Source organism: Sabethes cyaneus, chromosome 1 (assembly GCF_943734655.1).
Source record: "Sabethes cyaneus chromosome 1, idSabCyanKW18_F2, whole genome shotgun sequence".
In the NCBI taxonomy this organism is placed as follows: Eukaryota; Metazoa; Arthropoda; class Insecta; order Diptera; family Culicidae; genus Sabethes; species Sabethes cyaneus.
The window spans coordinates 116,675,308-116,728,004 of NC_071353.1; the positions used below are offsets into that span (position 1 = coordinate 116,675,308).

At 42.0% G+C, this 52,697-nt stretch overlaps 3 protein-coding genes across 7 annotated transcripts; 2 read left to right on the forward strand and 1 right to left on the reverse strand.

The window, feature by feature from the left end:
- Positions 1-3,357: 3,357 nt before the first annotated feature.
- On the forward strand, positions 3,358-34,494 carry LOC128742682 (uncharacterized). 2 transcript variants are annotated; one of them, XM_053839156.1, is made up of 4 exons: positions 3,358-3,654; positions 17,253-17,560; positions 17,678-17,988; positions 32,328-34,494. In XM_053839156.1, exons 2-4 carry the CDS (start codon positions 17,490-17,492, stop codon positions 33,107-33,109), a joined length of 1,164 nt encoding a protein of 387 aa, XP_053695131.1. In that variant the 5' UTR covers positions 3,358-3,654; positions 17,253-17,489; the 3' UTR covers positions 33,110-34,494. The 2 variants fall into 2 exon arrangements, with proteins under 2 accessions (XP_053695131.1, XP_053695208.1); XM_053839233.1 differs by lacking the exon at positions 3,358-3,654 and adding an exon at positions 16,774-16,824.
- A 1,146-nt stretch (positions 34,495-35,640) lies between these two features.
- LOC128746147 (tRNA methyltransferase 10 homolog A) lies at positions 35,641-36,622 on the reverse strand. Its single transcript, XM_053843195.1, has 2 exons — positions 35,899-36,622; positions 35,641-35,825 (listed from the first exon to the last, which is right to left on the reverse strand). The coding sequence occupies exons 1-2, from the start codon at positions 36,620-36,622 to the stop codon at positions 35,641-35,643; spliced, it is 909 nt and encodes a 302-aa protein (XP_053699170.1).
- A 3,059-nt stretch (positions 36,623-39,681) lies between these two features.
- LOC128742279 (uncharacterized) lies at positions 39,682-42,741 on the forward strand. Of its 4 annotated transcripts, none has more exons than XM_053838604.1 (4): positions 39,682-39,695; positions 39,755-39,814; positions 40,036-41,485; positions 41,845-42,741. In XM_053838604.1, the coding sequence occupies exons 3-4, from the start codon at positions 40,057-40,059 to the stop codon at positions 41,964-41,966; spliced, it is 1,551 nt and encodes a 516-aa protein (XP_053694579.1). In that variant the 5' UTR covers positions 39,682-39,695; positions 39,755-39,814; positions 40,036-40,056; the 3' UTR covers positions 41,967-42,741. The 4 variants fall into 4 exon arrangements, with proteins under 4 accessions (XP_053694579.1, XP_053694587.1, XP_053694569.1 ...); XM_053838612.1 differs by having other exon boundaries at positions 39,684-39,695; positions 40,015-41,485; XM_053838594.1 differs by lacking the exon at positions 39,682-39,695 and having other exon boundaries at positions 39,711-39,814.
- Positions 42,742-52,697: the final 9,956 nt, after the last annotated feature.

Below are 52,697 nucleotides of genomic sequence, written 5' to 3' on the forward strand. Positions count from 1 at the left end.
TAGGAGAGATGAGCGAAAACGGCGAGCTGTTTACAGAATTCTGTGGTAATAATAACATGGCCACTGGTGGATCGCTCTTTCCACATAGAATAGTACATAAAGTAACGTGGGTTTTACGCGACGACCAGACAGAAAACAAAATCGACCACATCTGCATCAGTCGAAAATGCTGAAGGAGTCTTCTTAATTTACGCAACAAACGCAGCGCTGATATTGCATCCGGCCATCATCTTGTTATCGCTGAGATACGTTTGCGCGTCGTACGTGTCCAACGATGGGAGGAGAAAGTTGGGTGCCGTTACGACGCCCGCCGATTGGAGAATTCTGAAGTGAAAAGGGCCTATGTCGCACAACTTGAACCCCGAGCTTCGGAGTTGCAGCCTGATGAAACCGTCGAATAGCAATGGACCGGCATCAAGAATGCCTTCACCAGTGATGGAACCCTAGGCAAAGCGTGCAGCGAGCGGAGGGAGAGAGTCGAAAACCGACATTGAGCGAGCGCGAACTAGATTGGCTAAGACAGCTGCCCGTCAACGATACACCAAACTGGAGAGGGCTCTTAAACGAGCTTATGGGCGGGACAAGAGAGCCTGGACTAATTGCTTAGCTGGACAAGGGAAAACGGCCGCGGCCAATGGTGATACCCGTTTGTTGTACGATATTTCTCGCCGTCTTAGTGATGCCAGGATGAATACAAAGATGCTACTAAAGGACAGAGCTGGTCATTTACTGCCCAGATAACACAAAATCGTAATAGAAAGTTCACATTAAATCGTTTTCATGTCAATTTCACATTGGAATTGTATAATGATTAGAGTATGTCAAATCGAAGTGAACAATAAGTTGTTTTGCAGTCGTGCGTGTCTTCATATACAATTCATGACTATGAATTATAAAGCAGTATAGACAATTGCAATATTTGATTATATCTTAATCATATATTCAGGAGTATTTAATTGCGTGTTATAAAAACTACGCAAAATAGAATTACAAATAGTTGTCAAAATTTTCGCACGTATATCGCCTCCACTTTGGTACATATATGTTCTTATATGGCGTGAAATATAACTTTTTCGTTCAGATATAATTTCGTATACCTCAGTTGCAATCGAGATATACAAACCAAATGGTTTACTGGGTGACTGACCGTACAGAACAGCTTGGGCGATGGACTGAACATTTTGAACAATTCTTCCGAATTTCGAATGTCAGAGACCAACAAAACCAGCAATCAAATCGCGTTAATTCGGAGGCGCCATCACTGGATGAAATTGAAGCGTCCATCAAGAGTATATAAAATCCAATAGTGCGCCAGGGATAGACTGTATTTCAGCCGAGATGCCCAAAGCTGACCCATCTTTGTCAGCCCAGAGGTTGCATCAGCTTTTCATCAATTTTTGGAAACCGCAACCGAATAGATGTCGAGCATATTGGTCAAAGTCCCAAAAAGGAGATCTAACTGAATGCGGTAATTGGCGTGGCATCACGTTGCTCTGTGTTACTCTCAAAGTACTCTGTAAGGTAACCTTCAACCGGATCCAGGAGAAGATCGACGCTACTCTCCGGCGGCAACAAGGTGGATTCCGTGCTGGCCGAACAATTGTAGAACATCGTAATGCTCCGCATTATATCGGGACTGATCAACGAATTCCAGGACTCTCATCTGCTGGTGTTCTTTGACTTCGAAAAAGCGTTTGACCGACTCAACCACGAAACCATCTACGGCGCACTCAAGCGTAGAGGAGTTCAAGATATACTATTCCATCTCATCGAGGCTCAGTTGTACGAGGCGTTCTCGCGTCCGACCTTATAAGGGTTATTGCTAGCGTGGGATAGGGCTGCATTTTATCACTGCTGCTGTTTCTCATCGTTATGGATGAGATATTCGCCTCGATTCTGCATTCCGATCGGGCTCGTTCCGACCAGAAACGTCCCGATCGACGTGTGTTATAGCATACGATGTATTCCGATCGAAGCGCAATTTATGATCGGATCTGGCTCCGATCGGTATGTAGAATAGAGGCGATTACTTGGAGCAATTGACAGTAGCCCAAATCGAAAATTGCCTTTGAATTTTCTAACGATGGAGCAGCTAAATGACCTCAACCTAGCCGACGACAGTGTCTTGCTCGCACAACATCGAAACGATATATGCAGACAGTTAGATGAACTTTCCGGGAGCTCTCAGCCAGCAGGTCTCACATTCAATGCAGCAAAAACTAAGTCTATCACCTTTATTCTTGTTTACGGCCGTATCCTGCATTCGTACGAATAGTTTGTTTCGAACGAATTGGGAAGCACTATTCTCATATTGGAATGAACAAAAGGAAGGGACCATCGAACGTTCGAATTGATTCGAACGAAAACAAGAATACGAATCGGCTTAACTTTCAAACGAATATCATTCGAACGAAAACAAGAATAAGGGTGTATGACTATGGTAGTGAACACTGACAATCCCCCCAACTTCACAGTAGCGTGACAACAGGTTGAGCAGATGGACACCTTTCAATATCTTGATAGCCAGACAAACCCAAATGTTCAACTTAAACGCTAAATCCGTACTGTTGTATGCCTGCGAAACTTGGTGCGTGTCAGCGGAGAAAACGCAAAAACTGCAGGTATGTATTTATTAATCGGGGCCATCGACATATCATTCGAGCCTGGTGGCCTGACAACTGGATATCCAATAAAGGACTCCATCGTTGATATCATCAACGGCCGATAGCAACAGAAATTCGTGAACGTAGGCGAAAGTGGATCGGACACACCGCGAGGAAAGGAGCGAACGAGATCTGCAGAGAAGCACTCGCTTGGAATCCGCAAGGACAGTGTATAGAAGAGGCTAACCCAAAGACTCATGGGGACCCATCAGCTTAACCAACGACATCCGGGTTGTAGACGGGAACCTTTCCTGACACAAGTATGGCGGGAGTGGAGATCTCTGATTTCATCTCTTTATTCTGCATTTCTGCCGACATGAGGTGTAGTTGTCCGTAAAGCAAAAATCCTTTGCTCTTTCTTTTTCACACACAAAAATAAATTATCAACAACTCCATCAACGTAAATACATCATAGCAAATAATTTGAATTTTGTGTCACCATACTACCTGTTTTCAACTCATTGGACATGAATCGCCAGCGATGTTAGCTCTTTAGCGCTTTGCCAGACGCTTGTCAAAGCTGTCAAATTACAAAGCAAAAATACAAAAGACAGAGATACCAGATACGCTTAGAAAGAGGAAGGACAGAGCAAACTCGCGGTTTTTATCGTTTTTACACTGTCGTTCTCGCTCTTGCAGCTGCAGGCAAAGGCTCAAGGCAGTAGTTTATCGTCGACATTCATTGAACGAGTTTGCTTGGTTGCTTGATTGTTGTCGTTTAAGGAAATCAGAACTCAGAAGTTGGGCAGTAGTGGCAATTGCAGTGCTCGTAATTTATGCTACTATTGAAAAAAGTGTTTTTCGGTGTGCAATGTAGCATAGATCTGCGATAAACGTTCTTGTTAAAAAAAGGCCGTGAGTGTAACAAACAGGAGAAAATCTAACGATATATTGATTGCGGAAATTACGCTGTAGTTTGTATCGTCGAACCGACGAAAATCGTCTCATGACTGGCTAGCTGAGAAGGTGATAAAAAAACGCTGTTGAACTGGTATGTCTCATTTGGCCATGAAATTTCATTCAAATCAAAACACATGTCTTCGCTTTTGTTAAAGTTTACGGAAAAACTATCGTAATGGTTTTTTTTCGGAAAAGAATCTTTGCGAGGGTGTGCAAATCAATTATCAACTACTGTTTTACGGAAATGTTTTATAACGGATCATAAACCCCGGGGTGGTAGCAACTGGCTGGTAAATAATTTTTTATTCACTAATGTGCGCAAAACACTACTTCCGTATTGCAGACTGCAACACATTAAATTTATTGGTAGAGAATGGTATGAATAGTATGAATCTATGAAAGTTACGTATTAAACAATAAATCCAGTTAGAGCGAAAGTGAATAACTCAATAACTTTTTTAATGTGAAGACAAGGGAAGTTATGAGCATGTTTAATCTTTTTGTTTGGTTTGGAAGGCGATGGCTTTTCGAGATGTTTCTGGAGAAATACGTAATTGTTTAAAAACATGCCATATGACGCACCACTGTTGTAGTTTTTGTTTTGATATTTGTTTTCATTCACTTCCTCCCATGGTGGTATCAAAGCAAACTAGTAAGTTACTAGTACATAGTAACTCATCGATGGAGGAAGATCTTAGCAGTTTCTTTTATTGAGATCTTAACGTTTTAGAGATTCGTTATTTAGGTATGACGGTTAATTATTGAAAAGTTAAAAAAAAGTTTTGTTGCTTTTAAAATAGCAAACAAATGATAATTTTTTAAAAACTATTGGGAACCTTGATCGGTTTTTTTATATTGCACAATAAATAGGTGCATACCTATTTAAAATCGGACGACATAAGGTATTTTCGGTATTTTTTTACTTCATCAATTCGTTAACAAACAGTACCATTTTATCGGACTGTTTATTTTCCTACTTGAAATGGAGCGCACTGACGAGCAAAAATTATCATTGGTTTGTATTTTACTAGTATCGGGGCCGTTCGATGTCGACGACCTTCAGCATTAGTTACCTTTCATGGCCATGGTTATGCTTCGTGCAAGCTGAATTAATTTACCGAGTTCCTGGACTTCCGGGTTACACCTTGAGAAATTATTTTGTTTTATATTAGACGTGTTCATGTGTGCCAAGCCTGGGTACGTCAGCAGCTATATCATGTTTGCTCACAATCATCATACACACAGCGCCGTAGCGTGCCGTTGGCCAGACTGGCCCAGCCAGCGGCGCTAGTTCTTGGGGGCGGTAAAAAGGGCTTGTATTCAGTAAAGCATCAGTAATAACATATGACATTTAAAAACTGGACCGATTTTAGCAATTTTTCATGCCACGTTATCAGTTAATTTGCGTGTAACAGCCATGGCGAAAACAGTCAAACAACTGCGCTTGATGCTTTCTTCGTACTGCCAGCTCCACCCCGTAGCGAAGAAGTTGGACATGGTGAAGCATTTCGTATCCGCTGAATAGAGCCAATCAGAAGCGTTGAACGGAAGCGTGGTTCCGGACGCTGGACAGTTTCTGCACGACCGTAACGTGCAGCAGAAGCTGAAAATGAAGACTGACAACAAGGTGGTCTCATCGTGCCCACCTTGGGCCGGGAGGTTGGAGAAACCAGCTAAACGGTGAAGAAGTACTTGGCCAAAATTGACATTTTTATGCAGATGCCCCAGTCGAGGCTGACTGTGTCTGAGTAGCAGGCAATCGTCCAGAGAATGGCTAAAGGCGCTGGCGCAAAAAATCTTTTCGGCGAAGCACGATGTCGTAGTCATAACACAGAGTCATAATGGATCATAACGGGCGACGAAAACTACTTTACAATGAATGGCAATGACTGCCAGAGGACCAAATACTTTACATCCCTCTCCAAGAAGGCAAGTGATGACGTCAAGTACATCTTCCGCGCCAAGTTTCCGAAAGAGATCCTTCTGTGGCTGGCGATCACCGAGAAGAGTATGTTCAAGCCACTGTTCTTTCAATCGGAGTTTGCAGCAAACGAGAAGTAGTACGGAGTACCTACCGGAAGTTACCGTCGTCCATTATCCTAAGAGATTATTGGAGGAGATGTATCGACTAAAGATAAACATTGTACCGACGATCACCAAATCTCCCAATGCACTATGGGCAAAAACGTGTAAAAAAACGGACGCAATTAAGATACGGCCTGCAGGCTGATAAAATATAGGTGATCGTATGTAAAATTTTCCGGAGAATCGCGTGATGCCCACCCCTTTCCTGTGTGTCATCGGGAAGTGCCCCATTTTGCTCAATTTCCTTTATTTTTAGCTTTTTTACACTTATTGGACTATACCAAGCATGGCTTTGAGAAAACAAAGCTTAAAAATCCAATAAATTTGTGTAAAGAAAGAAGTACGTAGACCCGAATTGGGTTCATCCCATTTGGTTTAGAGCACATTAATTTTTTTGGTTGAGTTTCTGTTACCAAACCGACGATACCAAACATCAACATATAAAATTAATGTGCTCTAAACTAAATGGGATAAGCCCAATTCGATTTTGTGCACTTCTTAACACAAATTTATTAGGTTTTTAAGCTTTGTTTTCTCAAAGCCTTGCTTGGTATAGTCCAATAAGTGCAAAAAAAAAGTTGAAAATAGTGGAAATTGAGCCAAATGGGGCACTTTCCGATGACACTCAGGAAAGGGGTTGGCATCACGCGATTCTCCGGAAAATTTTACATAAGATCACCTATATTTTATCAGCCTTCAGGCCGTATCTTAATTGCGTCTGTTTTTTTTTGCTCGGTTTTGCCCATAGTGCAATGTCCCCCAACTGTAACCAATATGAAATTTCGAGGTGAAGCTTAAACGGAGCATTTACTTCAATAAATTAGTTTGATCGGCCGTAGCGAAGGTTCCCGTGAACCGTTGTAAAGCTATTTGGCAGGGCGTCGAAACATTGTTATAGAAGGCTTAATGAACATAAGATTCAAGGAAAATTTGTTTCATTGCATTATCTTTTGTATTTTTTTCATCGCCATCCGAAATTAGTCTATTTTTCCAATATATACGTTAACTGCAGCGAAGGATTAGATGATGGGCGAATACGAAAAAATGATAAACCTGGAGAGAATACTGATTTAGGCAACGAGGGGGCTCCAAATTGGGATTCCGCCAAGGGCGCCATAATGTCACGCTACGGCTCTGCATACACCCTCCCATCCCCAAGAAAAAAAAATTCAGCTCTTATTTCGCAGAAGAGCTTATTGCAATGGTAAAGAAACGAAATGTCAATGAGCCCGCAAAACCATTTCTCCCATTCAATAATTGGCACTCAAATGTTTATACACACTGCAATCCGTACTATAATTACCAACAGCGGAAGTTCAAATACAAAGCGAGTGATATAGAATGGCTGTCAGACAGTTTCGCCTCGCCTGACACGGGTTTGAACGAGTAAAAGTATTTTTATTGGTTAATGACGACACCCACATGTCCTTTGTTATTTTATCAATGAAAATAGCTCTATGTCCGAAAACGAGAATAGCTCAAGAAGTGCCACAGTTCTAGAGTTGATCTTATCTTCGACATCCGACCAACTGCTCAATGTTATTTGCGTTTTTGCCATCGTTATTTCAAAAAAGTAGTTTCTAGAATATCAATATGATCAGAAAAGCCATCTTTTACTGGTTCTGATGTTTTAATTCTAAACAAATTGTATGTCGCTAAGTCATCAATGAAGGAGTCATGAGTCAAGGGAAGGTTTCTTTAACTTTTTTGTTAACACTTGTCTCTTAGAAATGATTGCAGTCAGTGTCGAGCAATATGCATAATAAAGTAGAAAATAGGATACCAAACTGATTACTGTTTGGTTTAAGTTGCGCTATTTTACTGATAAACAACAAATGATTCTTTCCACTGTAAACAGCTTCTATCGTGCTATGTTTGTTCATTGATCACAAATTTATTGTAAGTATATGTGTCCCTTTGGGCAAGTGCCAACAACCGCAGATGAATGTAGTCACCCAATTTCGCCGCGTGAGCGTAAACGCCTCGAAGAGTAGCGGGTTTAATTTTAGACCGGCAAAACGCAAATCACTTCCTAGTCATCATCATACGAAGCAACACAGAATGTTTCTCTCGGAAAATTTGCGTTAGTGCGCAATTTTGTCTTTGGTCATGAAAAGCGCATATTTTGCATTACTGGTATTCTATATGTTAGCAATTCCCTCACAGCAAAAGCGCATTTTATCTACCGGTTTTGCGATCTACGCCTGAAAAGTCAGTTGTAATATACAGCAGATGCGGAACATAAACAAGTGCAGTCTCCGACCTCAAAGAAACACTCAAGGCACTAGTTTGAAAACTTCGTTTAGACAAAAAATGTAAGAGGAAAATTTCCTCCTTCCATAAGTTTTAACATTAGCAGTGGAAATCCCCCAGCCAACCTCCAAGATGGTCTCCATTGCCAGGCGTTGCATATTCGAATTTCAACCTAGAGAGCTTGTAAGAGTCAATAGAATCGTAGCACTAACCCTGCAATTGTCCTGTACTCTAACAGCTTACTGCGAAGTCTGCCGAATAAAAACAGAAGGTCAAATTTCTAAAACGGAAACGTCCAATGAAGTTGAATCTGTGTTTTTGAACCAATACCTGATGCCCTGTCGATAACATAAGAACGACAGGAAGCTTTCAAACGAATGCTTTGAGTAGCTTTGCTCACAAAAACGGACAAACAAACTAGGAAAGAAAACATGAAATGCACAAATTATGGAGTAAACCACAGGAAAAATTTCTGGCAATGCACCTCTTTGTTTTTACTTATGTGCAAGCTGTGATACAAAACTAGAAGCACACAGGGACTGTTTTTTTTTTCTACCTGCTCACGCATGGTTGCGTTAATCCGGAACATCATCTTATTGGCAAAAGTGTAGTCAGCAAATATTTTAAGGGACTACGGTTTTACAGTTTATTTAAGAAGCGAAGAATTACTTGTAGTTTTAATTTTTACAAATAAGACAGAGAATTACTTAGACAGATATTTGGAATTTTGATATCTACTAAAATGATAATTTTATGAAATGAAAAAAAAACCAATATTTTCTAAAACAAATTGATAATATCTGCCTAAAAACGTCAACAGTAAAAAGTGTAGAATAAAAACTGTCCTTAGCGAGAGTTTGCACCCCAAAGCACATCCCTTGCAACGCTTATCTTACAGGTCAGTCGAACATAAAATATTTGCTGCTCCAGACAGGTTGAACAAATCCTCTAATTCAGGTAGTTCTTGCTGTGATTTACGAAGGCAAATGAATGCTCAACTTAAGGGATGCTTAATCTCTTGCAGGTAAATTTTATGGTCGAAGGATTTCCAATATGCAAGAAGTAGGAATTGAATATAATGGAAAAAAACTGGAAGCTGTGAAGTTCGACATTTTTAACGTGCAATTCAATGTTACTTGAATAGAAACAACATTATCCTTGTCGCGTATCAGCTTTTGTTTTGTTGATTCAATTAAAGTAACTAGCAAATTTTTATGGTAAGCCTAAAATGTGTGCGATACCTTTGCCAGGTGGTAAACTGTTGCTAGTAACTAAAAATAATGGTTACTGTCCTGACATTTACTTAGTTGAGAACAGAATCAAACGTTGAAACAGCTCAAATCCTAGAATTGTCAGAGAAAAGGTCACTTTCGGATTTATAATGCAGATTAAAAATGATATACATATACCTTTATTATTATCGCGTTGCTTTTCACGTTATGAACTTGCATTTTTTCAAAGCCAAGGCCAACTGCACCTACAAGTGCACATATGGAAGCAAAAAATATTTGTTGAGTTATTTGACTTAGATGAACTGCGGGTGAAATGAACGCCCTTAGCAATTTCGTCGGTTATTCTTCCAGAAACCAATCGAATATTAAGTCATCATCGTCATCGTAAGCAGCATAGGCTCGTACTGTTTCCAGCAGTCGTCTACTTCAACTCGATCTTGGGCGCCGCTCGCCGCCAATTCCCCAATCGTCTCAGAAGTCACAAATCACTTTCGACTTGGTCGAGCCGTCTTGCACGTTGAGCCTCTCTGTTCATGATGCCGGTGGGGTCGTTGAAAAGAACTGATTTCGTCGCACTGTCATCCGGCCTCCTTACGACGTGTTCGGCCCACCATAGCCTACTGACTTTCGCCAGATGTACGACGGGAATCGCATTAAGTAGTGCCTGTAGCTCCTGATTCATACGTCTCTACCAGTCTCCGTTTTTAGTTTGTACTCCGCCAAATAGCGTTCGCAGCACTTTCCGCTCGAACATCGAAGGGCTTGTATGACCTCCGTGAGCACCGTTACAGCTTCAAATTCATAAGTGTTCTGTACATTGTCAGCCTCGTACGGCAGCGTATGCTTCTTGATCGTAGCATTTTACGAAGGGCAAAGTAGCCACTATTTCCCACTTGAATGCGCCGCTGGATTTCCTCACTATCCTTGTGGCGGTTACCAGTGATCCCAATTATCTTGAATTCATGTACCACTTCTAGTTCGTCACCGTCTATGGTTACCGTCCGTGCGGTGTGCAGGTGGAGGTGTGCGTTTGTTTCCTTTGAGCCTCTTCCTTTCAAGTATTTGGTTTTCGATGCATTTATTTTTAGCCCAATACTCCTAGACTCCGGTTTCAGTCTGGGGTAAATTACCTCCACCGTAACCAAATTTCTGGCTACAATATCACAGTAATCTGCAAAGCCTTGGAGTTGGCTACCCTTGGTAAAAATCGTGCCTCTCGTTTCGATGCCCTTTCGTCGGATCACCCGTTCAAGAGCAATGTCGAACAGCAGGATAAGCTGTCACCTTGTCTCAACCCTCGCCGCGTCTCAAACGAAATCGAGAGTGCCCCCGAGATACGCACGAAATACATCGCTCGACCCAATGTAGCGCTTATCAGTCGCGTCAGTTTATCCGGAAAACCGTGTTCGTGCATTATCTGCCATTGCTGGTCTCAATTGACTGTATCGTATGCTGCTTTGAAATTAATAAAGATGTGATGCGTGGGCGTGTTGTACTCCTGACATTTCTGCAAGATCTGTCGGATAGTAAAAATTTGGTCTGCAGCTGCGCATGAAGCCCGCCTAGTATTTCCCTGTGAAACCCTGTGCTATCGGTGACAGCTGGTGTAACAGGATCTTGGAAACAACCTTGTAGGCGGCGTTTACCAGCGTTATGCCGCGATAATTGCAGCAGTCGAGCCTAGCCTTTCGTGGATGGAACAAACCACTCCTTCCATCCGTTCCTCCGGTAGCTTCTACTCCTCCCAAATCTTAGACGTTCCTGTCCTTAGAGCGTTTCCTGTCCATGTTTATAAAGCACTGACGGTAGGCGGTTCTTACCAGCGTCTTTGTTTATCTTTAGCAACTCGATTTCTCGTTTGACTTCTTGGACATCACCCCATATTCCATGGGCACGGTGGTAACCAGACAAGACCCTATACGTCACGCACGATGTATCTCTCACGAGGTGTAGTATAGAACTGCTGATATCGAGTTGTGTGTCGGAGAGTATATCATTACAGTGATGTGTCATGCATGTCTTGTTATTAGTAGGGTATCACAGGCACCTTCTGCAACTTCGCCATTGAGGTGTTCATCGAAGAACTGCTTCCACCTGCCCACTTCGATTCCCTCCATCGTCCCTAATACCTGTCAGGTTTCGGTGCACCCCTTACAAGTTTAGTTCAACTTCTCGTAAAACTTGTGCGTGTCATTAGCTTGGAATAGTTGTTCTAATTCTTCACGATCTCTTTCCTCCTTTTGGCCCTTTTTACTCCTCTGGATCGTGAACAACCAGTTGCTTACGGGGTCAGTCCCGGCGTAGTGGTTAGCATTCACGCCTCTCACACCGAGGACCCGGGTTCAAATACCAACCCCGCAGAAGTCACGAATGACCCAAGCTGTTAAAGTGACTATAATCTAACAAAAATAACAGTTCCTTGCTCATCGGTATTTGGCCAAGTTTTCCAAGCATTTTTTTCTCAACCGTTGGTTGACATTCGCCAGCAAGCCAATCATTTTGTATATTCGGGGGTTAATCACCTAGTGCCGCGGTAATGTCCTCTTCGATGGCCAAATGTATTCTGCCCCAAACCGTCTTCGAGGTTGAAAGCACCTAATTCCTCGGTTAAAGGCAGTGCATTATCGAAATTTCGCGCGTAATTTTTGGCAGGTTATCTGGTTGCCTAATGGTCAGTCGAGGAGGACGGTTTTGGCGTGTCTGGTAATGGTTGACAATTTTGAGCGCAAATATACTGCTACTAATGAATGGTTAGAGGCAATATCCGCACCTCGTAAGGAACATATGTAAGGAACATATGTTCGTAATGTTAGAGATGAACCGACTATCAATGAGAACGTGGTCAATCTAGTTCATTGTACGGTGGTCAGCTGATCTCCAGGTGACTTTGTGGATATCTTTGCGTGGAAAAAGGTGCTGTGGATCACCAGGCTTTGGGAAGATGCAAAGTTTATACATCGTTGGCCTTTATCGTTCGTGTCGGTGTGCTGGGTATGGGGTTCTATCACCGTTCTGTACATTTCTTCGCTGCCGACCTGGGCGTTCATAACCCCGATGACGATCTTGACGTTCCGAGTCGAGCAACTGTTGTACATTGCCTCCAGCCTCGCGTAGAATGCTTCCTCCTCGATCTCGGATCTAACTTCGTGCGTGCAGTTCCCGTCATTTTTACTTACTTTTTAATGGCCGACAATCCATATTAGCGGATCCTAGCAGAATGTATTGGAATTTGGATTCTCGGTTTTGGGCTGCCAGTCTTCAGTCACCCTGCACTACTGCAGCGCGTGCATCTTCCTCGATCGCACCCATCCAACGAGTGCGTGATTTACAAGCATTTCTTCTGGCATTCGGGTTACATGCCCTGCCCACTGTAACCGCTGGCGCCTGATCAGCTTCAAAATGTCATTATATTTATACACCTCGTAAAACTCGTGGTTCATGCGTCTACGCCATTCGCCGTTTTCCATCTTGCCGCCAAGTATTGACCGCAAAATTTTTCGTTCAAATACACCAAGTATACGCCGATTTGCTTCATCGGTCCATGATTCATGACCGAAGAGGCCCACCGGCAATATTAATAATGTTTTGTACATAGCTAATTTTGTACGCTTCCGCTAACTTCGTGACTAGCTGGCTACGGAGTGCGTACAAAGCCGTATTTGCAGCAGCAATACGTCTCTTCGCATCTCGAGTGATGTCATTGTCGCATGTTACCAGAGTTCCCAGATATGTGAATTCGTCGACAAACTCGTACCGTTCCCAATCTATTTCCACCTCAGATTCAACATCATTCAGACCTCCACGCTCTCTGCCAGCAACCATGTACTTCGTTTTGGCAGTGTTTTTCATTAGTCCGATTCTCGCAGATTCTCTTTTGCAAGGCACAAATGCCTCTACAATAGCTCTACGATCAACATTTTGTATCTGCAAAGCATAGGAGCATGTGCGATTTAGTGTTGATGGTTCCATTCCTTTGCACGCCTGCTTTTCGTATCGCCCCTTCAAGTGCTATATTAAACAGTAGGTTAAAGAGTGCATCGCTTTGTTTCAATGCATCTAACGTCACGAATGCATCTGATATTTCACCAGCTATTCTGACGCTTGAGTTTGAGTTGTCTAGCGTTGTACGACACAGTTTTATTAGCTTGGTCGGAAAGCCGGGTTTGAGCATTATTTGTCATAATTCATTTCTTTTCACTGAATCGCATGCTGCCTTAAAATTCTCAAACAGATGGTGAGTCCCAATTTGTCAAGGATTTTACGCAAGGTGAACACTTGATCCGTAGTCCATCTTCCTTCTCGAAAACCACACTGGTAATCGCCGACAAAGGATTCTGATAACGGTCTCAATCTGTTGAACAGAATGCGGGAGAGTACCTATAGACGGAATTTAGAAGTGTTATGCCCCGATAGTTACTACAATCGAGTCGGTGTCCCTTCTTGTATATGGGGGAATGAGACCATCAAGCCAGTCTGAACGCATTTCTTGTGAAGATTGCTTTGTGCAGCTGCTCACTCTCCACTTTCAGTCAATGATGCTGTAATTGAAGTAACGGTCCAACACTACGTTCGTTCTCAGTTTTTTGAGTGTGCCATCAATCTGGTAAAACTGAGCCTTTCCGCTGGGAATTTTCCAAACCTTCTCTGCTTTGTGACAAATTTCCTGCAGAGCAGCGATGCGGAGTTTACGGGGTTCAAGCTGTTCGAGCAGCACCCGGTCAGCATCTGCGAAATTTAACGATCTGCAGTTCCAAGTACCAAGTTTCCAATCTTTCTTTGTTTCATCGCTTAGGTCGCTGCCGAATATTCCGATCCGTATTCGCTTGATTCCACCGGAGTGCCTTGACAATGATCATAATAAACGTCCTTAAGAACTTGACCCTTCTTGTCGGCAGACTTCGCAGCCGGTTATTACAGTACAGTGAGTACAGGAAAACTACGGGGCTAGTGTAAAGATCCTTTTGACTCAATCGCGGCACCACACAGTCGAGATTCGAACCTACGATGACTGGCTTGTTAGATCAGCATCGTACCCCCGAACTATCTGAGCGGGCTTGGACTCCACCTGGATTTTTTAGTAATATACTTTTTGTCCTTTTTAGAAATTTTGCAATAGCTCATAGAGCGTGTAGGGCGCTATATCTCTACATATTTGCGTTGGTAAGAGAAAATGCTTATCAACTTCATTTTCATTTTCTTTATTTTCATTATTTTACAATTCATCTGACTTGTCAGTCTTAATGAACTACGCTATAATAAGTTAGAGCTTGTAATCATTCGTTTAAATTTATGCAAAGGTTCATCAAATTCGAAATATTGTTCAACACTACTAAACGTTCTAGTACACGATACAATCGGTTCATTGCGGCCAAATTCAGTACGATGAAAGCGGTTGATCAGCAGTGAGGATGGCCGCAATGTCCTTAGTACTGCGCGAAAATTCATCAGCGATAGTAATTGCGGCGAGTCAATCTCGCCCTGTAACAGTTTTACCACAAACAAACTTGTTGGATGTTGCAACGACCTTCTTTGGTAGAGACCAAGCAAGCGACAGCGATCCTGATACGGAGGTAGATTTTCAGGGTCACGCCAAGCCAAACTACGCAGGGCCAATCTTATGAACCTCTTCAGCACTCGTTCAATTCGAAGATTCCAATAGAGTTGATGCGGTGGCCAAATTAGGCACGCATTTTCGAGAAGGAGACGAACTAAGGCGCAATGCAGGGCTTTAAGGCAATGCGGGTCTTTAAAATCTCGTCCAATTTTGGCAATAAATCCCAACTGGCGAGTCGCTTTTGAGATCATCGTTGTACGGTGGCGATCGAAAGTTAGTTTCAGATCGAGAATCACACCAAGGTCATTCACATGCTCAACCCTTTTTAGTATCTGGTCGTCAATTTTGCTGTCGAAAACTATAAGCGATTTTATTCGGTGAAACGTCATAATCTCGCATTTAGAAACGCTGATAGTCATGTTATTTACTTTGCACCAAGTCCTCCACAATCCTCGATGTAACGAATCGTCAAGTAGATTTTAAAATTATCAACAAACCAGTCTACATCCTCTTTCAAGGGCTGAGGCAGCGTCGTTAAAGAAAAGAATGACTGAAAGTGGTCCTAAGTTACTGCCTTATGGGACACCAGATTGATTCGTAAACGGGGACGATACGTTCGAGCCAAGTTTCACTTGTAAAACTGTCGCACTTTGCGCTCCATTTCAGTAATGCAATTGGAGGTAAGGTCAAGTAGGTTCGTCGTCACAGAGCGGCCAGCCGCAAATCCATGTTGGTTAGAGGAAATGTAATGTAATGTGTAGGAACTATACGCTTCCAGGAGGGCTTCATTATTTTCACAGTGCTTGGTTTTTGCTGTCAGGTATTCTGAGCCAATTGGTAATGTGCGATTAACTACATCTTCTTAAAAATCGCCAATAATTTGAAATTGTTTCGCAGTGCTCAATGTTCTCAAATTTAATTTTGTTATAATCAATCATAAAGCAAATTATTCTCAGTTTTTGTTAATCTACCCACGCCGCGAGTAGATGTTGGTTACTGTCACACATAGAGTAAGGAGTCCCTTGCCTTTTGGTAGTGGCCGGCGTCGTTTTTGGTCAATTTTCCAAAGTATTGGATCAGTAGAAGTTGCACAATGAGAATGTCATGCTACTCCCAAGCTCCGTTCAATTGGATCTTTGAGCAATCTTACTGGTTCGGCCAATCACAGCAGTCTACCTATGCTAAGCTAAGCTTTTTGGAAGTTTTCCAATAGCTCACATTCATTATCATCATTAGTTTTCTTTACTGGAGTCGATGTGTCGAACATTTTCCCATTTATTGGTGCAAAAATATTGAAAATCCATCAGGAAATCGCTGAATTATTGGCGCTCAAAACTTTATATCTTATACTTTCAACAAAAATAGTCTTATGTGGGTGAAATCAACTTCACAAGATATTTTCATCTGATGTAATCACCCTGTATAGAAAAAAATTACCTTTAGTCAGTTTTATTATTTAGCAATCGATTGCTACAAAATCTTGTAATTCAAAACAGATTATTTAAGCTAAACATTTTTGAAACGTAAATTTCCTTTTCCAATATGACCAATTTCCAATTTTAGACTTTCATTTTACTCCTTCGATATAGCACAAGACGCAGTTTAGACGTGGTCAACAAAAGTCTGCAGTCAAGACGCTAAACATCCCTATTTTTCAGGTCGGTGACTGATCAATTTCGGTCGCATGCGTGAAAAGATTGCTTTGTATGCGAGACAAGGAAACCTCGATTGAAATTTTTGCAAGACGCCATTCAAATAAGCACACATCCGTTGACCGACTTTATATATTTTGATCGAACCAAAACAGTAACGCAAAAAAAAACGCTTGAAACACATGACTGAGCAACTGTTATTGTGATACACGATCATCAGCCACAATCATCATCCACCCACGCGTGGTATATTTCGTTCCCTTGTTAGAATTAATCGTCTTCCGTCTTGTATTGCACAGCTGCTATTATAGCACACAGGGAACAACCGAGAGCGCAGATTTATACCTAGACTGAAATCTCCCATCGGATGCGTTGTTGGGTTGATCTGCACTAAAAACATCTCACTTGCGAGTACATATTTGACTGTGGTGCATAATGGGTTTAGTTGCGCTAAAATTGGACGAAATTTGTGAAACCATGAAAAGGTAGACAATTTGCGATTTATACAGAACTGAACTAGTTTGGACGTTAAAAAACACATTAAATTTGTTTTGAATCTTTAGAGTACACAAAATTTTAAGAACGAAATTGGCTGCGATTCAGAAGAAATATTACACCACTCTGCGGCGTCGAAGATTGCCCTTGAGGGATTTATAAATTTCCGGTTTTCTGTGGGTGCTTTCCTATCAGTATCCTACTGAACGGCAAAGCTGGGACAAAATAGTTTCTTTCCTACATCAACTGTTCCATTTTCAGGGGGTTTTCCGATACCTACAGCGAAAACAAACCGCTGAAAGAACACTACCTGGCCCTCACATCATGCCTCTGATTTCTTACCCCTTTGGTTGTCTTTCTCGACAATAATATTCTGAAAATGTGATGTTTTGTTTATGTTTTTCTCTTTCCTTTACAGGCCTCTAGGTAGGAAAACCAGTGAGCGACTATCCGTATGCAGTGGTGTTGTTGGTCGCCTGACCGCCAGCAAGGGACATTCAAAACGAAAGTGAACGCGAACATAAAAAGATCGTTTCTCGCAAGTTGACAGTGCAAGTAAATGAAGTCAGTATCACAACGCAAATCAGTTTCGAACAATAGTTGAGAGTTTTTTCGAGATAATTCACGTGGTGTGCCATAACAAACAGCTGAGGCTATGATTAAAATAAATCGAGCGACTGGGGCCTACGCCGCCTTGGTCTCCGTTGTGTCTGGAACTATCATGTGGTGCGTATTTTAGTATCGTTTTTTCTTATGTTGCACCACATGCAGTGTTGCATACACGTATTTATCCTTGGCTAGTGTGTGAGAATTTGTAAAAAAATGTTTCATTGTATTGCACAGGTTCAACTTCCGTCCACTAGGAATATTTTTCGTTTCTGGCTTGGTGATGTTTTGGTGTCGGCAGTACGCCAATCTTCGCCTCCAAATGACACCTTTGGTGGAGGAAAAACTACGAAACGTGTGCCAGCGTGCGCTCCAGCTGCGAACGCAGAAGCCCAGCCTGTTTTGTGCTATCGTTTCCACCTTCTTGATCCTGTTGGCTATTATCGGTCACGTGGTCTCCGGGGCATGCATCGTGATCGCACTACTGGTGATTTCCATTGTAGTCTCGACAAAGTATGATATCAAAATAGTTGTCGATCGTGAACGAGGTGAGTACATATAAATGTTGCCTAAATTTGCTTCGAAGTTTCTGTTCCTCTAGCTTACTCATTTGACTTGACTTTACTTTCCATAAATTTACTCGACTGTGCGACTAAAACCGGTGCTAGAAGTCATAGCCGTATATATTATTAGCAGTCGAGTGTGACCTTCGTCGCTGCTCAGCTGCTTACTGACGTACACGACGACATCGACCGGATGTTACTTTTTGTATAAGAAACGTACGTTGCTAAGTGTTGCACTGGTTCTTGTTAGATTTATTTTTAACAACATTTTGGAAACAACAGCTTACCACGCTGAAAAAACAATTTGAAAACCAGAAATCACGCGAGTTTCTTTCTGGGCGTATCAGGAGTTTTACCTTTTGCCTACCCGAATCGTGGTGCAATTTTTGAATTAAACCAAAAATAAAAAAACATTAAGTTTTAATTTGAACACAATTTGTAGATCTTAGAACTGTAAAAATTTAAACTATCGTCGGGGGTATTGCATTATGAAGCATGCAACGGAAATCTATTTTTTCTAGTCCTCTCCGAATTCGTCCGTCCCATGAGAAACACGTGTATTATCTATTATATATTTGGAAACGTTTCAACCTACCAATGAAGCGAGACATTATACCAATGCACTTACAGCGGCAATTTGGTGATCGAAATGCTTGGTATAAAATGAATATGGAATAGTTAGATACCTACATAAATATGCATTCCTAAAGAGCCCGTTTGAATTCGCGGTGTTGATCTCACAAACGATATAACTGTTAGAATTGATGGAATCAACCAAAAATCATATGTAGGTAAAAATAACCTAGTAAATTATTCTTCCCTTTTAAAGTGTATTTGTTTAAAATATAGAATAAAAAATCCACTACACTTCCAGCTGCTGGGAGCTGGCGCTGGCTGGCCACTTTGTCCACATTGTTCGCTCGAAAACGCCAGTTTACCATAAACTGTTTTTACCTTCCAGCAGGTTTTTGCGTCTTCGGGCTTCACTTGACAATGGCCCAGTATATCGCGATTGAGCAGAGCTCTGGCGTGTTGGGAAAGTATTTTGATTCAGGGCCTTCGTTCCGTAATGACAGGATGCCGAATCTGACGGAAACAGCACGGAACAATCGTGTTTTCTGATTGATGATCCCGGTTGCAATGAAAGTCTCAATGCACGGTTATAGATGGTACTCCCAGAGTCCCAGCTTGCAGGCAACATCTCGGACAGGGTGGTCAGTGTTCCGCTTGAAAGCGTTGGCCATTTTGTATGTTTGCTTCCGGCTTTCGGATTCAGGCATTCTGACTGTCGGGTGTCCTTAACACTCTTAGTATGTTGGTGATAGATAATTTAAAAATTTTAACGCCTTCGCTCACTCGACGTGCGAGTAGTCAAATTTTCGCGATGCTCACTACTTACTTAGGGGGTTTGCCATCTTAATACAAAGCCTGACGAACAAAGTTCCTTAAATTTACTCGGTTGTGGCCAGATCTCGCTCCATCTGATCTAACCATCTTGATATTCTTGATCAATGCGCCCCTGGCCGTCTTGTGTTTACCAAATTTGAAGCGAACGCCATCTTTGCTGGGTAGTTGTCCGGCATGGTTGCAACATGCCCTGACCATCGTATCCGTCCAGCTTTAGCCACCTTTTCAATACTGGGTTCACCATAGAGCTATGCGAGTTCATGGTTCATTCTCCGCCTCCATACTACGTTTGCCTGTACGCCACCGAAGATCGTTTTCAGCACTCGTCTTTCGAAAACCACCTTTCATACTCGTAGAGAACAACCGGTTTGACAAGCTTCTTGTACATGGTGAACTTTGTACGGGGGCTTATTCAGTTTGATAGCAATTGCGTATGAAGCCCATAGTTAGTACGATTTCCGCTAATAATACGTCTCCGAATCTCACCATGACACCAGCCTCATTGTCCGCCCTTACCAAGGAGTCAAGGTACACACACTCATCGATTACCTCAAACTCATCGCCGTCGATCCTAACATTACTGCCCGAGCGCACAGTGGTCCAAAAGAACGAAAGGTGGAACTTTTTTCCTAGCGTCTTTGGCTTTCATTTTAGCATTTCGGGTCTTCAGCGCCTTTGTTCGTATAAATACGCCCAAGGTGAGTTAAAATAGGTGATCTAGTTTTCACAGTTTGTAGAACAGAAGTGCGCGGAACGATTGGTTAGCAACCATCGACGTTGTTTATATATTCAACATGTTCCGCTTTGAAAATTTCGGTGATCGTCAAAGGTAACCCAGCGGGGGTGAAAAACAAATTTCAACATCAGAAAACCTCTCTTGACTAACCTTGAATACGCCCATAATCTGAGTGTGTCAAAAGTAAGTCATGGCTTACTGTGATAAAAATATAAAAATTACTTTTTTGTGTTAGTGGTTTGAGAAATGATTTCTTCAACAAAGTTATAGAAAATGTAAAACAAGCAAATTTGCTGAAGAAATAACATTTCTATCTGGATGGAGAACTATTGAGAATTTTCTTAAAAAGTTTTTTTTAACTAGTGTTTCATACTTAGTTTTTGTTGGTTGCATTTTACAAAAAATACATTGTTCCAGGCAATTATTGGAGTATACTTAAAACACACGTTTTTACAGAAGACGGCAAATCTGTAGGGCATTTACTTGCTAAATAATCGCATTTTTTTTTTGTATGTCAGAAGGGCATTGGGTTAAAAGGCCACTGCGGCAGTCTTAAACATGATTGTCTTTTGTGGCAGGCCCCGATTGCTGTACACAGTTTACGGATCGCTCATATCCATTGATCCTTGTAATCCTGTGCCTAAGTAATCGTATATTCAAGCTTTAAATTTTCTTAGTTTCACAAGCCTATAGTCAGTGCATGGCCGGAAAAAAATGTTCGGGTTCGGGCTTAGCGAAAAAAAGTAAATCTGGGTTCGGGTCGAGTTTGGGTTTGAGCACTGAGAAACCGGTCAATCAACACATTTCACTCAGTTTGTTTACAATTTGCCGTAACGTTTTTTATCTTTTGCATCGAATTTTTAAAAAGGTGACAATTTTCGATGTCAGTTTCGAGAATTTTAAATACTACCTTTTGGACATTAAATATCAATATACAATGAAACCAGATCCAAGCATTTCAAAATATTTTTCCCGATAAATGTTTCGTTTCGCTTTTTACATCGTTTCATAGAAAACTTGAGACGCATCCTTGCAAAAAGAAAAAAAAAGATTCTAGAGTACATTTTATTTTTTTGGAATTTTCAATTAAGTTCTCAAGTCAATAAAAAAAATTAGCTTGAACTTTGAACAAAATTCGGGATCGGGTCGGGTTCGGGTTTGGCAAATATGAAACCCGACCATCTCTATAGCGACATGGTTTCTTCGGCAAAATTACCGAAAACGTAAAGGCAAACAAGTTTGCTGAAAACATGATATTTCTATCTCTATCGGGTGCAGAGCTATAGAGCATTTTCTTCGAAAGTTCTTTAAAAATTAGTTTTTAATGCTTGATTTTTGTTAATTGCATTTTACAAGAACATATTATTCTAGGCAATTCTTGAAGCACTCAAAACACACGTTTTTGCAGAAGACTGCAAATCTCTGTGACCTTTCCTTACAAAGTTATGGATTATTTAAACGTTCTTTTTCTTTGACTTTACGTGCCATTAGGTTAGAATGGGGCAAGTAGAGACGTAAAATTAGTGCTTCACCTTAAAGCTTCGCACAGATAACCCCATCTTCCCACTTCTCCGGTAGCTGTTCTGTCTCCCAAAACATAACAATTAACCGGTGTAGACAAGTAGCCAACTTTGCTGGTCCCATTTTAATGAGCTCTGCCCCGATACCACCTTTTCCAACCGATTTATTCTTTAGCTACATGATGGCCTCCTAAACTTAGCCTGTCGTCAGTTTCACCATCGAAATTGCTTTCCCGCCACCATGGTTCTTCGTCTGAGCGTTATCAAAGTGCTGCTTCCATCTTTCGGTCACCTTACGATGACCCGTTAAAATACTGCCATTATTATCCCGACGTATTTCGGCTCACGGCACAAAGCCTTTGCGGGATCCGTTCGGTTTCTGATAGAACTTTCGCGTTTTCTGAAAACGATGTAGCCGTTCCAATCCCGTATACTCTTCTACTCTTCCAGGTAGCGCCTTTTCTCACGGAAGATTGGGTTCTTCTTCTGTTTGTGTCTTTCCACGTTTGTGACGTGTAGCACTGCGAACCTCTTGACCACTCGCGCCTTCTCCTTACCCACCATTCTTCTACATGCATCGCCACTTGCCCGATGGAGTTCTCCGTTACACTTCTAATGGCTGTTTTGATGGTATTCCACCAATCCTCGAGAGGGGCTTCGTCTAGCTCGTCCTCTTTCGGCAGCCCCTCTTCGAGTCAGTGCGCGTAGTTTGCGGTGACGTCTGGCTGCTTCAGCCGCGCGAGATTCAACCGAGACTGGCGTCGGTACCGAATATTGTTCACAACGGAGGGGTTTGGACCCTCCCAAATCATTATTAGGTAGTGGTCCGAGACAACGTTGGCGTTTCGATAGGATCTGACGTCAATGATGTCTGAGAAGTGCCGACAGTCGATCAAAACGTGGTCGATCTGTGAGTCTGTCTGGTTTGGTGACCTCCAGGTGTACTTATATAGGAGCCTATACTGGAAAAAGGTACTACGTACGGCTGTGTATTCTGCCTAAAATATAGTGCATGCGTGAGTGCATGTGAAGAGTTTTTCACGTTGACAACGCACCACGTTTTAAAATAAATATTGGCAACCATCGTGCAATTAAAAAATGAAAAATATTAAAAAAAACTATCAAGGTATACAGCCCTAAGGGTTGTACGAAAGGGTGACGTAGGACTATATTAGATCATCAGGTTAAACACTTATGTAAACTGCATTTTTGGCATATGTATGTTTATAAGAATCCGTGAGTGCCATTGTTTAAGTGAATGTTTAAAAGAAAAGAGCCAAATATTCAGATTCAATTCTTCATTTAATGCAATGGTCTCTTTGAAAATATGTGGACGGGGGTTTATAAGTACAACGCCTGCAACCTTTGAGACATAGAGATTTCTTTTAAAAATCACTTGTGTGCATCATAAAGGTTGAAATGGTAATGAATGACCAATTTCTGTTTTATTTGTATGAGAGTCCTTATCCTCCTACACAGGGGTGAGGGGTCTCAAACCATCACAAAATAAATAAATTCAAAATAAATTCATGCATCCAAAAACTCCCACATGCCAAATTTGGTTCCGTTTGCTTGAATATTTCTCGAGTTTTGAGGAAATTTGTGCTTCATTTGTATAGGAGCCCTTCCTCTTATACCCTCCTTAAAATTGCTCTCTTACTCCCCTATAAAATTGCTGGTCATTTTATCTATCCAACGACATATAAACTGTTCAGTTTCGTTCAGTAGCTTAGTAGTTATTAACATTTGAAATCTTTCATTCAAACGTTACACTTCTATTTTCGTTTTCACAAAGTGCTACCCATTCCCAGTATAGTAAACAAAGACGTAGTCCTACGTCAAAATGCCAGTTGCATCGCCTTATTCGTGCAATGAAGTAACCCACAGGATAAATTTTGGACATACGGTGGGACCCGCGCTGAAACTGTTTGCAGTAGGAACAATATCAAACTCCAAACACCAGGATTATCTCCTCTAGTAATGTCATTCTTGTTAGTGACGTAACCGCAGATTTTCTGTTAGCAAACGAGTGCTTTATTCGCAGTTCGGTGTATAGAAAAACGGGAGCCAATTTAAACGTCAAAAGGGGAGCCAGTCGTTTTTCATAAACCGAAATAGAGAAACAATCTTAAGAAATACTTTTTTATTCGTTCATCATATATTGTAACTGATGGGTGAATGAATTCCATACCACTGGCGTTGCTGTTATCACCTCATAGGAATGAAATAATGTGTTACAGGGGAGCTAGGTGCCAACGCGATTGCCTCGGCTGTGTGAGATTGCTTACTTCAATTTTGTTTTTAAATGACCGCTTCCGAGATAATACGCATTCATTTCGAAATAAACACAAATTCGCAACGCTAGCTGAACCACCAGGCATAATTTCCTCTTATCTCCCCTTTGGAAATGCAGCGATAGCAGCGTGCGTTCTTGTTTGTTTGTGGTGGAGTTGTTTACTACCCTGCTTAACTGGCTACAGCCGTAAGCGGCACACAAACGAAAAAGGGGCTCGACCGCGGCTGTTTTCAAGTTCTCGACTTGACCACATGGTGCCTATATATGTGGGTTGGCAAAGGCTGAGTGCTCGCTGAAGTTCACTTATTTTAATTCGATACAACCGTCTACAGACAGTAGACAATGTTTTTCTCAACTAAATAAATAAATAATAGAAATTGTATTCATCGTCGGCTTCACCGGCATTAAAAGTTTTCCATTCTGAATATGTATGCAAAATTGTTTCCTCTCTTTCTAATATTTAATACTGAAATGGCGCATTTGCGAAACTCAAGGACGTCGCAGCAAAATATGAACGCAAAACAACAATCGCACGATATAGTTAATTGACGTCGCTAGCAATATCTGCGTTGTTTGTCGTTTGTGTTCTAAGAAAGAAAAAGAAACATTTGTGTAGGACTACACCAGTCGTCGAGTCGAGAAGAAAGTAAAACACGGTGTCCTCGAGATCGGATCGACGATTTACTGTGCGACGCGATTTCAGGTTTAAGGCGTTTCTTGTTTATCTGTGGTGATATCACTCAAACTTTTAAGTCGGACGTTCGTTGTAAATGAATGGTGAACTTTCGTTGTGCATTACAATATAATACGTACATTGGCATAAACTATCAGATTTCTTTTTATTACAGATTAGTGTGTAATATTTGCCCGAAAACATGTCGATAACTTAACATCTATTCACCAATAAATCCTAAACCGGGGATTATTGGTTCAAGTTCTAAGAAATGTATGTGTGAGGGAAACTGCCCACTACCTGATGACATTGACTTTGACAGAGCGTTCAGAATTTTCAGTGCTGACATTTCAAAGGCTGCTAATTATTGTCATCGACGGCAAAAAGGGGCAAGCTCATTAATAAAAAATAAAAACCAAGATAACATTAAGATCAAATCGCCAAGATCAGACGGATGATGATGCAGTTTCAGAGTTTATGAGCTGTGACTATTTATGGGATTGGAGGAAAATTTGTGTCACTAGTTTGTAGTAAACCATGTGATCCTATTAGCTCGAATGCTTGTAGTTGGTTTGTGAGTGAAACACGATTACATATCTGTTTTCATCAGGAAATAAATCGGTGTATAATAAAAGCTGTTTTCCCAACAACCGAGCTTACTTTGGACATTAATTAGAAAAACACTCCCACTGAAGGTTGCATTACTCCGATCATGATGAAGTTGGTGAGCTTTAGCAAAGCACTTCAACGAATCCAACCTTGACCCCTCTTCCTTTCACCTAAGCAGAAAATAATACTATTGATAGGCCCGGCGTAGAAGTGAAGACATTAAACGATTAAACACTTATTAGTATGTGTTTTCCTTTCAAATAGCTCGCTATCTGCAGCTAAATAGAAGGAAGGATTGTATTTCTAGACTTGTGTAACCACGTCTTTTCGAAGAAACCACGTGCTTCGTCCAAAGCACGTGTTTCTGCATTCGAAATAAACATGTTAGTAGGGTAAGAAACCTGTTTTAAACAGTCTAGTCGTCGTACTAATTGTTTTACCTTATTATAAGTGATGGATTGACTAAACGTCGACCTATAAGCAATCTTTTTGTTAACTTTAATTCTTTAAGCTTTTTTTTTTACTGAAAGTCACTATTAATAAGCTAAATTTATAATTTTTTATATGGAAAATTGAGGTGCTGGAACTAATTTTAGACAACAAGGTGCTTTCTTAAGCAGTCCTGAATTATCCTGACTTGAAAAAAATACTTATTCATGCTCAACTGATTAAAATAGGCCCCTGATTAATCCGCTCTCTATCCTATTTGGAAATAATTGCGAAAAATGAGTAACGTCATTTCAGGCTTTTGGTCTCATACCCTACGGAAATCCAAGACTAATTTTCATTATCATCCTCACAACGATTATCATTTTATCTTGCTAGCGGGCATCTCTGCATTGTGTCAAGATGATTTCCAATAATTTCCGAAATGTTTGGACTCAATTGTTTTCAATACAACAAATTTAGATAAATTTTATTATTTTTTTATTAGCCAACCGTTTATTTCTCATGAAAAACTTCAGGTCGCGAATAAAAAATAGCTCTAAATTGTCCAAAAGGTTTAAGACACAGTAACCTCTTTTTGTTTATCGACACGCGGTTAATCTTTTTTAATGTGAAAAATGAAAAATTGGATGAACTGAAAAATTTGATATTATGTCAAAAATATTGACTAAGCCAATATTTCCTAAGAACAGTAGAACAATAGTTCAAAGAATGTGTGAACCTAACAGAAAAGGAGACAAGGTTTGTTTAAAGATTGCTAGAGTAATCCCCATTCATAAAGGTGGTACCAAGCTGGTCGTTAATAACTATCGACCGATTTCAACTTTGTCTGTGTTAAGCAGTGAGTTTTAAGTGCTAGAACGACTGCTAGTTGGAAGAGTAGTAAATTTCGACAGCATGAGGTACTGTGCAATCGGTAATACGGATTCAGAGTGGAATCCAGCACATAGATGGCAGTATGTGAATCGGTATACGAGATCTACGATGCCATGGGATCGCGCAAAATAGAAGCAATGCGGTTTCTTGACTTAAAAAAAAAAAGCCTGCGACACGATAGATCAATCAATGGATTTATAAGCTCGAATCAGTATGCAATCCCCAAGGAAGTAATGTGAGCCCTCTACTGTTTCTACTATATAGGTATCAACGATCTGGCACACCTGAAACTTTTCACGGAAAGCCTCGATTATTCGCAGTCGATACATGACTTTTTTTTCAAAACTCCCGCCGAAATGCTTAATTAGTTCTCGAGTTATAAGCAAATTTGTGTTTCACTTTTATGGGAGGCCACCTTCTTTTTTTTGAATGCCAGAAGGGCATTGGGTTAAAAGGCCACTGCGACAGTCTTAATGTTCGTCTTTTGTGGCAGGACCCGATTGCTGTACACAGTTTACGGAACGCTCATACCCATTGACGGAGTTGAGCGGAATAGTTGTAGTCCTGTGCCCCAATTCGGTACTACATGGTTTATAAAGCAAATGACCGTTTTGGGATTTAGGCTTTATACCTGATATGGAGTAAGAAGGAAACTTCTGAAGAAGTTCTGCATTGATAATGCAAAAGCTCCGCAATTTCAGAGCAGATGCGCTCAGGCTCAGAGTTACAAAAGTGGCAGGTGTCGGATGATATCTTGCCGATATTCTTTAAATGATAAAGAGTGGGGCTGTGTCCTGTTAGTTAGCAGTCCCGTGATCGTGCGTAGTTCGCTACGAGTTAAATGGAGTAGTTTTTTAGCTACTGCATAGCTTGGGTAGATAAACTATTTAGCTTGTCTGCAACCCTGTGTTTGATTCCAACGGGATACTATTTCCAGCTTTTCCCACGACATCAACTCGCCTTTTACGGTGGATGTAGAGGTGCCCAGAAACGGTTCAGGATCAATAAATTGCTGAGCTGATCCTTGTCTTGCTAGGTTGTCAGCAAATTCATTGCCCTCGATTCCGCGGTGACCGGACACCCAAAGTACTAAAACTTTGTTTTGGCGAGAGAGTTCCCTCAATGCTGTGCTGTACTTCCAAACTAATTTGGACACGCATTTGACGGACTTGTGTGCCAGGTGTGCTGCTTGGCTGTCCTTGAAGATACCGATTTTCGTATGCCTGTACTTTCGTTTCCAAGCATATTGTTGCACAGAGTATATCGCATATACTTCTGCTTGAAAAACGGTGGGCCACTTTCTTAATGAGATAGTTTCCCTGATGCCGGGTTCGTACACTCCGGAGCCTGTGCAGGCCTCCATTTTTGAACCATCTGTAAAAAAACTGATGGTTCCAGATGGAAGATCGGGCCCTCCATTATTCCACATTGAGCTATCTATTTCAATCCATGCAGTCAGAGACTGAAGTTACTAAGGGTGTCAGATTGAATTCTCGAAGTATGCGAAGATGACCGACTTGGTCACCTTCGAGTATAGTTTTACTCCTTTGCAACCGTGGTGCGCCGAGCTCTGCTTCCTTCTTCACATTTATTCATTTATTCATATGGAAAGGCAGTAAGCATAGCATTGTCTCCATGGCTGCAGTAGGTGTTGTACGCATGACACTGGTAAAAGGCAGGCCAGGCGCTGAACTTTGTTTAGTTTGGCTTAGGCTGTCACCTCATTCACCTTTAGCCGCCATACGACTGCAGCATAGGTTATCCTAGGTCGTGCAATAGTAGTATATGACCAAAAGTCTAGTTGAGGTTTCAATCCCCAGGTTTTGCCAAACAATGACCTGCATTCCCAGATAGCCGAAGTTGCTTTCTTAACAGCATAATCTAGGTGGGCAGCCCAGTTCAGTTTTTTATCGAGAATTATTCCGGGGTGTTTGACTTCATTACTGAAGCCCAGTTGACACCATTCATTATAGGGGGAGTAATGGTATATTTCCTTTGCCTAGTGAATGGTATAACGATTGTTTTGGTGGGGTTTACATCAACCCTCTCTGGCCCATGGTAGCACAGGTGCTCCATGACTTCCGATACTAAAATCGACCGATAAAATTTTTGAGGCATTCAAATATGGATATTTTGATTTTATAACGTAGTAAAAACATTGTTTTACATGGATGAATTGTTAATTAATAGCTTTTTTACAAGATCAAAAACTTTAAACCACCAAAACACCCCTGGGACAGAGAGGGTTAAGTCCCTTTTGTGAGCACCATAACATGGTGGTGTTTAGAGCTCCTTGCAAAAGACTTGCAGCCCACCTTCTTACAGTGGGAGGGGTCTCAAACCATCATAAGAACCTTTCCCAGGCCCAAAAAACCCTGGCATACAAATTTTCTCGCTGATCGGTTCGGTAGTTTCCGAGTTTATAAGGCACATACAGACAGAAATTCATGTTTATATATATAGTTATCGAAAGTATTTTAAATAAATGCAAGAAATTGTAAAAGAAAGTAATGAGATATAGGGTAGATGATCCATTAGTTGCGCTACTAAGCACAATATAACTTTATTTTGCTTGTTTATTGAGATATATGCTCCAATTAATGCTTGTGGGATATAAATTTATCAAATACAAGGTATTTGTCACAAGGCAAGACAATTGCTTTCGTTGTACGAGAAGCTTTATAAAGAAAAAATGAATTTTCCGATTCAATTATATTGTACCAACAGTTGCGCTAATGTTTCCTTAATTAAGTTTGATGTTCCTTTAATTGTGGTATTCCATATACATTGCTAGGTTGCTAAGTGAAAAAACATCGTAGCAAAACTATAGATGAGCGCCTATAGTTGTGCGCTCCAACTGCGCGTTGGATTTTGGAAAATTGCCATTTTAGCAAATAATGCTTTAATTTTAAATGGTGTCATCTAACTACCAATTCTTCTAAAACCCTGTTTTATATAATGAATGTAATTGTTTTATCTAAAATGCTACGGTGACGAAAATATGCATTAATAATGAATAGTAGCGCAACTACCACAACTATTGGATCAAGTACCCTAGTTGTTTAACAGTAGCTCTAGAGTGGCACAAGACGCGAAGGAAAGAGAGTGACAAATTAGACAAAGAGTTATACAGTGGATCCCCGCTAATTTGAATGATTTTTCATGCAAACTAACGGGGTTAGTTTTTAATTAGAACAACTGGCAACTCCAAATATGCTGAACCTTGTATGAACTGGCCGCCATGCTCTTTGTTATTGTTTTGGTGGTTTGATTCAGTTGGCAGTAGCGAGCAGCAAATATTTAATTCTTCGATCGAATTTTTATCAGAATATGTAGTTGGGAAAACGGGATGTGAAACAGATTAAACACTGTAGATTAGTTCAAACAAATCGCGTTTATGTGCATTGTCTTTATAAGCAAGTGGTTTCATGTTGATTATGACATTTGAACCATTTTTAATTTGCACGTCGTGCAAACCAGCAGGGTTTAAATTAAAAACGGTCCAGGGTAATTGGCTTCCATTTTTAGCTTGGTTCAACCCGCAGATCTCCGTAAATCTTCGAATCCAGTAGTAAGTGCTCCTTCGATGACCCTCCTTTTATCTAATTTTTCGATCTTTCCCCGACGGTCTATAACCGACATTTCATTACTTTCTTCTACCATTTTCTTCGTCTATTTGAAAGACTATCGATATAAAAAATTATTCAAATGTCTAACTTCATCAATAAATTAACACTAAAACATAAGGTTGATTTATACAGTTTTACTTAGAGTAGGGCGGGGCATAAGTGCGATGTTTGAAGTTGTCATCAATTTTCGTGAAATATAAAGAAGGACAACAACATAATATATTTTATAGTGATGCAGTAACTCAATGTCTTTACATTCAACTATAAATCATCTGCGGTAATAGTGGTTTGCAAAATAAATTCTTGTTTCTTCTGATCAAGTGCCGATTCACGCTTTTACCCCTCTAACGGGGCAAAAGTGCGAAGCTCGAGTCCATGAAATTAGCACAACAGTACCTAACAAAACCATATTATCTCCAATCTGCATTATGTTTCGGTAAGGAATATTCTCAATTTGCGCCTTTCCTATTTTGCACTGGTGTATTGCAGCCTCCGTTAGATCGAAACTTTTCCAAACGTTTGTTTTTTGTTTCATCAGCGGAAAAATATTGTTTTCCTTCGGCCAACATCTGTAGAGCACACAGTTTTCTGCAGATCTTCCATTTCTAGTATCTGTAATATAGTGCCTAAAGCTGTATATACTTAGCTATACATTTTTTCCTCGTCCATGAATCGCACTTTTGCCCCGTCCGTGAATCGCACTTTTACCCCGCTAAGCGCTTGACGGGGTTAGATTAAATTACGGAAAAGCGGAATATATTTTGTAAATTCTTTGCACCGTATGTTCAAAACAGATATGTGAGTGAGGTAAAACGCTGCTACAAATTTTCACCAAGTAATATAATCCTTTTGATATCCTATTTGCCATATAACGAAAAATTACATCAAAACCGCCCTGAAATAACATTTGCACATAACTCAGCAACTATGCTTCGTAAGCAACCGAAGTTTACGTCAGATTCAAGCTGTCAAAGTAGTCACCTGTCCATGCCCATGTAGTTAATTTACTCGGAATCTGCACCGATAAATCATTGAATCGCACTTTTACCCGCATCGCACTTTTACCCTTCCTTACTCTATATAAAAATGGTAGATAAATATTGTGAGTATTGAGTGTATGATGTGGTGTGGTAGTGAGCATTCCTTACAATAAAATTTTCATCATTTTCACGCATCAAAAAATCTGCTGATGAATGTTTCTAATCGATTATTTTTGGCCAGTGGCTACCGTTAGCGCCATCCATCGGAGGATGGTGGTTTTTCATTTGCAAATTCGGCAAATCGTATCTTTTACATATAAGTATAAGGTGGTATAAGTATGACCTAGTTCTGATATCACTGCATAGGTGTATCGCAAATATTTGTTCCATTGTATTTTAAGATAATGTCGTACTGCGTCTCTTATCGCTTGAGGAAGTAACTACCTAGCTGTTATCGGTAGTGTTTATTATTTTTAAATTCAACTTCATGTTTTGGGCCTTTAAAATGACCCAAATATTTTTCCATAGTGCGTTTTGCGTTAATTTTGGCCGATGTATAAAAAAAATGGAACTTTTCCTTCGTCTCCGATTTATAAACTTTACCAGTGTGTGCTTCGAACGAACGATGATCAAACGGACTGACCGAAGAGTATTATCGTATTTTATTAGTTTGTTTATTTATTTACTTCTTTGTAACTTCAAAAGCATTTTGATAAGTGTTCACATATGTTGTTATTGTTAATTGTTGTTGTTAAAGAGAGGCTCCCATTTTTATATATTTTTTTTCTAGAAAGCTAAGATATTGTTACACAGCATATAAAAATTTAGAAATATATGTATAATTAATTATTAGTTTTTTTTTGAGATACCATTTTTAAAAGTTGTGATAATATAATTGAGACGCATTATGTTTTGTTATTTTTCTGAAGAGGAACCAGAAATATCCAAAAATAAAACACCATGCGTATCCACCCTTAATAGATTATTCTGTCAAACATTAAATTAAACTGGGTCTAAGGTAGTAATGGCTGCTTTTGTGATTACAAGCCAAAAGAGTAGAAGAACAGATTGAAAGACAAATTAGATCACTCGAAATAGATACTAAATGTTTAAAACGTTTCATTACCATTTTAATTATTTTCTAATTTTAGCCACTTCCGCACTATCAGCAAATTTATTGGATCAAGAGGTGGAAGAATTTCTGCCAGAAATCAACGAAACTAATGCATCGCTACTCATGCAGATCGGCGATGGAGGTGACGTTAGTGCTATGTACAAAACGGAAAGCACCAACAGTGGCGAAGACGGCAAAGACGGTGGCAACGTCGATGGCGATGAAGACGATGACACCTACTCGGATTTGCTGATTCCTCAAAATAGTATCCAGGAGTTGGATGAGGAGCAATCGAATGAGTCCAGCAGCGACGAATTCTTGCTCGGTAGTAGTAGTGGCCACAAGCCAGTACAGGCAGAGGTGACTTCCTCCGGAGAAATACGGTTCAAGAGCAGCCATTTCAATGCAAATACATCCTCCGACTCGGATGATAGCATATCGCGAGGATTGAGCTTTGATGACGTTCCCGACAGCAGCAGGAAAAAAAGCAATTTTTCTCACCATAACTCACAGTACGAGTTGCAGCAGCAGCAGCATTTGGAGCAACAGCCAGCGCAACATCAACTGTCGGATCAGTTGCCAAGTTTGGCCGGTAATCTGCTCGCCAGCAGTATGCTAAACTATCTTAGTTCCGCAATGGCCAATGCTTCTCAAATGAGTCAGTCACAGCCAGCGCCAAGTACTCGCGTGCCGAAATACAACCGTATGAGTGCATCCGCTGCCGGCAGCAGTAGCAAAGTAACCTACGGAGATTCTACCGATGAAGACGAAGATAGCGATTTTGAAATGTTGAACCCGGACGAATTGAGCAATGCATAAGTTTTGTATAGCGTCTAAAACCGCTGAACCGACGAACAAGGTATTTATTTTAGGTTTGATTTTTATTTCTAAAAGCTTATGATTTATGCAGTTTAGTACCAGACGTAGTGGTACACAAGAGTTACCAACAATTCATGTTTCTACACATTTAAATATTTTAAACCAAATTACGAGAGAACTTTTCATATAAATTGAATTTTTCGTAATCTGTGAGATGTTTTGTCACAAACTTTATCCTACATCCCAAGTTTTCCCATACTATTGCGGATAGTGCAGTAATAATCCGATTTGCTTAGATTTCGGTTGTTTAACTTCGAAAAGTCTAATGGACATTTCACTGATGTTTTATTTTCAATTTAGTTACTTATAATTTTTCTTTATTAGGTATTATTATTTTTTTTATTTCATTAAAATTAAAAATCAACGGCTTCACTAGCTGTTTGGTTCTGCATTATGAGCAATGTTTTAGTAGAAGCCATGACTTTTTGAACTAACTTTGCTATAATAATTTGAAAACACTGTCACCGCCTCCCGTTTGAATACAAAATATATCTTTAAGATAGCAACGTATTCTTGAATACGTTTTTAAAATCATTTGAGTGTTTTGCTCGGATTCGTTCGACGGTATGATTAAAGTATTCAATAGTAAGAGTTTGCATCTGTCATGCTTTAATATATCCTAGTTGCTGGTGTATTTTACCATACGCGTCTAGCGTAAAACTAAGCGTAGCGCATACCTACCAGTTCCACAGATTGTAAAGCCCAAAGGTATAGATGAATTTATGATATTCACCACAACGGCAATATAATAACACTAGTCTTCAGAATTAAATCACAATGAATTCTACTGTGGCTATTCTCATCACAATTCCGGCGCAACCAACCAACAGATATATTCATTTAAAAAGCCTTTTGAAAACTTTGGTAACCAAAAAAAAATTAGTGAAACCCGGTAAAAGATGTATTACGGCTATTTAAAAGCATTTCATCTTTAATCCGCGCTCTGTTGCTGTAAGCTTATTTTCACAATTTAAATGTTAAATTTATCGGATACACTAAGTAAGTATACATCCGTGTAGCTCAAATACATCTGTTACCGAATAATAATAGCATTGAAGAGAAAAATGCGGAATAGCTACGGGAAAATTAATGCATCGCAATAGAAAGCGACGACGAATGTAATCTGTTGTTCCCCTTTTGAAGTGTGTAATGATAACGAACAGTTCGTTCGAAGGGCAACAGATTTTGACCGGTGCGAATGCATGAGTAAAGCAACTTAAGTAATGTTTAAATAAAATATGTGTGATATGCTTAATTATACTCTATATATACTCCCTTAATGACTATTGACGTAATGCAAATAAAGCAGACTACTATGACTTCGTAAATGGTATGAAATGGTTTCTTAGATGAGCTAGAACTAAAAGAATATTCGTTAAACGGAATTGTTATAAGGAAAATAAGCAGTCTTCTTCTTTAAAAGCTTAGAGCTTGAGGTGTGGCTCGTCTTTTGCGAAAGGCGAAAGTACGGTGACTCGACGTCGGTGCGGTGACGGTGCCTCGAGGCCCCAAATATATGAATTCATCTACATCGAGTTCATTGGAGTCAACAGGTACTGTCCGTGGAAGGTTTCGTTGTTTTCTCTGGAGCGTGTTATATTTGGTTTTCGACGCATTGATTTTAGCCCAGTATTCCTAACCCCCGTGCCTCTGCGTCAGCTCTCCGCGCTCGACTTTATCGTAAGCTGCCCTGGAATCCACGAAAGTATGATATGTGGATAGGTGCGACTCCCCGCGTTCCTGAAGGATTTTTCGGAGTACGATAATTTGATTCCTGGATGGAAGGTGTGGTTCATCCCATCTACAAAAAATGCAATCGACTAGATTGTCGTAATTACCGCGGCATTACGCTGGTCAACGCCGCCTACAAGATGTTCTCTCAGATTTTGTTATGTCGTCTATCCCCAATAGCAAAAAAAGTCGTTGGGTAGTATCAGGCGGACTTCAGGCTGACAAATCCTTCAGAAATGTCGGGACTACAACTTGCCCACGCAACGCATTTTCGTAGATTTATACTGTCGAGCGCGAACAGCTATGGGCAGATAATACACGAGTATGGTTTTCCGGAGAAACTGTCGCGGCTGATCAAAGCTACCCTGGAGCGAGTGATGTGCTACTTGCATGTTTCAGGGGTACTCTTGAGTCCTTTCAAATCGCACAGAGAGTTGCGGCAAGGGGATGGACTGTCCTGTATGTTATTCAATATCGCTATTGACGATGTGATTCGGCGAGCGGGCAACGAAGAGGAACGAACTTAAGAGTAACCAAGTCCTAGCCTTCGCAGACGTCCTCGACAGTTTAGAATTCTAATTACATCCCTTTGTTCTGCCGGAAATGCGGACATGGACCACGCTACGCGAAATTCACGAATTAAAATTTCGAAAAAATTGCTTTCTTGTTGCATTCGCCAGAATTCTCTCATTCTCTCATTAGAAATAACAATTCATTTTTGATTTTTTAAATATTTTTTGCTACCCTACATAGTTATCTACAAGTTCATTCGATTCATTAGGTTCGGAAATGGGAGAACTTTCACCTTCTTTTTGCTTTCCCTGATCCGAGTCGAACGGCTTTGCACCTTTCCGTTTTGGTAAAACCTCTAGTAGTGTTTCCTGCCATTTTTTCCCCAATTGAATCTTCATTAGTATTTCGAAAACTGAAATGATAAAATAAAAATGGATATTTTTTTTTCAATTGTTAGGTATAGGTATACATCTCATACAACATACCTTGGTTTATCGTAAGAATGGTTCTTGTTTTTATAACAATGTGCTCACTAAGTGGTAACCTTGCGTGTCGGATACCCAACTGGCTGGCCAGGGTGAGACAATGTCCTTTGTGCTGATTGTGATCAACTAATCCTCCGATGACATAAATGCATCCCTTTTCGAGGTCATTTAAAACGTTATCGGATTCGCTGGTCAAATAAATTAGTTTTTGTTTGTCGAATAAATTTACGAATGATTCCGCACTAAATTTCACGTCCCAATGCTGATAGCCGTCGTTTCGCTTAAGATGTTTCTCTATTGCACCCTCCGGTTGTATACCGGTGAAGTACAAAGGGATTGGTATTTCTGACCTGCGGTTCATGGTGTAAATTCTCAGCAGTTGCTTTACACATTTTGCTACATCCTTGTCGATCATCATTCCATCGAAGCTAAGATCGACAACTATCGTAATATCCGACTTACTATAATCAACTTTGTTTCGTTTTAGTTCCTTTCTGCTGGGTCCATTCCGAGCGGGAAGACCACTGCGTATTGCTTCGAGCTTTCGCTGTCGCATTTTCTCTTTTTCCTTTAACCGTTTTTCCTTTTTCTTGATTTCCCACTGCTCTAATTTGAGTAGCTTTTTCCGTTGCCGTTTCGACATGGGAATATTTTCTGTTGGTTGGTTGGTTTCCGGAGTTACCGGCGGGATATCTGCCTCCAGCACGTTTGTAATATCACCCATTTCAAAGAGGTATAGATAGACTAACGTGTCCTATGAAAGTAAATATACTTTTGTTTACTATCTGTCTGTCAAATTTTGACGTTCCCTACAGTTCGCTGTTGCGGCCAGAGATGCCATATTTTCTAAAAAAAATGTCTGCAACTGCTCGAATCGAAAACCGATAAAATCGAGCAGTTTTCCGGCTACTCGAATTTTCTGGTTTAAAAATAATCTGCGAAAATCTGCACACTTTTTTAGGAAGTCTGTGAAAGTTTAAAGAGCTTCGAACAAAAATCTGCACCAAAACAATAAAAGTCAGGAAAACTGCAAATCTGCAAATTTATAGTGATCTGCAAGACCGGCAAGACCGTTCCAAAAGTCTGGAATTTGCAGACAAATCTGCAAGTCTGGTATCCCTGGTTGCGGCTGTTGCTGTTCGACTCACTCATGTCATTTCTGTCATTTGCAATCAATGAGACGACGAAGTGAGGAAGATGTTTGTACAGTGGGCTGCTGAAAGATTAAAAAATGGGAATCGAACGCCGCCTAGTGGTCGGAAATTTTAATTGCTTGGCTAAAAATTCAAGACGAGTAGCGTGACGAGTAGATCCGCGTTTTTTGGGTTACTGATTTCAAAAATAATATTAGATATTTATGTAAAATTTAAAATAGCCTGTCCAAAGTGGCGAAGACTATTTGTTCAATTATTCAGGTTTAAATTTCAGCTAAAGAACTTTTACAGGTCATTGAATCCAAAAATGAAATTAAAATAAAAAAATCAAAATAGCTGACCAAAATGGCGGACCAATTTTTTGAATTTCATGATTTCGACTCAAATATTAAACCATAGATGGCTTTACGGTTAAGGGCCAAACAGAATGCTACGTCAATACGTCCATCAGCGCTATTCTGACAGTTTTCCCATGTGTCTACTGTTAAATTAACGCAGACGGATGCGTCATGTGATCCGGAATCAGTGGAACGATTGATTTGACGATGAATGTAGGAAGGTGATGGATGAGGCGAACGCTGCGTGGGCAGCCAAGATGCACAGTGTCACACGTCAGAACGTGGAAAGACACAGACAGACGAAAGTGACAGTGAAAGTAAATCTTTCGAGAGAAAAAGCGCTGCCTGGAAGAGCAGGAATATGCAGAATTGGAGCGGCTGCATCGCTCTGAGGAAACGCGAAAGTTCTACAAGAAACTGAATAGATCCCGCAAAGGCATTTGCCGCGAGCCGAAATGTGTCGGAATAAGACTGGCAGTATATTAATGGACGATCGTGAGGTGACCGATAGGTGGAAGCAGCAGTTCGACGAACACCTGAATGGCGCCCAGGCGAAGAACCATGGCGGCGGGGAAAGCGATTTTGACGGTGCAACAAACGGGGAAGAGGTGCCAGCCCCAATGATAGGCGAAGTTAAGGAGGCCATCATGCAGCTAAAGAATAACGAGGGCCCTATTCTCACAGTCACCTCACCTAAATTTTTCAGGTGAGGTGACAATTTGCGAATTTCACAGTGTGACTGTACAAATCAAACGGGGAGCCGTTAGGTGAGGTGAGGTGACTGTGAGAATAGGGCGTGTGAGAGAAGTAAGGTGAGGTGAGGTGACTGTGAGAATAGGGCCCCAAGTCAGCTGGAAAAGATGGCATCGTAGCGGAGCTTATTAAAATGGGACCAGAAAAGCTGACCGTTTGTATGCACCGGCTAATTGTTAAACTCTGGGATACGGAACAGATACCGGGGGAGTGGAAAGATGGCGTTACATGCCTGATCTATAAAAAGGGCGACAAGTTGGACTGTAAGAACTATCGAACGATCACCTTTCTCGATACCGCCACAAAATACTATCCCAAATCAGTTTCCGCCGACTATCACCAATTGCGAACAGATTTGTGGGAGCTTATCAAGCCGGCTTCGTCGAAGGTCTGTCTACAACGGATCAAATATTTGCACTGCCGCAGATCCTCCAAAAGGGTCGCAAATACAGAGTGTCCACGCACCATTTGTTCGTTGACTTCAAAGCCGTATATGATACCATCGAATATGGAAATCATGGGCGAGAGCAGTTTCCCCAAAAAGCTCATCAAATTGATTTAATCTAAGATGAATGTTACACATCAGTGCGGTGCTCGGATTTCGGGTGGATTCGAGGGGTAGGACACTGCGCTACAAGGTGTTATGAACCGAGCGGATATCAACACACGGGGCACGATCCTCAACAAATCTAGTCAATTCATTTGTTTTACCGATGACATGGATATTATCGGAAGAACATCTGTGACCGTGGCTGAACAGTACACCAGACTAAAGCGCGAAGCAGAAAAGATTGGGTTACAGGTAAATACGCCTTAAGTCCCCGTACAAAGTGCACCCTGTATAAGACGCTTATTAGACCGGTTGTTCTCTACGGGCATGAAACATGGACAACACTCGAAGAGGACCTGCGAGTACTCGGAGTTTTCGAACGACGAGTGCTAAGAACGATCTTCGTCGGCGTACAAGAGAACGGAGTATGGAGGCGGGAGATGAACCATGAACTCGTACAGGTCTATGGAGAACCCAGCGTCCAAAATGTGGCTTAAGGTGGACAGATACGATGGGCAGGGCATTTGCACCACTCTGCAAAGATGCAAGTTTGCCTCGAATCCGGTAGGAACAAGATGACCAGGAGCGCTGAGAGCAAGACGCTTAGACCAGGTGGAGCGAGATCTGGCGGAAAGTACTCGGTGCCCGAGGATTTGGAGGATGGTAGCCCACAACCGAGTTGATTGGAGAACCTTGTTCAACTGACTTTGCTTCAGGGCGGCAAACGACTTAAGTAAAGTTAAACGCCATCATAAATCACTTTTTATTGCTTAAAAACAGTGGCAACAAAAAGTTTCTTTTTTCGGTGTACCCTGCAGTGCAGTGCGTGGCGCCACGCGCGGCTGTTTCTACTCGAATTCAACAATTAAATTTGCTAGATTAAATGAAATTTGAAAAATATTTTTTGGCATCACGGTTCGCGTTTCCATCACGGTCATCACGGTGTGTCGCGTGTGTGTGCGTAGGTGTGTTTTTCATAATCGGCGGCGGCAGTTTGCCACGGTATTTTTCGCTCTGTTTTGTATAATTCATGTGATATTTACATAAATTTTCATTCACAGTGCTGTTTTATCGAAGACATTAATCGTACCCAAATCGAGTTTCGTCACTATCCAAGACAGGTAAGGTTCTATTACCGATAGAACGATTTGAACGTGCTGGGAATCAGTGATACAACTTGTCAGTATAGGTGGTTTAAGCATTACCAATCGATATTAATGGGCTTTTATTAGCGCCATGTTTAATAATTTCAAATTTTAAAATCTTATTTAGTGTAGATATCGTAAATCAACTTTAACTTTACAATTAGTTGTTCCTAAAGTTTTTCTTGATCATTCTCTAGATGCAGTAGAGTTGAACGACAATGGATTTATCCGATGCCATGAAAATAGCGCTGGCTAAAAGCCACTCTTCACAGGCTGCCGCTCAGGCTCAGGCAGTTGCCTCAGGCAATTCCAGCAGCGCCGTAACTGGTGGACATGGTTCTTCTGCAGATCAATCTGGTGCAGGTTATGTAACGGAAAAGCTTTACATGCTACTACAGCTGTATTTACAGAACAAGGGTTGGAGTCCCTCTGTGGAATTGCTACAGTGTTTTGCTGAACTGAAGGATACTCCCGTATTACCGAGTGCGGCTTATTTGCAAGTTCTGGCCAGTCGTGTTGCCCTTGATGCTCAAGGAAGGCTGGTTCTACGAGAATCTGGAAAAATAATTTTACCGTATGAACATTTCGCCAATGCCGTAATGCTGAAGCACATGTCTGGTCCGCATGGACTGCACTTGAGCGTAGAAGCAACGGTTCGAGCTGTCGTTGAATCCTACACTATTGGTCGAGAGAATTTGGGAATGGAAAAGGAATTTATCGTGGAAGTCGTCCAATCGTGCCCAAGCCCAGCTTGTCGATATTATAAGGGTCAGATTGGGGTTGGTCCCTTCATAGAACAATCCTTTAATCCAACCAATCATCTTAATTCGGATTATTTGGCCCATCTGCAGCAGCTGGGTCAATCTGGATTGGATATTGGAGCGGCAGATCCAGGCGGAAAGTCCATGGTTGGTCAAGTAAAGATACCCAAGACGCCATCGACCCAGCAGCAGCAAATAACTGCTGCCATTATTCAACAGCAAAATCGTGCAATGGCACAACAATCGTTGGAAAAATTTGGAAACCTTACTAATTTAGAAAAGCAACGTGTACTTCAGCAGCTGGATAAAAAGCATTACGAAACGGTGGTTCAGTCACAGGTGCCGAATTTATCATCCCAATTGGTTCCAGCAAATAACAACAACGCAATGTCAGCACAAACTGCTGCCGTTGTGAATAATCAACAAGTATCGGCAGTTTCTCTTTTACAGCAGCAACAGCAGCAGGCTCAGACAATAGATATTTCTCGTGCTCAACAGCAGGTCCAGGTGGCACATTCACATATTCAGCCGCAACAATTAGTTCAGCAAATTAACACGCCGACTCCGTCGCAACTTGTAGCTGCACAGCAGTCACAGCTGGCCCAACCGCCGCTGCAGACGGTTAACATGGACACCGGACACAAGCTGTCGGATTATATGCGCGGTGCTGTAGATCCACTGGAAAACATGACAACCAGTAAAGATCTTTTGGCGCTGCACAACGGCGCGTGGCCGCAGGACGGCCGTGGCGATGGGTTAGCCGTTAGCCAAGATAAAATCATTCGTGCTTTTGGGGAGTTGATGCGCAACATAGCTCGCATGAAGACGTTCATACGGCCAAGCATGTGTAAACCGTACGGGAAGCAGTCGGAGAGTTTGCAAAAAAGTAAGTTAAACTTTTCAATTTGTCACCTCCCTGACGCAATTTGATTACGGATTAGGGCCGAAGCAGCGCAAGCATCAAACAGCATTGGTGCGATCGAGAAAGATAGCATTTTGGAAATCTTAAATACCTCTTAAATAACGCTACAGTGTAGCCTACAACATAGTTTTTCGAATACATCATTGTATGTAAAACCCGTACCTGATATGATATGAACCATCTAATAAAAGCGCACTCTGAAAATTTTGCTGCGTCTTTTTGTGCGCTGGCTTGGCCTTAATAGCTTTTACAAACTTCGCCAAAAATTTGGTAATTTATAAACAGCACGGTCTTTTTTTGTGGTTTTTCTTGTAATATTTCAGCTCTTTTCGACACCATACAGCTGGTACAATCGCTGAGAAACTGCTTACCGGCACCGCATATTCCGGTCAGTTCGTGGAAGAGTGAAACGCACACTGGTTCGAACGGATCCGAATCAGTTTAACTATTTGTCAAACACTAATCGTATTCAGTAAGCATGCATTTGAATGCATTGTAATGCATTTGAAATTATTTATATAACTATAAACTCAACGCAAATAACGCAACACATTATGTACTAGATGAAATCAGAATCTCTGCTATGCAGTAACATTGCAAGACTTTTTACATTGATATATTAGACTTAAACAATGTGCTTTTTATGAAAAAATGCATTTATTTAGCTAAATAATTAATTTGTTCCTTTTGCTGACCGTCGCCGGCAGTTAACTGATTTAGTTATGAATGTGATAATTTGAAGCTGTCTTACGTACTCTTCCTTCTAAAGCAATTTGCTAGATTAGGTAAAATTAATATAATCACACTTACAACGCTTCGCACGTAAATTATATAGATAAACAGCAAACTATTGATCTGTTGACAGATCCGTATTTAGGCATCAAATTTGGATAAACGAAACTGGCAATAGACCTGTGATAGAGTAAAAGCGAAAAAAAGTGGACTACGTCGATTGATGAGTATGAATATAGGGGCAAACCATCAACTTTCTCTTAGTGGAGTGTTTCAATCAGGTTAGATTCGAAATTATCTTCCAACACAAAACAGTATTTTACCTATCGTACTCAAAACAATAAAAATTTGCTCATTAAACTCGCAGTTTCAGATTGAAAATTAATTTTTATACAATGGTAACATCGATATTACTTATGTGCAATAAAATTATAGATACTGCAAGTTTTTTAATATACTAAGACGTGATGTCATCAATGATAAACTTATGTCGAATTCAATAAACTTACAACTATTGGAAAATAAATAAACTTCAATATCTCGTTGTCCTAATTAAATAATTAGAATTTATTACAGACCCCCATTCAGCTCACCTGGACCTTGTTTGAAGCAAATAGAAAGAAACAGCTCTTTTGCTTGTGCATAATGAGCTGCTAAGCACAACGTGAAAAGCTCGAGGCCTAAAGTCGTTGTATTTCTTTGAGACACTAGTTGCCGTCACTAAAAATTCAGCCTAGAATATCCCAGATTTTCTTCCATCTGCTGAAATCACATTTGAAGTAAAATAATTTATCATGGTTTCCTAATAGTTTTCTTTCGCAGTGTTTAAAACATTTTTGCTTCATTTCAATTATTAATAAAATCGTACCTACCTACTCTAGAGTTTTCATCTAATAAATTCAATTCTTGAGTTATACCACAGTTATACCATGTGATGGACTGGGAGCACTTCTTCTCGTGTTTTTGTTTAAAGGATTTAACTTTCGTCCATGAACCTCGCTAGTTTTCGTTCAGGGTGGCAAGTTCAGGATAATCTTTAAGCATTTGTTCTGTACGCGCTGAATTCTCAGTCTGTGTGATCGAGCACAGCCCGAGTAGACAGTTACACAGAATGGGTCCAGGATACTTCCTTGCAGCACACCTGCAGGGATGTTAAATGTTGCAAACAGACATTTCAGAGATTGAGCTGCAGAGAGAGTTGCTGATTATCAAGATAAAATACTTCGGAAAATTGTATCGATGCAGCTTAAACACCAGGCAGTCGTGCCACACATTGTCGAATGCCTTTTCGATATCCAAGAGCGCCTTTCCTGTCGTCTTGGTTACCGACTTGTTTCGCAGGATTATGTTGGTAACTCGATGGAATTGATGGATGGTGGATCTTCCCTTGCGGAACCCAAACTGTTCCTCCAGGAAGACACCATTCTCAACAGCGAACGAAAGAAATAAGCTTTGGATTGACTTCTCAAACAGCTTGGAGAGGGCAGAGAGCAAGCTAATGGGCCCAGGGCCGGCTCTTGCCAATTTGTCGCTCCAAGAAAATTCTCAAAATGGCGCCCCCAGGACAAACGAAAAACAGCCGGCGTTGCTGTGTGCAGACATTTTACTACCTACACACTCGCAAACGCACAGTCTCGTAGCGTTTTTTTGCAGAACCACTCACGAGGCAAACAACTCGTGAACAGCCAGCTGCCCGTGAGGGCCTCAGACTTTACATTACTTTTTGTTTACTTCTTCATCTTACGCTCTCGATTCTACACGCGGGTGAGAGTGCGAGTCCTCACAAGTGATCGGTATCAGTTGCTTAGGCTGCAATGACGTGCGAGAGCGACGACCGTGGCTATTAGCTAAATACACACTCGCAAAAGTCGCTGCAGTGCATGAATAAACAAGAGCGGGAGTCCGAAAGGAATACTTATGCCAGCGTGTTCATTAGAACGTGTACGCGTGTGTGAGAAAATTAGCCCACACTAGTGCGGGCCTCGCAACACTGGTCACAGTCAACCGCCATTTCTTTTGAATAATGGTCGGTTTCTTAAAACCCATTTTTAGAAAGATAAACCTTCAAACACGAAAAAGTTCGGTTCATATTTCCTGTTACTTCAAAAACTTCGTCCTTGCTACTTCACCGAAGATTAATCTGCTGATTGCGGATTCTGAAGAGATTCGAGAATCTCTCCCGAAAAATTTCTAAATAATTTCTTACCATCAATGCCACTTTCCCACCACGTTTATCTGAGTGTTTTGATTGTTGTGTTTTGTTGCGAATAGATATTCAGCAGGAGGAGGTGGAGCGCAAACGGAGAGCGAAGAATGGCCTAGGCGTATAAACCATCCACTGCAGGCACTACTTGGATTGATTCTCAAAGTACAATTGTCGAAAGTTGGGAGAGTACGATGGGTCGGTCACGTCGCAAGAATACCGGATGACCGTGCAGTGAATCTGTTTTCTCCTAGACCTTCATCGGCCTTAAGGGCCTCATACACGTACGCATATCTTGGGTTGGAAACGAATAAAATTTTGGCGGGTCATTCAGGTCGAGCGACAAGTCCAACATCTTCTTTTGCCTGCTGGTTCGTGGCGCTCATACACAGGCGAGAGTGTTGACCGAACATGAATTTATCAACATTATCGGCCAACATGTTCGTACGTGTATGAGGGTCTTTAGGAATAGAGAGAGACTCAACTTACTAGATAGCTCGACCAGGTTGAAGCCGATTTGCTAGTGTCGAGATGCTCAACGAATTGGCGGCAAATAGCCCAATACAGTGGAGAGTTACTCTAGATACACCACTTGCCATCCCGGCTTTATGCTGCTAAAGAAGAAGGAAGAAAGTTTTATATTACCCACTTATTTATTTAATGCTACAGTTTTTTTAATGTAGGCGAAATGGCGCCCCCTCGAAGTGGTGCTCCAAGCAGCTGCTTATTTTGCTTAAGGGAAGCGCCTATAGCTCTTGGAAACAGCACTAGAATAACTTTAGCTAATTTGCACCTTGAAGGGAACTAACCAAGCTCCCAGCAGCTGTTGAATAGGTTTGCCATAAAAGTAAATTAGCAGCAGCTCAAGTGTTTGCGCTTGATGTTGATATGCTATCGAATCCGGCGGCCTTCATGTATTTAGATCCCTTGGCATGGCCCATCAGCTCGTTAGCGGTGATTTATTCTTCTTTGGGTACCAAACTGTCTGATCGATTAGCCTCAGCGACTCCCTCGGCAACAGAGTACTCGTATGGGCTGACAAGAATTTGTCCTCGATTGTGAGCCATTACAAACTATTGACATAACGCGATTGGATCGCTTGGAGTGACCTGAACAGAAGAGACAAGGGGAGAGATATGCTTTGCCCTCTTTTTGAGGACCTTAGTCAAGAACCAGAATGGTTTTGAATGCGGTGGAATTTGTTGGAGCTTCTGTAAGAATCTCTGTTTTTAGCTCTCAAATTCGCTCTTGGGTAACCCCATAGATTTCATAGATTTTTTCTACCGATCACCAGAACGCTGGTTTTCGGTGGTGGTGTCTATTTGAAGAAAGCTACTCCTTTGGTGTTGTTGAACTGGGATTGCACTTGCCGGGGCAACGGCAGTCGCCCGCTGGAGGGTTTCTAGCACCTGATTAATCAGCAGCTATATGCAGAAGCTGTTCGGAATCGATGTTGTCGACAATACGTTGAAACTCGACCCAGTTGGCACGATGGTAGTTTCGTCGGGGACAACTGTCCACCGTATTGGTAGAGGTAGCAAGCTGTAGCATCACAGAGTAGTGGTCGAAGGATAGTTTTTCGAAGACCTCTAGTGCTGAGGAGATGGCCATGTTTGTTATAAAGATGTCCAAAATAGAGTGGACTCCCGATCGGTGTCGGTTTCGTAGTGTTGGGAACTAGGTTGGGAAAGCAAAAACAACGAGTTATCCGGTGGAGACCCGTAGATGACCGTATATGTGTGTTGAGAATTAAAATTAATTAATTTTTCAACTACAGCCTAATTAACGTCTACGCACCGTCAAACGATAAATCCGATGATACTAAGGACCAGTTCTACGACAGGGACGAGAGGACCTATGAAGAGTGCCCAGAACATGACGTGAAAATCATCATCGAATCATTGTCAGGTTCTGGGAGGAAGAACAAATGCCAGAGGAGTGGTTGGATGGCCTCATTGACTCGAGTGTAAAAACTATCGAGGAATTGCATTGCTCAATTCTGCCTCTAAGGTGCTCTCCCGTATCCTGTTCTGCAGACTGAGATCGTTAGCGGAGTCCTTCGTCGCTGAGTACCAAGCGGGTTACCGTGGGGGTCGCTCCATGACGGATCAGATGTTTACCCTGCGTCAGTTACTAGACAAGTTCCGGGAGTACAACTTGCAGGCACATCATCTGTTGGTGAAGGCGGCGTACGATTCAGTCAAACGAAATGAGCTGTGGTAGATAATGCTAGAACATGGTTTTCCTACGAAACTAGTTACGCTGATTCGTGCGACGCTGGATGGGTCCAAATCATGCGTTAGAATAGCGGGAGAGACGTCAACCGCTTTCGTGACGTTTGATAGACTGAAGCAAAAGGATGCACTCTCTACAGGGTGTTCAATAAGTTCGAATATACTTTAAAAATGTGTTTAAAAAATAAAAATACAAGATATTCTTTTCTGAGTCAATTTTTATTGAAGCAGTTTACAGTATGTTCGCTCTGCTTAGCCAGCATGTACGACCATACATAAAAGTCCAGGGGATTAAGACAATCGAGAAAATCAGTCAAATTCTCCGAACACCACGCTTGGACGATATTAGCCGACGTAATGATCTTTCCCGTAGAGGTCACGAAGTGCTGGGGCCACAACCTTCTCCAGTCTTATAGTACGCGGCGTTGATTTTCACGTTTTTCTCGATAAATACCAGCGGAAGCTTCCCACGCTTGGATACAGCCACCCAAACCATCACCGACGCGGCGCTTTGAAACCGCGGGATGTTTATGTGGGACGGGGGAATGGTGGCAAACGTGGCGCCCACAGCCGATCATTTTGGACATATTCTCATCAGAAAACACGAACTCCTGACCAGCGTGCCGTGAAAGTATCAGTTTTGCTCTGTCCAGCCTCTTCTTAGTTGTAGCCTCCGTTACCCCGTCAACCTTGCGGTACGGCTTGCATCCCAGGTCCTTCGTCATGATGGTGTGGGCAGTGCCGATCGACACATCCAGGTCAAGAGTGGTCTTCCGAATCGAGCGGTTAGTTTTTCGACGAATCCGCTCCCTCACCACCTTGATGGCTGCTGGCGTCCTCGCCGAACGCGGCCGCCAGGATCTAGCACGGTCCTTGGCCGAGCCCGTCTCCCGGTACCGACGGATGGTGTTATAGATAAAATTCTGCTTCACCCCGTGGGATTTCAACCGCCGAAATGTGTCGCTGGGTCGCTGACCTCTCGCAAACAACTTTACTACGACGTTGCGGTACTCCTTCATCGCGCGCGGTAAACAAATAACAAATGACATCAAGTCGACACCTTGCGCGTCGGTTAGCCTATACATAAGGCTAAAGCTGACACCAATACCAAAACACAGAATGCACATGATGCGCACTTACACAACGATGAAAAGTTGTATTCGAACTTATTGAACACCCTGTAAGCTGCTATTCAACGTCGTCTTGGAAGGTACAATTCGATAAGCAAAGATTGTAAACTGCGAATCGGGGTTTCTACGGATTACGTAGTCAGCTGAAGTCCTATAGTTTGCAATTCGCACAAAACTGGTGTGTTCGTACAGAACACTAATCCTCCCGGTGGCCCTTTACGAACATGAATTATGGGCGCTAAAGGAAGCCGATCGTCGAGTTGGGGTTTTTGAGCGTAAAATTCTGCGATATTTGGTGGCAAAATGGAAAATGAAGTGTGGCGCAGACGCATGAATCACGAGCTGTACCAAGTATACAAATATGATGATATAGTGAAGGTAGTACAATTAATTTGTCTACCTTGGCTCACTGGTAACGGCGGACAATGATACCAGCCGTGAGATTCGGAGGCGTATTATCAGCAGAAGTCGTGCTTATTATGGGCTTCACAAGCAATTGCGGTCGAGCAGACTAAGTCCCCGTACAAAGTGTACTCTGTACAAGACGCTTATTAGACCGGTTGTTCTCTACGGGCATGAAACATGGACAATGCTCGAGGAGGACCTGCGAGTACTCGGAGTTTTCGAACGACGAATGCTAAGAACGATCTTCGGCGGCGTACAGGAGAACGCAGTATGGAGGCGGAGGATGAACCATGAACTTGCATAGCTCTATGGCGAACCCAGTATCCAGAAGGTTGCTAAAGCTGGACGGATACGATGGGCAGGCCAGGGCAGGGAATGCCGGACAACTACCCTGCAAAGATGGTGTTCGCCTCAAATCCGGTAGGAATAAGACGACCAGGAGCGCAGCGAGCAAGATGGTTAGACCAGGTGGAGCGAGATCTGGCGGAGAGTACTCGGTGTCCGAGGAATTGGAGAGCGGTAGCCCTCAACCGAGTTACATAGAGAAACTTTGTTCAACAGGCTTTGTCTTAGGACAGCAAGCCACCTAAGTAAGTAAGTAATGTGGCAGGCTGCGGTGGGCTGTGCACGTGGCCAGAATACCCGACGAAAGAGTAGCCAAAACTTTTTTCAGCAGAGAACCAGGAAGAGGCCGTAGACTCCGAGGCAGACCCCGCGCCCGATGGGTGTGCGCTGTGGAAGACGATACACGTTCAGCAGGTGCCCGTGGGGATTGGAAAACGGCAGCCCAGGACTGACAGTACTGGAGGACCATAATTCGTTCGGCGCAGGATCGGCAACGAACCGTTGCCGCTAAAGTAAAGTACAGCAACGGTTACATACCCTCCTGTTGCCCTTTTTCGATCGAGTCTCAAAAGTCGAAAATCGGAAAGTTGGAGTTGGAGGCCGTTTGATGAGCTGTTGACATCGTGGCGATGATTCGTTGGTTGATGAGAGGGAATGGAGGCAGGTTTGGGATCGGCCGACCTGGCTAAAGAGCTTCAGTTACTCAGTATCCGTGATGAACGGAGGGCGACGATCAGCGCGCCTGCGACCAGTCTGGTTTTTGCTGATGCTCTTCGAATTCGCATCGCAGTTGAATGCACCCCAACACACGCTACAACGCGGGCCTATGAAGCAATTTTTAGGACTGTGACCAAAACGATGGTGTTTGGTACACTAGGTCACATCACGACGCTGCGGGTAGTAGGGCTTCTACTTTTTATTTATTCCCTTAGCTGATTCATCGGGTAGATGGCCTGCGGCTTCTGTGCAGTCCTCCAGTTCACTTTGCACGTTTGCTACCTCGATTGATGGCAGACCACGTAGAACCACCTTTAGTGGTTTCGTCGAGAGAACGTCGTGCGTGTTGTACGGCGTTTGGGTTTCAACAATAATTTTTTTCACCTGTTCGAACTGTCGCAAGCTGGAGCACATGATTTTTAACGCGCCCACATAGCTTGGCGATATTAGTGATAGTGTTGAAGAGCGGGGGATGCTAGTGACGTTGCTACGTCCGCGGTGGCAGCTAACTATGTATGAGCCTTCTCTGCGAGGGGGGGGGGGGGGAGGTCTGAAAGTTGGGGATTACATCGATCACGACCCATGGCTTGCTAGTTGGAGTTGAAACACACTTCTAATTGACAACTGTTTTGACTCTCACTTGAAGTCTAGGCCTGGCCTGAAGCCTCTTGAATAGTTGACGACCAACATTTCAATAAAGCCCAAGTTCAACTTGTAAACAGATCGAGTGAAGGTTCTTTTTTGTATGCCAGCTAAAAAGAATCCTTACTTGGTTTGTTTACAAGTTGGACTACCGTGGACCCCCGTTCGTTTGACCGTTTTTAATCTGAACACTTTTTAATTTGAACCCCGTTGGTTTACACGATGTGCAAATTAAAAATGGTTCAAATGTCACTACCGCGGCACTAGGTATTAAACCTCGGAGTACACAAAATGATTGGTTTGATGGGGAATGTCAACAAGCGATGGAGGGGAGAAAACTGCTTGGAAAAATTATCTAAGTATTGCCACTTGAGAGAACCTGGCCAAATACCGACGAGCTAGGAACCAGTTGACCACGATCCTGAGGAAAAAGCGCCAAAAGCAGGACAGAGATCGTGAAGAATTAGAACAACTATTCCGAGTCATTACACGCGTAAGTTTTACGAGAAGGTGAACCAAACTCGGAAGGGCTACACACCGAAACCTGACATGTGTAGGGACGAGGCAGGGAATCTAATCAAAAACGAGCGTGAGGTGATCGACAGAGGGAAGCAGTTCTTCGATGAACACCTCAATGGCGAAGTCGCAGATGGAGGCGAAACAGAAATTAATCTACGAGCGCCCATGGAAGACAGTAATGTCCTAGCACCTGATCACCAAGAAGTCAAACGAGAAATCGGGCTGCTGAAGTTATCGGTCTTCAGCCGCTGGGAAGGACCGCCTACCGGCAGAGCTTTATAAACATGGCGGAGAATCGATAGCAAAGGCTCTACACTGGTTTATTTCGAGGATTTTGGAGGAGGAAAAGCTACCGGAGGAATGGATTGAAGGAGTGGTTTGTCCCATCTACAAAAAGGGTGATCGGCTAGACTGCAGCAACTATCGCGGTATTACGCTGGTAAACGCCGCCTACAAGGTACTCTCCCAGATCCTGTTACGCCGGTTGTCACCGATAGCACAAGGTTTCGTAGGGAATTATCAGACGGGTTTCATGGGGCTCGCCCAACTACGGACCAAATTATCCGACAGATCTTGCAGAAATGTCGGGAGTACAACGTGCCCACGCATCACATCTTTATTGATTTCAAAGCAGCATACGATGCAGTCGATCGAGACAACCTATGGCAGATAATGCACGAACACGGTTTTCTGGACAAACTGACGCTACTGATCAGGGCTATATTGGATCGAGTGACGTGTTTCGTACGCATCTGTGGGACACTCTCGAGTCCCTTCGAGACGCGGCGAGGGTTGAGACAAAGTGACGGTTTATCCTGCATGCTGTTCAACATCGCTTTTGAGGGGGTGATTCGACGAGCGGGCATCGAAACGAGGCACGACTTTTACCAAGGGTAGCCAACTTCTAAGCTTTGCAGATGACTTCGATATCATAGCCAGGAACTTTGCGATGGCGGAGACAATCTACGCCAGACCGAAAGCGGAGTCTAGGAAAATTGGGCTAAAAATAAATGCGTAGAAGACCAAATACATGAAAGGAACAGGCTCAAAGGAAAAAAACGCGCGTCTCCTACGGACGGTAACCGTTGACGGCGACGAACTAGAAGTGGTAGAGAAGTTCATGTGGATGTTCATGGGATCGCCGCCGCACGAAGCTAACAATGTGCAAAACCCTTATTAGACCGGTAGTTCTTTATAGACTTGAAACCGTGACGCTGCTCACGGAGGACATACGCGCCCTTGCCATATTCGAGCGGAAAGTGCTGCGGACGATATTTGGCGGAGTACAAACTGAAAGCGGAGAGTGGCAGAGGCGTATGAATCACTAGCTACTGGCACTGCTTGAAGAGACTCCCATCGTACATCTAGCGAAAGTTAGCAGGCTGCGGTGGGCCGGACACGTCGTAAGGATGCCGGACGATAGTGCGACGAAAATAGTCCTCTTCAACAACCCCACCGAGCCATCGTCCACGTCGGGCCTCCCTGTTCCTGGTGCCAACAGGGAGGCCCGACGTGGACGATGGCTCGACCAGGTCGAAAGCGATTTGCGACTTCTGAGACGACTAGGAAATTCAATTGGCCACGAGCGGCCCAAGACCGAGTTGAATGGAGACGAGTGCTTGGAACAGCACGAGCCACCTCGGCTCTATGCTGAAGAAGAAGAAATCGAGAGCTGAGATAGCTTAATGACGCACTCCATCGATATGAGTAGATGAAACAGTTCGCTAGACACGGCATTGAAGGGAGGGAGGTTCAATTTATCACTGTCGCCGCACATGGGCGGTAGCTGGAAGCGACTCATCCGCGGCGTCAAAAATAACCTCATGGCGGTGTGCTACTCGAAAAGGCCATCGGACGAGGTTTTTCGCAACCTGCTAGCAAAAGGGGAAACACCGTCAACTTGTGTTCGTTGACACACTGACGTCATCACCGATAGCAGCATGTCCCGTAACTGCCGACCGAATGGGGGAAGGTCATCAACACCAAGATCAGCAAGGATGGTCAAGTTTACTCCGCAACAGTGTAAACAGCCTGTGAAGTGGTAAACAGCGCATGTTATTACGAGGAGTTCGTTTCGTGCAGCACTGGAATATATGCTTATGCGTATGATCGTTTTCCATCCTCTTTCCGTGGGCGGATCATTACAAAATTAGTATCCAAGTTAGCGGAAAAGTCTGTAACAAAAATATTATTGTTTTCCAAATTTTTAGTCGTTTATGTCTCGTTAATGCTTAATACTTCCATCATCT

Bases quoted from the DNA above. Each gene is read 5' to 3' on its own strand.
- LOC128742279 (XM_053838604.1), top strand. From the start codon at position 40,057: ATGGATTTATCCGATGCCATGAAAATAGCGCTGGCTAAAAGCCACTCT. The intron at 41,486-41,844 runs GTAAGTTAAACT...GTAATATTTCAG, and splicing joins GTCGGAGAGTTTGCAAAAAA to CTCTTTTCGACACCATACAG.
- LOC128742682 (XM_053839156.1), top strand. From the start codon at position 17,490: ATGATTAAAATAAATCGAGCGACTGGGGCCTACGCCGCCTTGGTCTCC. The intron at 17,561-17,677 runs GTGCGTATTTTA...TGTATTGCACAG, and splicing joins GTGTCTGGAACTATCATGTG to GTTCAACTTCCGTCCACTAG. The intron at 17,989-32,327 runs GTGAGTACATAT...TTCTAATTTTAG, and splicing joins AGTTGTCGATCGTGAACGAG to CCACTTCCGCACTATCAGCA.
- LOC128746147 (XM_053843195.1), bottom strand. From the start codon at position 36,622: ATGGGTGATATTACAAACGTGCTGGAGGCAGATATCCCGCCGGTAACT. The intron at 35,826-35,898 runs GTATGTTGTATG...TTATCATTTCAG, and splicing joins CATTCTTACGATAAACCAAG to TTTTCGAAATACTAATGAAG.